Here is a 69,871-nt window from a genome sequence, read left to right as displayed (position 1 = left end):
TGTATTGCAGACAAACCCAGGTTCGGCTGCCGAACCTGCCTGTGGAGGCGGCCAAAACTTGCCTCCGAAGGTTTGACCTTCAGATCTGTAAGGAGACTTTAGGCCGCCTAAAGTTCCATGTCCAGCCTTTTTTTCAGCTTATTTTCTACATGTGTTCTTGTATATTCTTAGGAGTTTCTTAGAGTAGTTTTTAAAGTTGTAAAAGTTATATTTGGTCCCTTATTTAAGTCCATCTGTGTAAGATCGGACTTGGGAGACCGTAGAGACTTGTAGTGAGATAACTGCTTCAGAGCTAGGCTTGCGTCATCCAAAGGTGAGTAGAACTAAACTGAACTATTATTTTAAAGAAATTAAACGTTTTAAGCATGCTCATGCATCATGAATGCCATATATATATGATTAGGTTGTTTGCATTATAATTCACGAATATGATACATTGCATAGTTAATTGTTATTATGGATAGATGTTGGATGACCCACTAGTCCTTGATCATACTATGATATGTTATGATGGATATGGAAAGACCAAGACTTGCCCATTCTACGCCCCTGGCACTACGAATATGTTATGTTATGTTTAAGAGAAATTCTTAAGGAGCACCCATTGTGGGTCGGGCACTATTGGAATTATGGAGGGTTACTAGTGACAACTCCATCTAGATGTGAATTATTTCTGTTGTGATGCATTCATACGATCATATGTTTTATTAAACTATTTTTGTTATGTTTATTCTCAATAGACTCTTGTAGCTTGTCCCTTTCCCCTAACTCCAGATTTGCAGGACCAGAGTTAGCTCGGGAGGTCAGTAGAGTCGTTGGTATAGCTCTAATATAATAGTTAGATGTGGACATGTAATTCTTATTATGGATTAAAATTGTGCTTTGCCCGAGATTTCTTTTATAATCCCTTCTTTATGATCTTTTTATGTAAAAGTTTTAAAGTACAGGTTAGGTTTGAACCAAGCTTGAGGCATGTAATGTTGACCACATTGGAGCATTTGATGAAGGCTCTAGTATGGGTTTTATATTTTTCAGTTATGATGCATGCACATGTCGAATTTTAGTTGATGAAATGAAAATGTTTTATATTCTTATGTGATCATATGGGATTACATCAAGTGTAACAGGATGTATTATAGGCTTGCTATGGACTCTAGTGACCTTATGTTGACCTGAACCCTAGCTTCGGTAGCGGTCTAATTTTTGGATCGTTAAAGAGTGGTATCAAAGCTCTAGGTTTATATAGTCGGACCTAGTATATTGGGCTCATAGGTGTTATGGAGGGCAAGCACAACTAGAAAAAAAATCATATCCACTAGGATAGGATGTAGAGTCCTGTCTTAATGTATGTATAGTGATGTGTAATACCATGACAGTATGCATGTGCACTAATGATATGATATGTATGTTGTGAGTTCATGTGTATCCACATAAACCAAATGATGCTAATGCTTATATGTTTAATGTTGTTTTTTTTTTCAGAAGATAGGATGCGTGGCTCATGTCGATCCACATGATTGACTAGAGTCCCACCTAAAAATAGGGTATGGATGCCCTTCCCCCTGTTGCTCCATCAAGAGCATGAATAAGTAAAAGTAACATAGGAGATGCGAGGGACCCTAGAAGGTCTTTTGATATAAACAGAAGAAGAACATATCCGGGTAGGATGTCTGTAGATGTCAGGGAGTCAGTGGATGATGATTAGAGAAGAGATGGAAGTTTGGGCATGAGCTTCGAAAGAGAAGGTGTGAGAGAGTCTGAAGGAGGTTTAATATCTACCATGCAGGCTCATAGGTTACTTAAGAGGGGTTGTCAAGGGTTTCTTGCTCATGTCAAAGAGTTTGATAGTCAGGTCAGGGAACCAGCTTGAGTGCCTGTGGTTATAGAGTTTCTAGACGTTTTTCCAGACGAGTTGCCAAGTTTACCACATGCTAGGAAAATAGAGTTTGAAATTGAAGTGTTGCCAGGAACCAGACCTATCTTTATTACTCCCTACAGGATGGCACCTACTGAATTGAAAGAGTTAAAGGAACAGTTGCAAGAGTTGATAAATAAGGGTTTAATCCGACCTAGTACCTCACCTTGGGGTGCTCCAGTGTTGTTTGTGAAAAGGAAAGATGGATCCCTAAAACATTATATTGACTACAGACAGTTGAACAAAGTCACTACCAATAATACCATTACTCAGGATCAATGATATGTTTGACCAGCTAGTAGGAGCCGATTGTTTCTCCAAGATAGATTTGAGATTCGGGACCATCAGTTGAGAATTAGAGAAGAAGACGTGCCTAAGATAGCTTTCAGGACTAAATATGAGCATTATGAGTTCCTAGTGATTCAGGTTGACCAATGCCCTTGCAACATCCATGGATCTCATGAATAGAGTTTTCAGACAGTTTCTGGATCACTTTGTTATTTTTTTTATTGATTATATCTTAGTGTATTCAAGAAATATAGAGGAGCATGTCCATCATCTAAGGAGAATGTTACAAACCTTGAGAGAACACGGGTTATATGCCAAGTTCTCTAAATGTGAGTTCTGGTTAAGGAGTATCTCTTTCTTGGAGCATGTAGTGTCAAAAAATGAAATCGAGGTGGACCATAAGAAAGTAGAAGCAGTAACTAACTAGTTTAGACCTACTACAGTAATAGAAATAAAAAATTGTTTGGGTTTGATAGGTTACTATAGGAGATTCATTCAGGATTTCTCCAAAATAGCTGCACATATGACCAAGTTGACCAGAAGAATCACAAGTTTTTTTGGTTAGATTAGTGTGAGAAAAGTTTCCAAGAGTTAAAGAGAAGGTTGACGTCAACACCAGTGTTAGCTCTGCTTATGAGTAATGAGGATTTCACAGTATTATGTGATGCATCTTGAGTGGGAGTAGGTTGTATGTTGATGCAAAATAATAGGGTAATCGCTTATACTTCTAGACAGTTGAAGAAGCATGTAACGACCCCAAAATGGACCGTCACCGGCGCTAGGATTCAGGTCGGCTTAAGGCCGCCAGAACCCGTAGCAAGCCTGCTATACTCTCTGTGTACCTGTACACCGCATACATGATCATACATTTTCTGTGAAAATAAAACTCTTTTCTGAACCAAGGCTTAACCTGTGCATGCACTATCTCTGTACTCTGTACTCATGTACTCTGTACTCTGTATCCCTGACTAGAGCTTGCTCTAGATGGGTTAACTCATATCTGTTAAGCCTGGTTTTCACATACAGGAAAACATATATACATATACAGATCATGTACAAAACATACATCACTAGGTCAAGCAACAACTATTACATTTCTTTCATATTACATGTCCACTCTAAGCTATTACAGATCTCTTTTTCCTGTACTCTGCTGGACTGTCCCTGTACACTGTACACTGAACCTGCAAAACTGGGGTTAAGGGAGTGGGATGAGCTCTATAGCCCAGTGAGTAGAACAGTAAAACATCTCAGGAAAATATGATCTCATGGAATGCACCATATCACAGACAAGCCACATCAAGAGTAAATCTGTCACCACATAGTCCCAGTAACTCTGTGCCAGGGCGTAGAATCGAACACCTGGTCTTCCTGTCATATATGTATATGTGTATCTAACACCTCTGTACTTACCATTGCCAGGGCGTAGTCAAAGGCTCCTGGACTTTGCTATACCTGCCAGGGCGTAGTCAAAGGCTCCTGGACTTCGCTATACCTGCCAGGGCATAGTCAAAGGCTCCTGGACTTCCTGTCTGAGACTATTGGATCATTCAGCATTCACTCACTCACATCACCAAATAACGATGCAATGCAACATATTCGTGAATACTAATGCAATCAACCTATGACACAAACATGATGCATGAGATATGCTAAAAGCAGTTTGTGGTTCAATTAAAAGTCATAAGTTTAGTTCCACTCACCTCTGGCTATCTGGACTGACTGACTCTGCAGGCTCTGAACCTCTAGAGCAGTACTCACTGCTGCTCTCTCTGGTTCCTCTGGTCTGTACCTATACAGATAGACTCAAATGAGGGACCAAACAAACGTAGAAATAACTCTCTTAAACTTCCCCAAGACGCCCCTTAAACTCACTCAACTATCCATGCAAAGCATGCAAAAGAAAGCTGGACAGGACACTTTCGGCGGCAGGTTCGGCGGCCGAATGTCCTCTCCAGAGACGAAACTCAAGCACCTTCGGCGGCACCTTCGGCGGCCGAATCCCCAAACAGAGCCGAACATGCAAAAACACTCGGGGGCAAGCTGTGGCAACTAAGCCACCATGCAGGAGGTTCGGCGGCCGAATGAACCTTCGGCTGCCGAACCTGAGTTCATCCAGAACTCAGCTTCAACGGCAAACCATCTTCTCCTTCCCTTCAACCACTCAAACCATATATACACCAACTCCTCAACACACATATACTCACGTATATGATCACAGGGGTCCAAAACTATCTAATAACCCCAAACAACAAATCAAACATAACACAGAAACATGTATACATGCATAAATCATCAAAACTCCCATTTAAAACCTAAACATGCAGCTCTCTCTCCACAACTCCCATAAAACCTTCAGAAAACATATAAACAGGTTCAAGAGCATTACTTACCTCCTGTAACAAGAAGCTGAACACTCTGAACTAAGGAAAACGGACCAACTCTCCTCAAACTCTCAAACTCTCACAAACTTAGCTTTTTGCTTCAAAACATTCAAACCCTTGTGAACGCTCACAACACTCTGCATGAGCTGCTCAAACTCAGCAAATAAACCAGGGGAGACGTGGCCAAGCTTCTGGCAACAAATGGGACATAACACCTGTCCAAAATGCTGACTAAGGATGCCCAAAAGCTAGCTGGCCAACTCAGTTTCGGCTGCCCAATCGCATGCAAAACCATGCAACATTCGGGGGCCGAACTTACCTTCGGAAACCGAACATTGGGCACTTTCGGCGGCCGAACTTACCTTCGGCGGCCGAACTTGGCTCCTCTGCCTTGGTTCATTTCAACTCAAAACTTAGTTCCATTTACCTGTAACCCACTAAACCACACAACATTCGTGAGAAACTCATATCTCCTACCCTCTAGAGGATTCCAACATCCCGGAGTCCATCGGACGACAAGAATTCCGGTGCCGGACTCTAGCCGGGTATTACAAAGCATGAGTTAAATTATTTAACACATGATCTAGAGATGGCAGTTGTAATCTTTGCACTTAAGATGTGGAGGCACTATTTGTATAGGGTGAAGTGTGAGATCTTTACAGATTATAAGAGTTTGTAATACATCTTGAGTCAGAGAGAGTTGAACATGAGGCAAAGGACATGGGTAAAACTGCTTAGTGATTATAATTGCAAAATCCAGTATCATTCGAGTAAAGCAAATATAGTGGCAGATGCTCTTAGCTGAAAGTCACTTGGCAGTTTATCCCATATCTCAGTCGAAAGGAGACCAGTGGTAAAAGAGTTTTACAAGCTTGTTAATGGAGGCTTACAGTTGGAGTTGTCTGGTATAGATGCCTTAGTAGCACAGATGAAAGTGACACCTATGTTTATGGAACAAGTGGCACAGAAACAACATGAGAATCCAGAGTTGGTGAAAATGGTAGGAGTAGTTCAGCAAGGTAAGAATGGTGGTTTCAGGTTTGAAAATAGAGGAATTCTCCATTATGAAAACAGATAAGGTATACCAGATGACATAAGCTTGAAGAGAGATATTATGAGGAAGGCTCATAATGTCAAGTACAGTGTCCACCCTGGTGCCACCAAGATGTACTAGGATCTGAAAAAAGTGTATTGGTGGCCTTCTATGAAGAGAGAAGTGGCTCAGTTTGTGGTTGTATATGAGGTGTGTTAGAGGGTGAAGTTAGAACATCAGAAGCCAGCTGAAATGCTCAACCCAATATCAATTCTAGAACGGAAATAGGAAAAAGTGGCAATGAATTTTGTAGTAAGGTTACCAGTGACGTCCAACAGACACGACTCCATATGGGTAATAATGGATAAATTGACCAAATCTGCTCACTTTATTCTTGTTAGGAGTGGTTACTCTGTAGACAAATTGGCATAAATCTACATGGAAGAAATCATCAGGTTGCCTGGGGCTCCAGTTTCTTTCATGTCAGATAGGGGATTCCAGTTTACTTTCAGATTTTGGTAGAGTCTACATAATGCTATGGGCATGAGGGTAGACTTTAGCACTGCTTTCCACCCATAGACTGATAAACATTCAGAAAGGACCATCCAAACCATAGAAGACATGTTAAGGATGTGTATGCTAGACTTTGGTGATTCTTAGAGACAACATTTGCCATTGGTAGAGTTTGCTTATAATAATAGTTACTATGCTAGTATTGAGATGACCCCTTATGAAGCTTTATATGGGAAGAAGTGCAGGTCGCCTATTTACTGGGAAGAAGTAGGAGAAAGGGCCTTAATAGGGCCAGAGTTGAGATCACCAACAGGGTGATGCCCATCATTAGAGAAAGAAATCAGAGAAAGAATAAGAACAGCTATAAGTAGGCAGAAAAGCTATGTAGACATCCGTAGAAAGAAAGTTATCTTTCAGGAGGGAGATATGGTATTGCTTAAGGTGTTTCCTATGAAAGGGGTGATTCAATTTGAAAAGAAAGGTAAATTAGCTCCAAGGTACTTCGGATCCTTCGTAATCTTGCAAAAGATTGGAAATGTATTTTATAAGTTAGATTTACTTGCTCCTATGGAGAGAATCCATTCGGTTTTTCATGTTTCTATATTATAGAGATTCGTGTCAAATCCGAACAAGGTTCTTAGTGAGCCTAATGTAGAGATCCTATGTTGAGCAGCCAGTATGAATCGTATACACACATATCAGAAGGCTGAGAAACAAGGAAATTGCGATGGTAAAAGTTTTATGAAATCACCACAATATGGAAGGGTGTACTTGGGAGACCAGAGAATCGATACTTAAATAGTATCCTCATCTCTTTTGAAGTAAGTTGTTAAATTCTTGATATGTATGCTATGTTTGCTTGTATGCTTGAACATTCGAGGACGAATGTTCTTAATGGGGGAAAAATATAATACCCGGCTAAACTCTAGTATCGGAATCCCAACTTTCCAATGGAATCTCCATTGGAATCCAAAATCTCAAAACCAGAATCATTAGAAGGGTAAAATAGGATTTTTATAAAATGAATTTAAAGCCTTTTATGATGTGTTTTTTTCTAAAAAAAAAAGTTTTTCAAGTCATTAAGGTTCAGCCGCCGAACATAAGCTGGCAAACCTAGCTATAAAAAGGCCTCAGCCCGATTTTTGGCAAACCTAGCTATAAAAAGGCCTCAACCCGATTTTGAGAGAAATTCTTCTCTCTTCTTCTGGCCAGAGGTAAGCCTATGATCACTTGATGATTTTGTTTGAGTTTTCTTCAAATCTCCTAGAAAATTCATAAGTTGTACCTTCTATTTTAAAGGATTGAGCCTTGTTTTTTATTTGAGTTATAGCTTTAAGATCTTTAGAGCTTATCCCTTCTTCTCCAAGATCCTTTCTTTGTTGCTACATTTGTGTGTTCTTCAATAGGTAAGCCTGCTTTCTCAAAAAACTCGTTATTCTGAGCTCGATGTGAGTTGTATGGTTTAAGTTGTTGAATGAGAATGCATGCAAGGTTTATGTTTTTTCCATTTTATTTTGAATCTTATTTGCTGATATGCTATAAGTACTTGCACGTTGTTTTTTAGGAGTCTTCTAGTTGCTTAGAGGCTCCTAAGTTGTTTTGGTGTGCTTTTGGGTTGTTGCATGTAAGTTTGAAAGCTTTTGGAGGGTTGTGAGTTAAGGCAGAATAAGGCTCTACATTATAGACAAATCTAAGTTCGGCCACTGAAGCAAGGTTTAACTGCCGAATCTGCTTGTGGAGGTAACCTTTCGACAACCTAATCTGTCTCCATAGGTTTACCATTCGAATCTGTAGGGAGACTTTAGACCGCCGAACATGCCGCCGAAAATCTCCTGTCTAACCATTTTTTTCAGCTTGTTTCTACATGTGTTCTTGTGTATTTTTAAGAATTTCTTGGGATAGTTTTTAGAGTTGTAAAAGTTATGTTTAGTCCTTCATTTAAGTCCATCCTTGTAGGATCGGACTTGGAAAACCGTAGAGGATTGCTGTGAGATAACTGCTTCAGAGCTAAGCTTGCGTCAGCTAGAGATGAGTAGAACTAAACTGAACTATTATTTTAAAGAAATTAAATGTTTTAAGCATGCTCATACATCATGAATGTCATGCATGAATGATTAAGTTGTTTGCATTAGAATTCAGGAATATAATGGATTGCACAATTAATTGTTACGAGTGAGCAGTACTCGGTTCAAACCGAAAAAATCGACCGAACCGAATTAATTTTAAAATTCGGTTCGTTTTTTATTCAATTCGTTTCGGTTTGGTTCGATTTTGATCAGAAAAAAATCAAAAAAACTGAACCAAACCAATTAGTGATAATAATATGTTATTTTCAATAATATAGAGAAATTAAATTATATTAAAATTAAAATATTTTAATTAAATTTTAAAATATTAAAAATAAAATGTAAAAAATAAAAAATTTATTAAAAATCAAAACCAATCAAACCGAACCGAATCAGACCGGTTCGATCGATTCGATTTCTGACCAAAATTGATTTGGTTTGATTTTTATAAATACTAAAATTTTAGTTTTCGGTTTATTCGGTTCGGTTCGATTTTGAACCGAACCGACCGAATGCTCACCCCTATTAATTGTTATTGTAGATGGATGTTGGATGACCCACTAACCCTCAATCATGTTATGATACGTTATGATGGATATGAAAAAACTAAGACTTACCCATTTTACGCCTCTAGTACTATGTAAGAAAAAGACCAAGATCGTCCATTCTACGCCCCTGACACTACGGATATGTTATGTTATGTTTAAGAGGAAGTCCAAAGAAGCACCCGTTGTAGGCCAAGTACTATTGGAATTATGGAGGGTTACTGGTGACAAGTTCATCTTGATGTGAGTTGTTTGTATTGTAACGCATTCATACGATCATATGTTTTATTAAACTGCTTTGGTTATGTTTATGCTCACTAAGCTCTTGTATCTTATACTTTTCCCCTAACCCCAGGTTTGCACGACCAGAATTAGTTCGAAAGGTCAGCACAGTCGTTGGTATAGTTCTGATGTAATAGTTGATGTGAACATGTAATTTTTATTATGGATTAGAATTGTGTTTTGTTCGAAATTTCTTTTACAATCCCTTTTTTGTAATCCTTTTATCTAAAAATTTGAAAGTACAAGTTTGAACTAAACTTGATGTATGTAATGTTGACCATACTATAGCATTAGTATGAGTTTTATGTTTTTCAATTATAATACATGAACATCGAGTTTTGGTTCATGAAATGAAAATATTTTATATTCTTGTGTGATCATATAGGTGTAACATGATATATTATAGGCTTGCTATCGTTATAATAATAATAAATCTATTAATCTAAATAATTAAAACGTTCGGTGAACTCACGTTTATATTCTAAATTTTTAATTTTAAACAATTAAATCAAATTTTAAAATTTGTCACGATTTTGTCCATCAATCTAAATTAATTTTGATCAGAATTTAAAAATGTCACATATATCATCCCGTGATTTTTTTATTATTTTTTAATTAATTATATTTTTAATTTTTTGACGAAATAATCCAAATCTTTTTATAAGTTCACATTTATATCTCAACTTTTTTTTTTTATTTAGTGGACAAACTAAACCAAACCTTTTCACAAATTTACATTTATATTAATATTCAAATCTTGAAGAATGGAAACGCAATTATCAAAACACACAAAATATCAGCGATCGCATCCTTAACCAAGGAATTGGCACAAATAAAAAAGTTAAATTGGTCAGCGGCTTTTTTTGCAACTCTAGTTGCAAAAAAGACGATAAAATCTAAATAAATAGAGTGGTAATAAAAAAAATAATATATAAAAGAAATTAATTTGGAAAAAAACTGTTATTTATCTCTTTCTAACGGTTCTTCTCCAAATTAACATTTCTTATCTATTATTTTTATTTTCATAGCCATTCGTTGAGATTCTATCATCTCCGTTACATCTCCGTTATTATTAAAATTGCAAAAAGGCAATTAACTAATTTAGTTTTTTTTTCTCTTTTGGTGTTTTAGCCAAAGATGCGACCACTGATCTTCCGAATGTCTTGATAATTGTTTTTGCAACTATTCAATATTGAAATATTGGAATATGTGAATTTCTTAAAAAGTTTAGATTATTTTGTCCCATAAACTAAAAAGGTTGGGATATAAATATGGATCCATAAAAATATTTAGATTATTTTAGTCAATAAGTAAAAACTATAAATTAAAAAATAATAAAAATGCTAAGTAAGATGACAGGATGACAATATTAGATTTTAATCAAAATTAATTTGAGGTCATATATAAAATCGCGAAAAATTTTAAAAGTTTAGTTTAATTGTTCAAGATTGAAAGTTTAGAATATAAATATAATTTGATAAAAACATTTTGATTATTTGAGTTAATTGACCATACATTTTAATTACTTTTTTATGATATAATATTTAATTATTTTATATATATAATACATAATAAATATATTATAAAGGACTATTTACATGAAAAATCTAAAAATTTTTGATTTTTTGTAATTTAATTCAAAATAATACATAATAAATATATTATAAAGGACTATTTGTATGAAAATTTTAAAATTTTTTAATTTTTTGCAATTTAATCCAAGAAGTTGATAAAATTGTCCAAAATCGCAAATTTTGTTGCAATTAATTATAACTAAATTTAAAACTTGAATTGAGGATAGTGTGTTTTACTTATATAGCAAGATGATGTAAGATATTTTATTTTACTCATATGCCTCATAGATAAATGTTATTGATACAAAAAAATTTAAAATTTTTAGTTATTTTATAATTTAATACAAAATTTTAAAAATTAATATAATTCAGCTCAAAATTTCTAATTTATTATTTTTCACTACAAAATTTCTAGATTTCTATTATTATACTTCATTTTTATATGTTTGGTGCAAAAATACTATAATAGAACTTCTTTCTATTTTTAAATTCTGATTTTCTTAATTTTTTTGAGTTTTAATTATATCTACTCTTCTACTCTTAATATAATATCTCTGCTTATATTTTCAAGTGCTGACTTATACTATTAAGCTATAACAGAAAATTAATAGCGCAATTGTAAATAGTACGACTATAATTTCTATTTTTTATTATATTGACATAATTTTTATAATAAATATAGTGAAATTTATTATGATAAACACTTAACAAAGTATTTAGAAAATAAAAAATTAATAAAAATGAAATTTGTTGTAATTTTTATTAAAATTAATGGTAAATAAAAATAAGTTAAAGTTATAATTTTTTACATTAAATTAGACGAGATGAAAATAAATAAATTTAAAAATTTTAAATTAAATTATATTATTTTTTGAAATTTTAAATTAAATTATAAAATAAATAAAAATTTTAGATTTTCTTTTATAATAGTATGAGGAAAATACACCCTCCCTAATCAAACTTTTAAGTTTGGATATAATTGCAACAAAATTTATAATTTTGAACAATTTTATTAATTTTAAAAATTTTGAAATAAATTACAAAATAATGAAAAAATTTTAAATTTTTAATGCAAATAGACCTTATAAATTTTATAATATGCCTATAATTAAAAATAATTAAATGATTTAATAATTTTATAAATACAATTATTAAAAATGAATAAATAAAAAATAATATTATGTAAACTATGCATAATTATAATATATACAATATTATATTAATACAAAAAAATAGATATAATTACGTTTATATCCTGGGATGTGTACGGCGTAGCCTCATTGCGGCAATAAAGCAAACACTTATATAACCATTCTCTACTTAGAAGCCCCAGGGCACAGAATTTGGTAAGTCGTAGTTCTTGTTTCTGCTTCCTTTCAATACTCCTCGGCCTTCGTGATTCTTTATTTTGATAATTAATTAGGTTCTTCTTCACGGAGCTTGGCTTTCTTTCATGAACTATAGGTTTCGTTGAATTTGGGTGGCTTTTTCCCTTCGTTCCCTTGTTCTGTGTCCTTCGTATAGCGACTTAGAATCTTTTTCTCTAGGCCATTTCCCATCTGGGTTATGCTCATACATGTCTTTTAGTTTTTGAGATTGTGCAGTGCCGTTAGGAAGATTGGTTCTGGCGCATTTTATTGTGTAGTTACGATCCATATTTTGCTATTACAATGGTCATCGAGTAGATTGGATGAAATGGATCCGTCTATCCTGCCCCAATCTGGTTGGATTTAATTGACGCCTTGTTGAGTTGGGTTATACTCTAACAATCAAACTTTCGGTATTTTTTTATCATAAGGATTTAATACAGTAGTTTATTCTTTTAGGTACTGTTTATAAAGCTTTACAAGTAGGAAGCAATTAAAATTGCACATCCCATGTTATGTATAAGATTTTTGTGCAGTTTTGTTAAAGCTATTGATCTCTTTATCTGGCTAATTGTAGAAAGGAAGTGAAGGCATTATTACATTATTCATTCTGCCTCTGTTTTGATATTGGAATTTCCTAGAAGTTTCTCTGGTGAAATATATATTATCCAATTTGCAGTCCCAACTGCTAAAATGCATTCCATGGATCAATTTGTAGAAGATAAAAGAAAAACCATTTTCTATGGTGTCGGTGCTTTTTCTTATTCTAGTCTTTTCATGTGCATTTGGACCGTTTTCAACAGTGGAAGTGTAATTCATTTCATTTTAGTTGCATTTTATAGAATGATGAAACTTGCTTGTATACAAATAGAATTCTCCATTTGTCCTCAATTTGAAATTTGCTTATCATTCAGCTGTTTCTCACATACAAACACTATGTACTGACTTTTTCATGTTAAATGATTTGCATATTTTGATTTCAAATGCATACGTTATTTTCAGCTTGTTGCTAACATGCAAGGCATAAGGAACTCCATCTTGAGCCATGTGAGGCTGAGAAGTTTTGCTCAACAGCAACTGCTCACTCAGAGAAAAAATGTCTTCAAGCAACTGCACCAGCAAATGTGTGCATTAAGTGGTTCAAGCCCTGATCAAATTATGGACCGAGTGATAGGATTGGTTAAGAAATTTGATAACATTGACGCTGCCATGGTAATTAATGCATGGCTCCCTTCAGATATCTTCTGTGTGTATATTTGTGTTTGTGTCCATTTTATGATGGTTTGAATTGGCAGACTACCTTTTCTCTTTTTTTAATGTGAAATTAAATATGTCATGCATTAATGCTGATTATTTAGTTGTTGCTTTTCGTCAAATAAGTTTCAGCTAAAGAATCAAGCTTTCCTTCATACCCTAAAGATTGAAAATTATTGAAATGATGAATATTCCTTTTGCTTGATGGCTGGACAGGTTACTGAAACAGCTTATTTCCAGAAAGATTTGTCCCTTGACAGCTTGGATAGGGTGGAGCTTGTTATGGCTTTTGAGCAAGAATTTTCCATGGAAATCCCTGATGAGGAAGCAGATAAGCTTACTTGTTGTGCTGATGTTGCGAAGTACATAGCTTCAGGAGCTGAAAAGAAGACTTCTGCCTCCTGAATTGATTTTAGTATACAACAAGGGCACTCTTGATGATATGTTATGCAGATTATTGATGTATTCTTAGATGTCTAGTTTTGGCATTAACTTCATCACTTCTCATTCTGATCATATATAACGGTTGTCAGACCCATGATCACTTCTAGTTTCTTTTATTGATACTGTGCTAGTGTCATTGTTTACAGAGCAAGACTGGAAATTTTCTTGTATCTATCACAGCCCGCATTGTTGTTTTCAATATTTACAAACAGACTATAGGCATCACCTCTCTCTCTCTCTCTCTCTCCATTTGAGTTTTAAAACTGACAGGACTGGAATTGAAAACTTGCAACTCATTGCTGTGACTGAAGAAGCGCCATCCAAATGAGCCATAGGACTTCATCTCCATCCTCAACTCAAGAACTGGGAATATGTTATGCAAGCTGTTCATCACTTCTCTCCCTGTTTGTGCAAGCTAGTAAAGGTCTAGATCTCAAATGCAGAAATGTAATATTTCCAGCAGTATAACTGCGGACGCCGTTGGTATCTGAAGATAACTTCAGTGCCATTTGTTTTGTTGCAAAAGCAGGGAAGCAGGCTGAGTTCTTTGGCATTCTCACAACCTTGACTGAACATATTCTGTCCAAGTTGGGAATCGCATGAAGGTGAGAAGGAAGATCAATTTGAAAGTCTCCATATTCATCAGTGATGACCTGTGCAGAAGTTGTTTTGCTCCACTTCTCTTTTGTGTCACAGTTGATGGTAACCATAGCACCTGCATGAATTTCAAAGCCAGATGGTGAGGTTTAACAAAAACCAAATAATGATATTGCCTAAACAGGAAAAATTACACAATAAAGCTGTTAATATATGTAGAAATATTACATAAAATGACAAATAAATAGTAAATTGAATCAGTTTTTCTGTGGAAAAAAACTGTAAATTAGTTAATAGTTTTTCACTAAATAGGCAGATGCTTCAGCTTTCAATTGAATAGGCCTCTGACTATCCCTTTTCTATTTTTCACAGGTAAATTATAATTTAATCCCCATAGTTTAATTAAGAATCACTTATTTAGCCTTTGTAATTTTAAAAGTCCAATAAATTAGTCAATTGTACACCAAGATTGTCTTATTCATTTATAATTGGGCAATTGATTTAAAAAGCCATATGTTTCCACATATTTGCGTTTTAATCCAATTCTCTTAATTTTAGTTTAATTAGCACAGTTTTTGCATTTTGATACAACTTTAATTAATATGTAAATTTTTAAATTTGATAGTATGTGTGCATCTCACATTATCATTATTATTAAAATTTACATAAATTAATGATCAAAATTACTGAAAAAGTCTCAATATTTATATTATTTTACGTTTTAATCTAAACTTCAAAATTTTAGATGAATTGGCTCAATATTAATTAATTTTTAAAAATTAAAATATAAAAATTCAGATAAAATGCTGAATGTAATATTTTATATTTTTTAAATATAAATTAATTTTATATATAAAAATAATATTAACTTATATTTAACCCTAGTTAAATGTTGTATTCAATTCTAAAAATAATAGTAATTTATCTACCTTTAAGTATACCATTGACAATTTTAACGGTATATTATTTTATATTAATAATTATAAAAATTTATATTATTTTTAATTATTTTAAATATTAATATTTTAAATTAAATAATATATTTATTATAAAATATTTATAATTATTTCTCTAAAATAAAATTAATTATCATTAAAGATTTAAATTATATATTTAATAATTGGATTGCTTATTTTAATTTTAATTTTAAAAATTAATCAAAATTACACTCAAATATAAAATATTAAATTAATTTATCTAAAATTTAAATGTTTAAAATAAAATATAAAATAATATAAATATCAAACTTTTTTATCAATTAGCCAATTAAATAATAATAATACACGTCACATCTCACTTAAATTATTAAATTATTATATAAACTATTAAATTTAAAAATTTATATATAGCTGAAATTATACCAAAATATAAAAGAACAATTAAATTAATTGCATCAATTTGAACTTTATAATTTAGTTTTTATAATTTCATATATTTCAATAATTTAGTTTTTATCGTTGAAATATATGCTTCAATTCAGTTTAAAAAAATAATAATATAACCATGTCACTATTTTTTTTATATATAAAAAAATTTACTTGCAGATATATTCTGTAGTCAGTTTTCACATATTAAAAATTAAGTTAAAAACTCTAATTTATAAAAGCTACTTACATCAGTACAAACTAGATTAACCTTAAATCTCTTGAGTTACTACTCAATAATAATGATGGGCCACTAATAATATGATTAATTAATTATTATTATTATTTTTTAATTTTTAAACTATTATTTTATTTTTTTATATCTATAAATAATTATGGTAAATGTTTGTTTTACCTATAAATTATTTCAATCCTAAACTATAATTTTGATATTAGTACCATCATTATAATTATTTATTCTTAGATTTTGAAAATAAATAATGAAATGCATTATACACAAATTATGGTGAAATGTTGCTATTGATGTGGGATTTATGATCTATATAAAAATCTCATATAAAAATTAAAAGCAGAAACAAGGCCTCGGCTGAAGGTGACAGTTTTTGGGTGGCTTAGGGTTAGGGTTTTATGTTTGTTGGATCTTAGCTTAGACTCCTGCCATTCTCTACCTGGACTAACAAGAAACTCAATATATTTATTATATATAAATTAAAATGCATGGTGAAAATAGGTTAAGCAGCTATATATCCTGTTGGGTTAAGCTTTTCTTTAGCATTTGCCTGAAATTTAAATTGTAGCTTTTGACTCTTCACCTATCCCATGACTTATTTCCTAACCCTAATGGTTTTCTTTGATCACAAGTTTGGCTGAAAACTACTCCATATCTATGTTAGTTTAGAAAATGCACTCATTCAATTTAACAACACACCAATAAATTAAATATTTATACACACTACTACAATAAAAAATAAAGTACTCTGATCGAGTATTTGTTTTATTTATAATAATAGAATTCTCGATCTCATTTAAAAGAGAAAAGTATCGAACTACTCATCCTAACAATCGTTCGTTCATAAGAGATAAAGTGCTTTTATTGAGTATTTGCTCTATTTATAATAATTAAATTCTCAATCTTATTTAAAAGAGAAAAGTGTCGAACCACTCATCCTAACGATAGTTCGTTAGTAACAAATAATGGATGATTTTTAATGAATAATTGGATTTATAGATGATACAAGATATTAAGTTTATTAACTAAAGATTAATAATATTCTTTGTAAAACATGCAGTAATTAATAATAAAGATTAAAGCAAATAATTAGTAAAACGAACCAGAAAGCACAAACCTGAAACAGGCCATGTTTGAATGTGAGGTTCATCACAAGCTTCACAGAGAACAGTGCCAGTGATGAGAACAGTAGAAAGCTTGTCCTCTCCATAACCAGCCAATCTCACCATTTCCTCTCTGCTGGACAAGTCGTAAATCGGGTTGATATTTTTGTATCCTTCAGCCATTGACGTCTGACGCGAGAAGAAGAAGATGAAGATGAAGATCACGAGATTGCTGCAGCCGCTAAAGTTGGTCATCTTCTTTGTGCTCTTGTCTTAGATCTTCCGTTTCGTAAGCTCACCACCTTAGCTTTGGGTATTTATAAGGGGCTCTCATCATCATATATATATTTGCCATTGTCACGTCTTCTTATTACACTTGGGTCCTCAGGGCCTATCCCTTTGTTGGATTATAGGATGGCAAAGTTGAAAATCGGAAGAAGTAGAGGGGCAAGTACGTAATTTAGGAAGCAGAATGTGTAAGAATTTGAAATAAAGGAAGTTGAAATGTAGAGGTTGGTAGCCTACTTCTTGTCGTTTAGATATTCAATCTTACTATTTTATGTCTAAAGCACAAAGGCCGTTTACCAAAGCTTAAAAGACACACAGACACTTCTTGTAATAATAATGTTTAGCAAATTCTGTTATTTTTCAAGCCTGCCCCAACTATCTTCATCCACATTTACTTCCTATCCCTTCCTCCTAACAATCTTGTACAATTAAGTCCCTATTTATTTTATAAAAATTATATTTGTATGTAAAAAATATATTAAAAGAAATTTATTTTTCAAGAATTTGATTGCAATTTCAAAAACTAAAGCATGTTAATGAAATATATAATATAAAATAAAAAAATTATAAAAAACTATAGTTTTAATATTTTACATAGCAATGTGTAAAAGTATAATGATAAATCATAATTAAAAGGACCATTTTGTAAACTTTATAACTAAAATTAAAAATATAGAGATTACATTATATATTTTACTAAACTTTAAAGATTAAAATATAATTTATTTTAATTAAAAATTATTTTTAATTAATTTTTAAATGACGTAGCATTTATTAATAGTGTTAACGGCAGTGCAGTGTTCTCAAAATGAGTTGCCTGCCTCCGTTGTGACGAGTCGATTTTAAAACGGACTGAACTAAAAAATTCATTAAAAAACGTTCAATCTGGAGCCGCGAATGAGCGCGAATTTTTTTTTTTAAACAAAAAATTTTAATTAAAATTAAAAAATAATTAAATTCACATAACATATTATACCAACTATAATTAATAAATAAATAAAATATTATAATTAATAAATAAATTTCAATTCAATATCTTTTCTAATTGATATTTATTTATAAAAACAATAAAATTAATAAATAAGATGGTGTTATTTTAGTATTTTTAGAATGAGTAGTCTGTAAACCCATTCGATCTGATTCGGTATGTATAGATTCGATCATAAGATGAACTTGAAAAAAAAAATCATTTTAAACATGAACCTCAAATTTCTCATTCAAATAAAAATAAAAAAGTAAAATTATTATCTTAATATTATTAGGGTAATGGTTTATTATTAATTTAAAATTATTATAAAAAAATTTAATATTTTACTCTAAATATATAATAATATATTTTAATAAGTTATTCTTTTTAAAAATTATAATATTTTTTATTTATTGTAAAAATATAAATAAACTACTGTTTTTATGTTATGATAGAAAAAAATATAATAATCTTTAAAATATTATTATTAACATATCACTATAATTTAAATATATAAAATAATAATTTTTTAATCGCTGTTTTAAATTTATTTTTTTATTAATTATTGTATTAATAAATTTTATTAACGATTTTAAATATGTTGATATTCTCTAGCTAATTTTAAAAAATTTTATTAAACAAGAAAATATTTTAAATTATAATATAAAATTATAATTAAATTGTTAATGTTAAAACTAAAAGTTTTTTCGTTTTAAATAATTTTAATTTCATAAAAATTAATTATTATTAAATGAGGAAAAACAATATTAATAAAAAAAATAGATGATAAAAGTTGAAAGATGTTTAAAAGAAAAAGCAAATGATAAAAAAATGAAATTAGAAAAAGGGGAAACAAATAAAAAGAAAATGAGGAAAAAATGATGAAAGAAAAAAAAATAAGAAAAAATTATATAAAAGAAAAAATGATGAAGCAGGAAAATAAAATGCCAAAAATAAAACAAAATGAAAAAATAAATTTAAAAAAAAATAATGAACGAAGAATAAAATAAAATAAAATAAAATAAAATAATAGAATTATTAAAAAAAAGTTTTAATTGAATTGAATTTTTCAAAATTCTTGATTCCAAAAGAGGAATCAACACTGATTAGGCAACTTATTACTTGTGTTTTGATTATCCATATGTAGAAATTATTGAGAAGAGATGAAGTTTTGTCCAAGGGTGCAAGAGGATTTGGTATTCTCTTCAGTAGGCTTATAGGCATTTAAAGGGATTAAAGCACCTCTCTGAATAGGAGAAAAACTAGCCAGATTTCATAGTTCAAAAGCTTGGAATGCATTACCATTTTTGAAAATCAAAGCTGAGTAGACAAGCCATGGTGGTTCAAAACTACATATACTGCTTTCATTTTCTGCGTCGCCTTTGGCAGAAGGTATAGAAGCATGTACAAATATAGAGAGGTAGTTATTTTAAGGTTTTTTCCTGCTTCTACTGCTGAATGTCTATTTAAAAACAGGGCATCCTTCAACCATGATACCTGGTGCAGTAGGACATGAAGCCAAAGGACAGTGATCAATTTTTGTACCCCACCACTTCAAATTTACCCCTTCATTTTGCAGAGCAAAGAACAACAACACACCCATGAAAGCTGTTCCAGCATCCAATGCTGCAGACAGAACATAGTTATATTTCTGCCACCAGCGCTTGCGATATCGGAAAACAAAGTAATTGAAGATTGTTCCAGTGATGAGCCAACTCGCTATGTTGGTGGGAGTTGCAGGTGGCATTCCAGCAAAACCATAAGATATAACTGGTATGTTTATCAATGGAATCCATGTCTTCTCAGGGAACATTTTGCTCAGTATCCAAACAGGTACTGGCAAGAAAGCACCAATAAGGAATAGCCATACCAGATTACGATACATTCCTCCAGGTCCAAAGAGTCGTCTTGGACCGATCAGTCCCCAGATGACTGAAGCATCAAAAGTGACTCTGTATTTAGGACATGTCCATGGACTTTCAGGATGAAGTGCTTCAACATCACAGATGTTTTCGATATTCTCCAACATCCACCATGCAACTGCAAGATTGACAGTACCAGCAACCAAAGTCCCCACCAACTGAGGAAATCCAACCAGCAAATTATCAGTGTTTTACTGTAAGACAAACCAAAAATTTCAAATGCTAAACTTCCCAAGTTTCTAAGTGCGTTACCTGAGCCACATACATGCAGCGAGGTGGTATCTTCATGTAATGCCCAAGTTTCAGGTCAGATAAGAAAGAGAGAGCATGGATTGTGCTAATTCGTCCATAAATCTTGAAAAGCAAATTTGCAATGGGTTTTCCTGGCAGGATATACCCAATTATGAACTGCGCTATTATGTCATATCCTGGTTGCTGCATTGCAGAGACAAGAACACAATGAACTTTATGAACTTCAAAAATTAAATAGTATATTATTATAAAGATTAAATACTAATTGTTAGCCACGATGGGATAGTTTTGTATAAAGGTCAAATGTCAAAAGACCTATTTTAGCTGATTCTTTTTGAATTTTGTTTAGAAGTTTGCTATGTGTAAGACACAAAGAAGAGGAGAGAACAATGTATTAGAAAATTGGTTGTATTACCTGGTTAGTAGTTGCTTGAATGACACCAATAGGAAGAGTAACAATCCATGCCAAGCCAAAGGCAAAGAGCATACCCCACCATTTCAGCTGCACATCTTTACTCCACACAAAAGACATCAATAGAGATAAGGCAATGCTCCCTATCAATAAAATGAAGAACCACCATTCAGGCACTTGTTTGTAATTCTTCATCAGTTTTGCATGAATGTCCATTTTCGCATTCTTCATCGCAGATCGACTTTGCATCAAAATATCTCTAGACAATACAAAATCACACTTCAATATTCAAGTCTAAAAGGGCATTAACAATTCAATAAGAAGCACAACAATGAAGCCTACCTTCCATGAAACAATGCCACATGAGTGAGAGTTGCAGTAAACCTTGCAAACCCGGATCCGATAGACAAGGCAAAGAGAGGACTAAGATAAAGCTTCCCATAACTATCATAAGCAGGAATATTAAGTTGGTAATCTGGGGTCAAGATCTTTGTAGTATCATATTTATGTCCGCTAGAAGTGAAGAGCTGATTAGAAAATATTGGAAACTTTCGAGCATCGAAAGTGTTATACTTCCAATAACACAGAGGGACTATGATGTATATAAACATGACAAATCCAATCCCAACATTGAGAATGGAAGACCAAGGAGTCACCAGGGGACTTCCATGGTATGCTGAGATACCAGCCCAGTCAAGGGTGAAAGCACCAACACCGAGCCCGTGGTAACCAGACCCTACTTGTTGAGCTGTGATGCTGTGAGGCCATATCCAGCAGACCCAGGAGAAAAATGTCAATATTGGGAACAAGTAGCCAGGAAGTGCATAATAAAGAAAGCTTGCTGTCATCACTATTAGGAAGAATCGCATTCGAGTCATGCCTTTACTTTTCGGCTCCTTTTCATGGAGAGCTCTGTAGAGACAAAGTTTTGTGCATCTATTTTGGTCAGCAAATTCTTTAAGCAATAGAGCAATAGACTAGTTTTGCATCATTCACAGTCTTGTGCATATCGTTTTATAAAATAAAAGAACAAGAGAAAAGAATTTCGTCATTTGTTGGCAATATTTTAATGCCTGTAGAGATGCTCCTCGAATAACCTTTAAGGCCAGAATTTAGAGTTCTCAAGTAAGAAGCATACTATTGTCACCTGTTAATAAATGAAACTTATGTCCTCAGCTTCATTCTATATATTTTAAATCTTACTCCATGTTTTATCAAAAAAATAATTTAAAATTCATCTAATTCATTCAAACATGTTAATCACTCGATAATCATTGTGGTTTCACTCTTAAAAAACCCAGTTGAAACAGAAGGTTCAAAAACTTGAAAGAGGATAGCAATCTCTTTCCTTTTCCAACTTTTTCTTAGCAACCAAACAGGCGTTTAGAAAATTTGTAAGGATGAAAGAAAGAGAAAATTTTGAGGAGAAAAACTGACCTAAATAGAGAAACCTGTGCAAGATTTGAAGGCCACCACATTTCAACAGGATCAACCAGATATCTCCTAAGCATCCCAGCCCATCCATATCCCAATATCTGCAGACCATCATACATACAAATGGAAGGAAATTAAAACAAAAGCCAAAGAAAGAGACCTAATTAAAAAAACAAATAATAATAATAATAATTTTAAAAAGGATATAAAAAGATGAATAACTAAAATGTAAAGTAGGCAGTGAGTGTAAGCTAAGTTTTAACTAATAAAATGAAACCTTTCTGCAGCCCCCCCCCCCCCCCAAAAAAAAAAAAAAAAAGAAAGAAAGAAAAACAAAGAAATGAAAATTCAGAAAACAATTGAACTGAAAAAAAAAAAAAAGTAAACTTTTAGCAGAAAGAAAAAGAAAAAGCAAGAGAAGACAGAAAAAGAATTTAAAATACCTGAGTAGTCAAGACTATAAGGAGCCCACAAAGAAAACTGAGGCTCTGCTTGTAATAAGCTTTCATAACAGTAATGGCACCAATCGAGTAGGCATCTCCCCCACCAAAAGACACACCACAATTAGCAAAGATAGTGATGATCACATGCTCTTTGATGTTAAAAGGACCAGGATTCAAACTAAAACTCCACCCAAAAATCTTATACACCTTAGTTGGAAGAGTCCTGGCCATGAACTTGCCAATGGGGAGGACCCCAATCTGCATGAGAATGGCTGAGATTGTGAGAGGCTGAGTACGGTAGGTGAAGAAAGTGTTTAAGAATATCAGGAGCACACATGAAGCTAAACCCAGAAACCAAGCACGAAATGTCATCACTGGAAGAGTTGGGTCATCAGTTTCCGGCACCACCAGAGCCACCTCCTCTATAGGACACCTTTCGTGCTCTGTTGAGCCTCCGTTTGCGGCCTTTTCATCCTCTAAACCACCATCACCATGGATTTGGCTCTTGCCCTCCATTGATGAACACCAAAAACAGATGCAGATAGGCCTCTCTCTCTCTCTCTCTCTCTCTCCCTCTCTCTCCCTCTCTCTTATCTGTAGGCAGTAGCCAAGAATGGCGCTTTCGAGTGAGAAGCGTTTAAGAGAAGAGTTAGCTTGTTTTATACTGAAGATGGTGATTATCATTTTTTATGACTAAAATGCCCTTGGTGAAGTGAATATTTTACGAATTTGTCAAATTCCTCAAGTCTTCACTCGGTCGACGGGGACTGGGACTAAGGTTTGGTTGGAGGGTCTTGTCTATATGACTTTATTGGGAAAAATCGTATGAACTATAATACCCTTCATGTTTCTGTGGACACTTGACAGGTAACCATTAAATAATTATTTAATTATTTTTCAAGGAACACTTATCTTGTTATAATTCCCAAAAAAAAAAAAAACCCCTAAATAAATTTTCATTATTAATTTCAAAAATTTCTTTATTAGTTATAGCAAAATATTTCAGAAAATTGTATTTTATTTATTTATTTTTATTTTACTGAAAGATTTTAATATATTTTGAATATATCCTTTCAAATCTAGAAGTATGATATTTTATTTTATTTTATTTTAATGGAGAATGTTGATAGACTTTGGATAATATCACTTCACATCCTACAATAGGGAGGAAAGGAAGGAGAGAGGGACCATTTGAGCATTTGATTCTATTTGCCTGTGAATGATAGGATTCCAATATCTAATCAAATTTAGCTGCCAACCACATCTGACTTTTATTATTTCTTCTAGCTTTATTCTTAAAAATAAAACAAAACTCTTTTTATTTAGTGAATTCAATCTTATAATTTTATTTTATTTTTTTTATACATATTTAAAAAGAGAATTTTTATTAAATTTTTAATTACATCCCATTTAAATATATTAAATTTTATTAAATATTAAGAGATATTTTTAAAAATTTATTAAAAATAAGATCAAGTTAAATAGAATTAAAATAATCAATATATAGATCACAATAGTGTAAAATAGAAAACAAATAATAATTTTTAATTAAATAAATAATAATTTTAAAATAATTAAAAAAGAAAAGATGGATAAAAATATTAAATTTTTATTTTAAATTTTGAGATTTTAAATTCTAATGCTTATTAAATTTACTCTATAATATATAAGAAAGTGGAAATAATAAGTTTGGTAAAAACACCCTCCATAATTATGAAAAACTAATGAAAAAAAGAAATCTCTGATAATATATTCATGGCTAATAATATACCTTATGATTAATTATCTCATTGATAAATTATTCCTTCTAGGCTTTACTGATTTTAATTTATTTCTATTAATATTTAGCAGCAATTTCTCTGTCGTTGGATCCCTAAAATTTCAATTTTAACGTTATTATAATTTATTAAAAGATTTTAATATTACTTTAATAGTAACTTTACCCATTTCGAAAATTCTTTTATAATTTTTATTAAAGAAATGATATAACTTAATACTATAAGTGGTATTAATTTATTAAAAGTATTTACTAATAAAAAAATAAAAATAAAGTCTATATGACTTCACTTATATTCAAAAAATGTGTAATTTAATTGGTTAAATTGATTTCCTAATTAAATTCACATTTTATTTTATTAAGAAATATAAGTTTATTAATAATTTTTTAATCTAATTGAAGATTAAATTAATAAATATAAGTTATTAATATCACAACAATTCTTCAAAATAAATTATGAGTTTTCATTATAAAATACGACCATATGGTAAGGGTTTCACAAGCCGTTATGCGGTCCCGCTTGTGGAAAAAAAGACCCGAATACCTAATACCCAGTTCTTCATCAAGGCTCACTTTTTTCTGAAAAAGTCGAGTTTTCACATAAAGTTATTCTTAATAAGCACAGCCATTACGTCTGTAAATACGGAATCACCGATTAATTAGCTAATGAGATTTCCTATTAAATAGCTGTCACTAGTTGAATTTTTAGAAAATAATATAATTAATTTCATCTTTTTACAATATAAAAAGTAATGACCACAGGGATAATAGTATATAATTATCTGATACAACTACTATTGAGTTCTAAAATAATTCTTTATATTCGCCCTATTCTTCAATTTATTAATTTGAGCATCAAAGTGGTCACCAACTACCTTACATTTTATTTTTTTTATAGAATTAATCAATCGCAACATAACTCTATTTTGATCATATCAGTTATGCACGTTTTATGTTTTATGTTGTTATGGTGTTTACAATTTATAAATATGCTATTTGATGAATAATATAAATATTTAAAATTATTTATAAAATAGATTTTAAAATTATAATACCTCATGGTGTTTATTTATTTTATTATCAAAATTAAAAAGTATGATGAATCTTAATGCTTTATTTATTTATTGAAAAATAATGAATATTTATTAAAAATAAGGCTGGAAGGCCGATATATAAAAAGGTCTAAAAAATACTGCATGACATAAAGAAAAAGAAACTCAAAGCCTACAACGCAAATCAGCCTATAAAATAAGGTTCATTAACGCAAAAAAACCCTAACAGACAGGTAATAATCTGAATCTATCTACCCAAAAGTGCCACTACTCGATAGCGTGGCAACATGCATGCCGGGATGAAAAGATACCTAAAAAGATTAGGGGGAGTCCAACAACTGAAATATCAATGGACGTCTTAAGGCTTGCAAATTTCTATCAACCAAAATAACCAATAAAATGGACTAAACATATAATGTCAAGCACAAGCATGTTAACCAAAACTAAGGAAGAAATAAAGGCTAATTGACAGACGATATTTGTAAGTATATTAAATAATCTCAAATAATATAATAATGAGTAGAGTATTATATATATAATTATTGAAAATTAAGTATCAAAATGTATATAATCTAATTATTATTTAGACTTTCTAATATATAAAATATTAGGATATCTTAATTTCACTTAAACTTAAATCAATTAATTTATTTAATTACTTAAAGCTAGAGAAAATAATCATTAACACTTTCTCCCAAATAAGATCAAATTGATTAACTAAAATTTATTACCTATTATCAATAATTTAAAAATATTTTAATTAGCTTTCAAAATAGAGTGATTATTTTCCTAAACTCCACATGTTAAAATTTTTATTCTCAATCTAATTAATATTCTATATGATATTTAATTTTCTATTTAGTAGTTCTATTACAATATTAATTTCAGGATGAAATCATTAAAGTATTTAAAAGGTATTTAAAGTATTAATTACAAAAATTGAATAATAGAACAAGTAAATAAAACTAATTCAGATAATTAAATAAAATAAAAAATTTAAGCTACATCAAATTCCCTAAGTAAAGAAATATAGCTACTTAAAAAAAGATCCATTTAAAAATTATCCAAAATCATTCTAAAAATTTTGAAAAATAAATCAAAAGAATATAAGGAAGAAAATAAAATCACAAGATGCACGGATTCCGCCTTCCAAGTTTTTAATCTTCTTTCTTGACTCCTTCGCAATGTCTACAGTGTGAAAGTCTAAAAAATGTGATAAGAGATTTGTCCAATATTAGAAAACTGAAGTATATGAACACTCAAGTATTTATACTCTCTTGAAGCTCTTCAATCATTGTCTAAGGAGCAAACTTGAAAATCTTTGTTTTCATGAGAAAACATAGAGAAGGCACTAGTTTTGCTCCAAAACACGGGGCGGATATGAAAAGCATGGGTCTGCCTTTGTGTTTTTTACGGCCACATTTTGTTTTTTACCTTCATAAAAGCACATGATGCCTTCATATTCTTTGCTGCCATATTACACTATTTCTTCTCTTCATACTCTTCACTCGTGAACATGAGTTAGTGGCCCAAAACACAAGGCATAATGGACGAACACAAGGTTACCATGTATTCTTCTCTACCAAGTTTTGCATCTTCTCTTTTGTCTTCAAATGCACAAGGCATGCCTTCATAGGTTGCAATAAAGAATATGCCCTTCCAAAATTATTATGAAATTATCCAAGTCTTCTTTTGAAATTACTTTAGGTATTTGTATTTCATGCCTTAAACTATTTACCTATAAAAATAATAAAAATGGAAAGAATACTAAATAAAAACATGATTCAAAGGATTCCCTCAATCTAACATAAAACACCTAATAAATAAGAGAAATTTAATAAAAATTTGTTAATGTGATTTCAAAAATATATGAATGAACTGTGAAAATTATTACCATATCACTAGTCAACCTTCATCCAAGGGGGTTTGAACCGCAAATTCAAGAATAGAAGATCTCCAACTAGTTATACCATTTAGCTGCATGTAGATTATTGTGGATATCTAGAGGAGCCAAAACTCTTGCAACCTTACCTTTTCTAGACTTTAAAGGATGAGGAGTTGTAGATCTTTCTTAGTTAATATCCCTAAGATAACCTCTTGATAAATGACTATTTAGACTCCGTCAGGAGTTTTAACCAATATCGTTTGGCTAAGACGAAATAAGAGAAAAGACAGACTAGAAGACTAAAAGTCTTATTGAAATTCCTTAAAGATTGAAAAGTGAGTTTCTAATAGCCAAGGGAGGCTATTTATAATGGAAATAAAACCCTAATATGCAAAATTATGAAAATATCCAAAATATCCAAAAAAATAATTAAAATGCAAAATTGACTCCCTAAACAATGGAATTTCCATATTGAACTTTGTGACAGGCCTTTGGCCTATGTCACACTTTTGAAAGTTATGCGTCTCGAAATTCCCTTTCTGAAAAGCTATCGTAGGTCTCTATCGGACATTGACAGCAAAAGTTAGGTCCGGTTCAAGTCTGGCGTAAAGTCCAAGGCTAATTTGCTCCATATCACCTCTCTTCCACCAAACACCAATAACATTTGATTCAACTCTATAGAGAATCCATATTCCACATACAAAGATCCAAATAAAATAACATGAAGAAAAAAAAAACTCATGGAACCTAAGATCTAAGCAAGAGGAGCACATTTATACGTCCCTTTCAAAAAAGTTATCAAATCTACCCAAATCACAATACCAAAATACTGTCAAAATTCCCTCAAGTGGTAGAGAGGAAACCATATTTCATGTGCAGGAGAAGAATCCTTTGCCTCCCAAAGGAGCAGGGGAAAGGTCATTTACCAACAGAAAAAAGGAGTCTAGCTCCTAAAGATAGGAAACTAAAAAAAGGAAAACTATATCTCTCTATTTGGTACTTTTAATTGGATAGGCTCTTCTACATAAAAATACTCTTAATCTTCACCATATCTTTTTGGGAATATTGTTTAGTTTTACTTAGACACGAGGTCAAAGGCTTTCTTTTGAAATAATTATTTAGTTGTATAAATAAAAATATAATGTAATTGAAGTGTTTTTTAGGTATTTCATAGTTTTACTTTAAACTTTAGCTTTAGTTTTTTAATTTTATAATATTATTGTGTTTATTCTAGTAAAAATTTTGACTAACTTTAAAGTTTATTAGTTAATTAATATAATTTTTAAAAAAATTATTATAAAATTAAAATATAAGACTCAATTTGTTATATAATTTTACCATTCTTAGTCAATAACCTAATAATAATAATTATACACAATGTATAAATTTTTTAAATTGAAATTCTCTTCATGTTTCCTATAATAAAAAATTTTCTTTTTGAATTCAAATTGGTCTAAAAATGATATAAAAGATTCACACTACCTACTATTTTAGAATTTCTAGGTCATCTTAATTTTATTTTTAAATAGTTAAGGTATATAATGAGACATTTTCAGAGTTTAGAATGTCAAGAGGCTTTTATTATAAAATTTAAGGGTGTGAATATATATTATGCCATTTATTAATAATTAGATTAGCGGTGAATCTATCACTAATCTTGCTAAACCTTTCAGTGATGATCATATTTTATTGGCAACCCATAACTAATTCAAAACAATTGACCTTTAATGATATATTTTAATTCATACCAAAAAATAACAACAAATTAATGAAGTATTAGTGACAAGTTCATAACTAATCGTTGTTATTAGCATTGAAATTTTTACTCGTCACTAAAAAAAGCTTTCTTCTTTTTAGAGTGTATTATGGGGGTAGAAATGCATTGCTATACTGTAACAACCTCAAATTAGAACCATAATCAAGCTAAGAGTCAAGTTAGCTTAAGGCTACTTTAACTTGTAGCAAGCTAAGACTAGATTTTTGACCAACTAAGGGCTCATTGATTGACCGGAAACTTTGACTGTAGTCAAATGAAAATTTTTTAACTCATTAAAACTTAAAATTATTCAAATGGAACCTTATATTAACATGTTTTATATATATCTTTGCTATTTTTTAAATTTGTTCTACAAGTTCATTTTCATTTCACATACTTGAAGTAGGGCCAAGTTCCTCTACACTTTCATAGAATTGGAAGGACTTGTTTTTCTTCTCGATCTAATAAGCTGATATTCTAAGTTATTTTTCTTCTAGGAAGAGCATTTGATGAATTTCTTTTGCTTTATCTTATTACATACAATTCTTGTTTTTACTCTAAATTGGTTGATTGTGTTAATTGCTAATACTTACATATGTAGAATTCTTTCATCCTTTTCTTCTTTAATTCTTTTATATTTTTTTCATACTAAATTTTTTAGCCCTCAAAGGGCTCATCAGAACTTCCATTTAAACATATATGTTTTTTAATTGCCAAAATATAGACTAAGCTTCACTACTCTTTCAATTATATCAGGGACATAGAATGAGCCCCACCTAGTCTTATATATCAATAGTAAAAATTTATGACTTTGTACCTCTTTCATATCTTGCATTCATAGGTCATTCATAGACTAGCTTGCACTATCGACATAAATGTATTGGAAATACATGAATCTAATATTTCATATCTTAACAGATATTTGCATACCATGATGTATGAACATGTGTAGTAGTATTTTTGTTACAAATAATTTAACATCAATGAAGTAGCTTATACTTACTTTCTATAGAACTAAACTTCAATCTTTCTTATCTTGAGATGCTTTAGCAGATAAACCGTTCTACATAACACTCTTAGGTACTCAGACTGCCATTGAGTCCAGTTTTATCTTTTTAGAATGCCAATCAGATCCTATGTGAAGCTAACGAATAGATCATAAAATATCAGAGCTAGACTCAGACAATATCTAAACATATCATAGCATTGTTATTTACTCCTTTCGGAAAGTTCTTATATAATTACTTAAATATAAATACATGTATTCGATCGTTTGATTTTTAGATAACAAAAGGCTACCTTTGACGGCCATGGGTGTACAACATAGGGTATGTCAAGCATATATGGGTACAAAAATAAGAAAACTAAACTTAGAGTTCAATTATCCAAAATTAGACCTTGAGTTGTTTAATAAAAATTTAGGAATTGAGTTCATCATAGAGGTCTAACTTCACCGGTTGAAATCTCTTTTGGTGATCAAACCTGAAATTTCTAGAATTATAGTCCATAAAAAATTCCAAAACAATAATATAATTAGCACCAAAACATCACAACTCAAGCCTTTTGGTTCTAAAGAGTATTTTAACCTACAAAAAAAGTTCATAATCATACTTTAACATCAAAATACATAATCAAAGCAAAGTCTTTGGACACACTAAAAACTCATCCTTTAACAATTAATCAAAGATAACTTTTGACTATAATTAGGACTTTTTTTATAAATGTTAACTAGTACTTAAACAATATATATATTATAAATATTCATAGATTTAGGCAAAGCCCAAGATTGTTGAAGGAAACCTGATTTCTTAAAATCATGCAATTACAAATCCATGCTTCTTACTTTCAATGAACTCTAAAATATATGCATGTATTAATGATTAATCTTGATTTCATTCCTCCTACCTTTTATGTAAAAGTTAGAACAATATATTATTATAATTTAAAGGAAACCTCTCTACACCTTGTTTAAATCTACATATACTAATTAACCTAATTCAACAGTTTAAATCTTGAATAATAGAATCAAATATTTTCAATTTGTTACTATTATATCTAAAGTACTAAATTGAACTTAAAAAAGTTAACAATAAATTATAATATAATCCCTAAAGTTTTACTTGAATAATAAAATAGTCCTTAAAATACATATTTTTATTTCAAACATATCTTTTTTATCAATCCAATTATTTATCTCTCGTTTCCATTTTTATATAATATTATATATTAATGGAAATTTAAAATATGCAAAAAAAATAAATCAAAACATATAAATTTTTATTTTATTTGATAGTATTGATATGAAGTAGAATTTTTCATATATAAAAATTGTGCACATAATGTACAATATTGAGTGTAATATTTAATAAAATATTTTCATATATAAAATTTATATATTATATTTTACATAATAAAAATTCACTTACAATAATTTATTTATTATTATATATGATAAATATAAAATATATTTACTTTCAATACAAAATTTAAATAAAGAGACTACATATTTTATTAATATAAAATTTTAGAAATTATAATATAATTATCATTAACTTTTTCAAATTCAATTTAAAGTTAATTTGATATTGCTGTTGAATTATGTTTTTACTATTTTGAAAAGCAGGTTATCTGTTTTATAATAAAAAAAAGGCTGATATAAAGTGAAAATGTTATCTATTTTGTGTTTGGTTAAAATTGGCATTTAAAGTGCTATTATAGGTAAAATGACCAAAAAAGCATTAAATTGTATATTGTTTAAATTTTATTAAAATTAATTATTTTTAATTTTACAAAAAATATATTATGAAATTTATTTACTTTATAAAATTATAAATTACTAAAAATTATTAAATATTAATTAAATATTTTACCACTATTTATTACCCTAATAAATATGCTAATACTTTATTTACTTAACTATAAAGTACGAATTTTTATATAATTAATTTCTACATGACATTAAACTATATGCAATTTGATCACGTATAATATTCATATGAGATGATTTATTCTCTTTATGACTTTCATGTAAAATACTTTCAAACATCAGGAAAGGTATTGTAAAACATACATTTAAAATCACCATCGAATATTTAAAAAACTCTGTCGCCTCTTAACATCTTTCGAATATAATTGTGCAAAACTATTAAAGTAATTATAATTTTTATTTATATTTTGAGAGAATATGTCGGTTTATTATCCAAAATATGCTAACTACTTTTTCCAAACACCAAACGTCATTTCAATTATATTTCATAATAAAAAATATGCATGATAAAAAATTTTCTCATGCACTCCAAGGTTTAGCCTGGTGGAAAGTGCATCCTGTAGCCTTGAAAGGTCTAAGGTTCGACTCCCCCAACCCCCTATTTCAAAAAAAAAAAAAAAAAAAAAATTTTCTCATATTCTTATGGTGGTTAGTCACGTCTAAAATTTAGTAAATAGTTTTTTAGTCCTTTATAAGGCTTAAAATAACTATTCATATTTGAACATCCAATATTTACCAAATAATATTTTCCTATAATCCATTAATAATAACTCATTATTAAAATGACGTGAATACTTAAGAAATATTATCATTGATAAAATATTTTATTATAAATTATTTTTTGAAGGTTTTGAAAATTTGATAACTAGATTATCAATAACTGCAAGAAAAATTCTTATATTATGTGTTTTTTCTTCCGACCTTGCCCATACAAATATGAATTGCACATCAAAACTGCAAGCTTTCATAATATTTTGTACATGGATTCTCTTTCTTTCCATGTAAGGAACTTGCTTATGAGGAGATATAGTTGCTGGCGCATGTGTACCATTAATTGCACCAATATAGTCATCAACTAAATATAAACTAATTAATTTCTAAGCTAATATATTTTAAAAAATTATTAGTATAAAATCTCTATAAGGTGTCATTGCCTTGAAATGAAGCATGTATCTTCTATTATTTAAAATATGTGTAGGAGTGTCACTAAACTCAGGATCTATAGTCTTTATTATATCTATTGACCTTAAACATATGAAATATAATACACTTCTAAAAACTCGACTCAACTAATTATTTCATTAGAATATTAAAATCTCTCTCGTACATGCCTATGTGAAGCATTAAGAACAAGAGTATAGAGAAATATTGTAATTTTCTCAATCATACACATTTTTCTTGATGATTTCAATTCATATTTACTTTCCAAGTTAAAACATAATTGTAGTATTGTACTTTTGTCCATCCTGAACATATTAACACAATGATTTTGATGATCTTATAATATTTCTAATAACCATTTTAAACCTATTTATTATGAAATTATACATTATTATTTTGCACATCATTTTTCATATCTATAATTTGAAAAAAAAATATAATGTTAATAAACTTCCTAGATGTTCTCATAATATTTAAAATTTTAGTAAATTCTACACAATACAAAGTAAATATTATTAAAAGTTTATCATTTTACATGACAATTATAAAAAAAAAAAAAAAAAAAAAAAACACAAACACAAACACAAACAGACGTGAAAATACATTATCCACTCTACATTTTACAAGCCAAATAATGCAATTAATAAAACAACAACATATATAAAATCCAATAATGGTAGGTTAAAACTTTACTTATTAGCCTTAGCCTTAGCCTGATGATATTTCAACCAAGTTAATTTGGCTTTTGGTTTTTTAATTGAAATAAACATTTGCTCTTTTGATTTTATTTCTAAAAATTTAGTGGCAAATAACCATAGCTCATTTCCTTTTTCAATTTCTGATAAGGTATCAATTGCTCATATATTTCAGGAATGGTATATCTAGGTATATCATTCTTCTTAGAAGTAATATTACATCTATGTTCAACTAGCAACCAATCTATCAATTTGTTGTGATAATTTAGTTGAACCACTTGATTAGCTCTTTATTATTATTATTATTATTATTTTGACTTGTTTTCTTTTATGTTTGTAATACCCGGCTAGACTCCGGTATCGGAATTTCTACCGTCCGGTGGAATCTCAGATGTCGAAAACCTCTAGAAGGGTAAAAACATGTTTTATAAAATGTTTTCATGTATTTTATGGTTTTAAGTAAGAAAGAAATTGAGTTTTGAATGAAAAAGACCATGGAGGCATTTCCAGGTTTGGCCGCCGAACATGGGATAGTTTAGGGGGCATATTAGGCTTCTGAAAGTGACTTTCTTTCGGCCGCCGAACATGCATGAGTTTTGGAGTCGCCTTCGGCTTCCGAAGGTGGCCTGGCTAGCCACCTATAAAAGGCCCCATGGCCGAAAATGGGCGAGCTTTCTCCCCTATTTTCGGCCAACGATGAGTCCATGCCCTCCCATGGTTGGTTTTGATGATTTTCCTCAAATCTTTCAAGTCTTAACAAGTTTTAACTTGGTTTTGAAGATTTTTGAAGCTAAGATCAAGTTTTGGAGTTTGGAGACCCAAGGAGCTAGATTTCTCCCATCTCCAAGTTAAAATCGTCTCTCCTCTCGATCTTCAAGAGGTAAGCTTAGATCCTACCTTTCTTGTATGTTTTAAGCAAATTTTATGAAAGTTTATGGGGTAGAAATACATGTTAGGGTTAATGTTGAGTTATGGGTAATGTGTGTTGTTTGAGTTGCTTTATGTGTTTGTGTTGGGGTTTAGGATATTTTTTCCTTTGTTTGGCTATTATTGCATGTTCTTTGTGTATCTTCACAATCATTATTAACTATTTAGTTCAAATTCTTAACAAAATTAGATACCTCTTTTGAATCACAACTTTCTTCCAATTGAATAGCATCACCACTGTAATACCCGGCTAGACTCCGGTATCGGAATTCCTACCGTCCGGTGGAATCTCGGATGTCGGAGACCTCTAGAAGGGTAGAACCATGCTTTCATAAAATGTTTTCATGTTTTTAACGGTTTTAAAGTATGAAACTAAATGAGTTTTTGCATGAAAATAGCATTGGAGGAAAACCCAGGTTCGGCCGCCGAAAGTCAAGTTCGGCCGCCGAAAGTCAAGTTCGGCCGCCGAACATGCATGTGTTTTGGAAGGCACGTTAGGCCCCCGAAAGCATGAGTTAGGGAAGTTCAGGTTCGGCCGCCGAAAGTCAAGTTCGGCCGCCGAACATTGCATGGATGCGGAGGCATATTCGGCCCCCGAACGTGGCCTGGCCAGCCACCTATAAATGGGGCACTTAGCCGAAATGGGCGAGCTTTCTCCCATCTTCGGCCACAGCAAGCTTCCGACCTTCCCTTTTTCAACTCTTGTGTTCTTCCTCCAAATCTCTTCCATTTTTCTTAAGTTTTAAACTCACATTGCAAGTTTTGAACATTTAAACCAAGTTTTGGAGCTTTGGGAACTCAGGAGCTCATTTTCGTGAATCTCCAAGTTTAGGTCGTCTCCCTCTCGATCTTCAAGAGGTAAGGGCCGATCTTAAGCTCCTTATATGTTTTAAGTAAGTTTTATGCTAGATCTATGAGTAGAAATGCATGTTAGGTTATATTTTGAGTTATGGGTTAATATTGATGTTTTGGTCAATGTGTGTTGATTGTGGGTGTTTGAAGTGTTGTAGTTGGGGTATTTGATGTTTTGAGGCCCCTAGGAACTTGTATGCATGATTTGGTTGAGATATATGCATGATTGGCGAGTTTGGAGGCGAAAATGCACAAAGGAGCCAAGTTTCTGCCCTTTGGCAGAAACCAGGTTCGGCAGCCGAAGGCACTTTCGGCCGCCGAACATGGCTGGGGAGGCAGGCCTTTCGGCTGCCGAGGTTGCCCCCGAAAAGAGACTTTCGTCTCTGTCTGGCACTTTCGGCCGCCGAAGGTGCCGCCGAACCTACCAGAGTTTCGTCTCTGTCTGGGACTTTCGGCCACCGAAAGTGCCCTGTTCAGCCACCCCATGCATATCTCTATGTGATTTTTTCAGGATGCTTTAGGGGGTTTTTGGGGAATATATTAGAGTTATGTTTATGTATGTTTGGTCCCTCATTGGAGTCCACCCGTGTAGGTTCGGACCCGAGGAACCAAGGACCCCAGCAGTGAGCCAGCTGCTACAGAGTTTGTCAGAGTCAGCCAGAGGTGAGTGGAACTAAACTTAACCTTTTAAATTAAGAAATGAAATGCTTTTATCATGCTTCATGCATCATGATCATATTATAGGTTGTTTGCATTAGAATTCACGACTATGCCGCATTGTATTGTTGTGATAGATGACAGTGGATGGACATTAGGATGATTCATTAGCCTTCTGAATACGAAGTCCTGTGGTGCCCATAATAGGGCCGGGCAATACGAAGTCCTGTGGTGCCCATAATAGGGCCGGGCAATAACTCCGAGTACGAAGTCCTGTGGTGCCCATAATAGGGCCGGGCAATACGAAGTCCTGTGGTGCCCATAATAGGGCCGGGCATGGAGCTGAGGGATTTTTGAATCAGTCCATCCGTGGTGTGATTTGTTTGTGCAGTGACGCATTTCATGATAGCATGTTTTAAATATTTTCTTTATAGTTCTACTCACTGGGCATCTAGCTCACCCCTCTCCCCTAACCCCCAGGTTTGCAGGTACGGGATAGATAGAGAAGGCAAGACGAGAAAAAAGTCATATGTATGTAATAGTTAGTATGTGGACATGACAATTGTATTATGATGAAATGTAAAAATATTCAGGATGTTATGTAATGAGGTTATTGAGGATAGAGTTGTGCTTGACCATAATATATTGTTAATATATACATGATCTTATGTTATGATGTTTATGTAAACTAACTCAACACAGGTTGTTTTGCCTTTAAGGCTTGATGAGATCCCACAGAGGGACTATGTTATGAATATGTTCAGAGTATGCACAGGTTGAGTTAGTTGATGACAGTTTGTATGAAGAAAAGTTTTAATTTTTATGCATGTTGTTGATCATGTATGGGATTATACAGGTTTACAGGTTATATGTCAGGCTTGCTACGGGTCCCGGCGGCCTTAAGTCGACCCGGACCCTAGCGCCGGTAGCGGTCCGGATTTCCGGGGCGTTACAGAATGGTATCAGAGCCCTAGGTTCATATGGTCGGACCTAGAGTGTCGGGCTCATAGATGTTCTAGAAGGTCAAGCACAATAGGAAGGTCATGTCCACTAGGATAGGATGTTGAGTCCTGTCTTGTATGATGATGTGAAATGCCATGATTTTGTACATGTGCATTGATGATATGCTATGCTATGTGATGTATGTGATGAGGGTTCATGTGTGCCCACATGAACCATATGACGCTAATGTTTGCTTGTTATGAGCTGTTTTTCAGAGAATAGGATGAGAGGAACTCGTCGATCTGCGCGATTGACTGGAGTGCCACCTGAGGATGAGGGCACGAGCGCCCGTCCTCCTACATTGCCTAGGGCAATGTCTTGTAGAGCCAACAGAGAGAGAGTGCCAAGGGACCCTAGAAGGTCTTTTGATGCTAGCAGAAGGGGGACAAATAGAGGAGGAAGTTCTTCAGATGTGAGGGAGGTTATGGAAGAGGATCAGAGGAGGGATGGGAACCTGGATGTGAGCATGCAGGAAGAAGGGACAGGGGAGTCTCAGGGAGGCGTTCAGGCCTCGGGGTATGGTTTTCCACCCCATTATCCACCCTTCCCACAGGGTTCAGGGTATCCGATGGGAGGCACATCGGATTACTCCAGCTTTAACCCCTACCCTACCTACATACCTTATCCACCTTTCTATCCACCCTATACACAGTACCCAGCTTATCCACCCTCACCCTTCTATCCAAACCCGGCAAACCCCACCTCGGGGAATGCTGCACCTCCACCTCCACCACCTACAGAACCAGCAGCCCCAGTTACTCAACCTCCTAGACCTAGCTCAGTCGATGGGAGCAAGGTAAAGATGACAGATTACCTCAAGCTAGATGCTCCCAAATACAAGTCAGGGGATGACCCCTTTGAGTATCTGAGGGTAGTGAAGACAATAACTGATGAGCTAGGGGCAAGTGACAGCAGGGCCATTCAGATGGCAGGGTTCACTTTGAAGTGCAAGAAGGCACGGGAATGGTTCAAGTGTTATGTGGACCCGAGACTAGACGGTATGACATGGGAAGAATTTGCGAATGAGTTCGCTGGATGGGCTTTTCCAGACAGTTCTAGAGAACTGAAAATGATTGAGTTTGAGCAACTGAGGCAGTCAGAGCACATGAGTGTAGAGGAGTTCACGGATAAATTCTTGGAGCTATTGCCTTTTTCAGGGCAAGCTCTAGATTCAAATACGAAGAAAGCCAAGAAATATGTTATGAAGTTGCATTCCAGGTACTCCTCGTTGGTTCAGTCAGCTGAGAGAGAAAGTTTCCACACTGTGGTGGATATGGCTCGAAGAATGGAGGCAAGTGCTATAGTTGAGGGGTCAGTGAAGCAGTCAGTGACCCAGTCTTCAGGGGTTAAGACCCCAAACAGAGGAGGACCAGGTTTCTCTTCTCAGAGCTCAGGTAAGAAGAGGTGGGATAGCACCACCAAGAAGCCGAAGAAGAATAAGTTTTGGAACAAGTTGAAATCCGGTCTGGGATTCGGCGGTGGCTCGAGCTCAGGCTCAGATGGTACAGAATGCCAGAGATGTGGAAGACCACACAGGGGAGTGTGTCGAGCTGGGACTAGTGCATGTTTCAGATGTGGACAAGAGGGACACATAGCTCGGGATTGTCCTAGAGCGCCTTTTATGGGCCAGCCCCAACAGACAGCTTCTGGTAGTGTGGCACAGCCAGCAGTTCCAGCCACAACTCAGGGCAGTGGCAGAGGTAGAGGGAGAGGGGCAGCCTCTTCTTCTGGTTCCCGAGGTGAAGGTCCATCAGCTCCAGCCAGGATCTTCACCATGACTCAGCAGGAGGCTAACACATCCAACACCGTGGTGTCAGGTAATCTCGTCATTGGGTGTTCTGATGTGTATGCATTAATGGACCCGGGTGCATCTCATTCATTTATTGGTCCGAGAGCCGTTGAGAGGTTAGGTCTGATAGTCTCTGGGTTAGAGTGTCCCCTATGGGTCAGTGGACCCAAGTGTGACCCGTCAGTGGCAGTGTCAGTCTGCCAGTACAGTCCAGTTTTTATTGAGGGAAGATGCCTCTCCGCCGACCTTGTGGTTCTAGATTTGACAGACTTTGACGTCATTCTAGGGATGGATTGGCTATCTACCCATGGTGCTACCTTGGACTGCAGGGACAAGGTAGTCAGGTTCAGAGATCAGAACGGGTCAGAGGTCGTCTTCAGAGGAGACAAGAGGGGCACACCTAGAGGTCTGATATCAGCTCTTCAGGCTCGTAGGTTGCTTAGGAAGGGATGTCAGGGGTACTTAGCTCATGTGAGAGAGCTAGACAATCAGGTCAGGGAGCCGGCCTCGGTGCCAGTTGTCAGAGAGTTTCAGGATGTCTTTCCTGATGAGCTTCCAGGTTTACCACCTGCTAGGGAGATAGAGTTCGAGATAGAGTTGATGCCTGGAACTAGACCGATCTCTATCCCTCCCTACAGGATGGCTCCAGCCGAATTAAAGGAGTTGAAAGAGCAATTGCAAGAGCTGGTAGAAAAGGGTTTCATCCGACAGAGTACCTCACCTTGGGGTGCTCCGGTCTTGTTTGTGAGGAAGAAGGATGGATCCCTTAGACTTTGTATCGACTACAGGCAGTTGAACAAAGTCACTACCAAGAATAGGTACCCATTGCCTAGGATCGAGGATCTATTCGACCAGCTAGCCGGAGCGGGTTGTTTCTCCAAAATAGATCTAAGATCGGGGTACCATCAGCTAAGGATAAGGGATGAGGATGTGCCAAAGACGGCTTTCAGGACCAGATATGGGCATTTTGAGTTCCTTGTGATGCCATTCGGGTTAACTAACGCCCCTGCAGCATTCATGGATCTCATGAACAGAGTGTTTAGCCAGTACCTGGATCGCTTCGTTATTGTCTTCATAGATGACATCTTGGTGTATTCCAGGAATGCAGAGGAGCATGCCCATCATCTGCGGTTGGTCTTGCAGACTTTGAGGGAACATGGCTTGTATGCCAAGTTCTCTAAATGTGAGTTCTGGCTGAGGAGCATTTCGTTCTTGGGGCATGTAGTGTCAGAGAATGGTATTGAGGTAGATCCCAAGAAGACAGAAACTGTGGCTAACTGGCCTAGACCCACTTCAGTGACAGAGATTAGAAGTTTCTTGGGTTTGGCAGGTTACTACAGGAGGTTCGTTCAGGACTTCTCAAAGATAGCAGCTCCTCTGACCAGACTAACCAGGAAGAATCAGAAGTTTCTGTGGACCGACCAGTGCGAGGAGAGTTTCGAAGAGCTTAAGAAGAGGTTGACTTCAGCACCAGTGTTAGCTCTGCCATCTAGTGATGAGGACTTTACAGTCTTTTGTGATGCGTCCCGTGTGGGACTGGGTTGTGTACTGATGCAGAATGAGAGGGTGATCGCTTATGCTTCTAGGCAGCTGAAGAAGCATGAGTTGAATTACCCCACACATGACCTTGAGATGGCAGCAGTAATCTTTGCACTCAAGATGTGGAGGCATTACCTCTATGGGGTGAAATGTGAGATCTTTACAGATCATAAGAGCCTGCAGTACATCTTGAGTCAGAGGGATCTGAATCTGAGGCAGAGGAGGTGGGTGGAGCTGCTGAGTGACTATGATTGCAAGATTCAGTATCATCCGGGTAAGGCGAATGTCGTGGCAGACGCCCTAAGCTGGAAGTCACTAGGCAGTCTATCCCACATCGCGGCAGAGAGGAGACCAGTGGTGAAGGAATTCTACAAGCTTATTGAGGAAGGTCTACAGTTGGAGTTGTCTGGTACAGGTGCCTTAGTGGCCCAGATGAGAGTAGCACCCGTGTTTCTGGAGCAGGTGGCTCAGAAACAGCATGAGGACCCGGAGTTAGTGAAGGTTGCCAGGACTGTTCAGTCAGGCAAGGATAGCAAGTACAGATTCGACAGTAAGGGGATCCTCCGCTATGGGAGCAGACTATGTGTACCAGATGACATTGGGCTAAAAGGAGACATTATGAGAGAGGCTCATAATGCAAGATACAACATTCACCCCGGAGCCACCAAGATGTATCAAGATTTAAAGAAAGTTTATTGGTGGCCAGCGATGAAGAAAGAAGTGGCACATGTAACAGCCCGCTTACCGGACCATCACCGGCACTAGGATCCAGATCGGCTTAAGGCCGCCGGGACCCGTAGTAAGCCTACTGTCAACTCTGTGTACCTGATAAATCCCATACATGATCATACTTAAGCTTAAAACTGTTACTTACTCTTTTTTTTTTTTTTTTTTTTTTTTTTTTTTTTTGCTTGACTATCTTTTCTTTCTGTATAACTTTCACTAAGCCTGGACTATGCATGCTCTGTCTGTATGCACTCGAAGAGTGATACCTGCTATGGTACCATACAGTGACTACAGAGATAGAAAGACTACCATGCACCAAGCTTAGCTCATCATCATCACAACATTATCTCAATCATAAAAGGATCATGTGCAAAGGGATAACAAACACTAGGGCCAAGCACAATTCTATAACTCACTATTACATCATTTCTATACATTACATAAACTCTGTACTGTACATCATTATCATGTCCACTATTCTATACTATTACATATGCCTTTACCCTTGCTTTCTCTTTCTCTTTCTCTTCTCTGAGGCCCTGAAAAATGGGGTTAGGGAGAGGGATGAGCTGCTAAAGCCCAGTGAGCGGAATCTATAAAAAATCACATTTAAAACATGCTATCATATGATGCATCACTGCACAAACATTTCACATCTCGGATTAGACATGATCCCAAAACTCCCTCTGTCAGTGCCCGGCCCCCAAAGGAGCTCACACAGGTCTTTCACTAACTACTCATGGTGCCCGACCCTATAAGGGCTCTCACAGGACTCATCCAAGGTAAATGCCCGGCCCCAAAGGAGCTCACACAGGACATACAATAATGACAGACTTATGGGCTATTGAGATCGCCTCGGTCCAATCCACATATACAAGTAATAATGCAATGCATCAACTTGATGAATACTAATGCAAAGCATCCTACATACACATGGCATAATGATGCATGACTCATGCTAAAACAGTTCTTAACTTTTAAAATAAAGTTCTGTTCCACTCACCTCTGTCAACTGCTGAGCAGTCTCTGTAACTCTAACTCTGTGGGCCTCCTTGGTCTCTCGGGTCCGTTCCTACACAGGTGGACTCAAATGAGGACCAAACTTACTTAAACATAACTCCTACTATCTCCCCAAAACCCCTCTAAAACATCATAGGCATGCATGGCAAAATGGGCAAAAGAAGGCTGGACTGGGCACTTTCGGCGGCTGGTTCGGCGGCCGAAACCTCCCTCTAGAGACGAAACTCATGCATGTTCGGCGGCACCTTCGGCGGCCGAAAGTCTCGTCCAGAGACGAAACTCATGCACTTTCGGCGGCCGAACTCCCTCTTTCGGCGGCCGAAAGCCTCTTTCTCACCCAAAAGCCTAGCTTTCGGGGGGCAAGGTTTGGCAGCCGAAACTGCCTCCACAAGGGGTTCGGCGGCCGAACCTTGCTTCGGTGGCCGAACCTGGATTCTCCAGAAAGGCAAATCCGAGCACAACTTATGCTCTCAGCCTCCAAAATCCTATCAAACACCCATAACATGCATACCAACACTGCTCAACTAACACACAACATAACTCATGCATATAGGGGCCTAAAAACTAGCTCAAACCCCAAAAACAACAACAAAACTCATACTATCTCATATGATTAACATATGCTCAAACTCATGCTTATACCCAAAACATGCCATAAACTTCTCCAAATCTTCTAAAACTTGCTTTAAACATAAGGGGAGGTGCGGATCCATGCTTACCTCTTGAAGAACTAGAGGATTGATGATCCAAGCTTGGAGATGGGGAAAAACTCAATCAAAATCTCCAAGTGCTCAACTTTGCTTCCTTTTGCTCAAATCTCTAAAACAAAGCTCAAATCAAGTTAAAACATGCAAGATTTGAGGAAAACATGAGAAATCACACCAAGGAGAGCTTGAACCTACCTTTGACCCAAAAACAGAGTGTTTAACACTCAAGTCTCGGGCAAAGGGGCTTTTGTAGTGGCCAACCGACTCTTCCTTCGGCGGCCTAACGTGCATGCAAAACCATGCAACTTTCGGCGGCCGAACTTCACCTTCGGCGGCCGAACCTGGCTTTTGTCCCCTTGGCCTTTTCATTTCCAAAACTCAATTTTCTTAACTCAAAACATGCAAACATGATAAAAACACTTAAAAAACATCTTAAAAAACATCTTAAAAACCTTTCTTCTACCCTTAGGGCAAGCTCCGACATCCTCGAATCCCGACTTCCAACGGAAAATCCGCCGGAACGTAGGAATTCCGATACCGGGGTCTAGCCGGGTATTACATTCTCCCCCCCTTAAGAACATTCGTCCTCGAATGTTCCTCTCTACTCAGACATACTCAAAACATAACAGAAAGCACCTAAAGACCAAAAGAAACTAGAACGAACCTCAAAAGAGATAGGGGTACTGTTGGAGCATAGACTCCCTTGTCTCCCAGGTGCACTCTTCGATATTATGGTGGTTCCAGAGGACTTTTACCATCGGGATCTCCTTGTTCCTTAGCTTTCTGATCTGGGTGTCAATGATCCGCACTGGCTGCTCTACATAGGTGAGATCTCCTAGGATCTCCACATCTGGTTCGCTAAGAACCTTACTCGGATCTGACACAAACTTCCTTAGCATCGAAACATGGAAGACTGGATGGATTCTTTCCATAGACATAGGCAAATCTAGCTTATACGACACATTCCCGACCTTCTGCAAAATCTCGAAAGGCCCGATGTACCGTGGAGCTAGCTTACCTTTCCTCCCAAAACGAACCACCCCTTTCATTGGAGACACCTTCAGCAAGACCAGATCCCCCTCCTCAAACTCTATGTGCTTTCTGCGAACGTCTGCATAGCTCTTCTGCCGACTAACAGCAGTCTTGAGCCTCTCTCTGATGATGGGCACCACCCTGTTCGTGATCTCTACTAACTCAGGCCCTGCTAGGGACCTTTCCCCAACCTCTTCCCAACAAACTGGTGATCTGCACTTCCTCCCATACAGAGCTTCATATGGGGCCATCCCTATGCTAGCATGATGACTATTGTTGTAGGCAAACTCCACTAAGGGTAGATGCTGCCTCCAAGATCTGCCAAAATCTAGCACACACATTCGAAGCATATCTTCTATGGTCTGGATGGTCCTCTCTGACTGTCCGTCAGTCTGTGGATGGAAAGCAGTGCTGAAGTCTAATCTTGTGCCCATAGCCTCTTGCAGACTTCGCCAAAACCTGGAGGTAAACTGGGGTCCTCTGTCAGACACTATAGAAACAGGAGCCCCATGCAACCTCACAACTTCCTCAAGATACACCTGCGCTAGCTTGTCCACAGAGTAGCCACTCCTAACAGGAATGAAGTGAGCAGATTTGGAACAAATGGTACTCACTCTCAGCCGGACCGTCCCTTAAAGTGGGAGGTCAAGGGTTCGAGTAGTGGGGGAGGCGACTTATGGTGGAAAAGTGCCATAAGCCAAATCCACTCGGGCTAAGGTGGGCCGTACTGGCTTCCCCGAGGGACAAATCCTGCCTCAAGAACCCGTGAGGGTGAGAGGATGTTAAGAGCTGCTCACAGCGCTGGAGCCAGTCCGGGCTGTGAGTGGTAACAGTGCCGGTGGAAAAGGGCCGGGCTGTTACAGCACAGTTTGTGTCCGCCTGCGAAATATGTCAGAGGGTGAAGCTGGAACATCAGAAGCCGGCTGGAATGCTTAACCCGCTACCTATTCCAGAGTGGAAATGGGAGAATATAGCTATGGACTTCGTAGTGGGGTTACCGGCGACGTCCAACAGATTGGACTCCATATGGGTGATTGTGGACAGACTCACCAAATCTGCTCACTTCATTCCTGTCAGGAGTGGCTACTCTGTGGACAAGTTGGCGCAGGTATATGTGGATGAGATTGTCAGGCTGCATGGGGTTCCTGTTTCGATAGTGTCAGATAGAGGGCCCCAGTTCACCTCCAGATTTTGGCGGAGTCTGCAGAATGCCATGGGTACTAGGTTGGATTTCAGTACTGCCTTCCACCCCCAGACTGATGGACAGTCAGAAAGGACCATCCAGACTATCGAGGATATGCTCAGAATGTGTGTGCTAGACTTTGGCGGTTCTTGGAGGCAGCATCTACCTTTGGTGGAGTTTGCCTACAACAACAGCCATCATGCTAGCATCGGGATGGCTCCATATGAAGCTTTGTATGGAAGGAAGTGCAGATCACCTGTTTGCTGGGAGGAAGTTGGAGAAAAGGCCTTGGCAGGGCCTGAGTTAGTAGAGATCACCAGCAGGGTGGTACCCATAATCAGAGAAAGAATCAAGACTGCTGCAAGCAGACAGAAGAGCTATGCAGACGTCCGCAGAAGACAGTTAGAGTTTCAGGAGGGGGACCTGGTATTGCTCAAGGTGTCTCCAATGAAGGGAGTGGTTCGCTTCGGGAAGAAAGGTAAACTAGCCCCACGATACATCAGACCCTTTGAAATCTTGCAAAAGATTGGGAATGTGTCGTACAAGCTGGATTTACCTGCTTCGATGGAAAGAATCCATCCGGTTTTCCATGTTTCAATGTTGAGGAAGTTTGTGTCAGATCCGAGCAAGGTTCTTAGTGAGCCTGATGTGGAGGTCGAAGAGGATCTCACCTATGTTGAACAGCCAGTGCGGATCATAGACACCCAGATCAGAAAGTTAAGAAACAAGGAAATCCCGATGGTGAAAGTCCTTTGGAACCACCACAATATGGAAGAGTGCACTTGGGAGACACGGGAGACTATGCTCCAGCAATATCCTCATCTCTTTTAAGGTTAGTTCTATGTGTTTTGTATGTATGTTATGTTTTATGCCATGCTATGTGTGCTAGTTGAGGTACATTCGGGGACGAATGTTCTTAAGGGGGGGAGAATGTAATACCCGGCTAGACTCCGGTATCGGAATTCCTACCGTCCGGTGGAATCTCGGATGTCGGAGACCTCTAGAAGGGTAGAACCATGCTTTCATAAAATGTTTTCATGTTTTTAACGGTTTTAAAGTATGAAACTAAATGAGTTTTTGCATGAAAATAGTATTGGAGGAAAACCCAGGTTCGGCCGCCGAAAGTCAAGTTCGGCCGCCGAACATGCATGTGTTTTGGAAGGCACGTTAGGCCCCCGAAAGCATGAGTTAGGGAAGTTCAGGTTCAGCCGCCGAAAGTCAAGTTCGGCCGCCGAACATTGCATGGATGCGGAGGCACATTCGGCCCCCGAACGTGGCCTGGCCAGCCACCTATAAATGGGGCACTTAGCCGAAATGGGTGAGCTTTCTCCCATCTTCGGCCACAGCAAGCTTCCGACCTTCCCTTTTTCAACTCTTGTGTTCTTCCTCCAAATCTCTTCCATTTTTCTTAAGTTTTAAACTCACATTGCAAGTTTTGAACATTTAAACCAAGTTTTGGAGCTTTGGGAACTCAGGAGCTCATTTTCGTGAATCTCCAAGTTTAGGTCGTCTCCCTCTCGATCTTCAAGAGGTAAGGGCCGATCTTAAGCTCCTTATATGTTTTAAGTAAGTTTTATGCTAGATCTATGAGTAGAAATGCATGTTAGGTTATATTTTGAGTTATGGGTTAATATTGATGTTTTGGTCAATGTGTGTTGATTGTGGGTGTTTGAAGTGTTGTAGTTGGGGTATTTGATGTTTTGAGGCCCCTAGGAACTTGTATGCATGATTTGGTTGAGATATATGCATGATTGGCGAGTTTGGAGGCGAAAATGCACAAAGGAGCCAAGTTTCTGCCCTTTGGCAGAAACCAGGTTCGGCAGCCGAAGGCACTTTCGGCTGCCGAACATGGCTGGGGAGGCAGGCCTTTCGGCTGCCGAGGTTGCCCCCGAAAAGAGACTTTCGTCTCTGTCTGGCACTTTCGGCCGCCGAAGGTGCCGCCGAACCTACCAGAGTTTCGTCTCTGTCTGGGACTTTCGGCCGCCGAAAGTGCCCTGTTCAGCCACCCCATGCATATCTCTATGTGATTTTTTCAGGATGCTTTAGGGGGTTTTTGGGGAATATATTAGAGTTATGTTTATGTATGTTTGGTCCCTCATTGGAGTCCACCCGTGTAGGTTCGGACCCGAGGAACCAAGGACCCCAGCAGTGAGCCAGCTGCTACAGAGTTTGTCAGAGTCAGCCAGAGGTGAGTGGAACTAAACTTAACCTTTTAAATTAAGAAATGAAATGCTTTTATCATGCTTCATGCATCATGATCATATTATAGGTTGTTTGCATTAGAATTCACGACTATGCCGCATTGTATTGTTGTGATAGATGACAGTGGATGGACATTAGGATGATTCATTAGCCTTCTGAATACGAAGTCCTGTGGTGCCCATAATAGGGCCGGGCAATACGAAGTCCTGTGGTGCCCATAATAGGGCCGGGCAATAACTCCGAGTACGAAGTCCTGTGGTGCCCATAATAGGGCCAGGCATGGAGCTGAGGGATTTTTGAATCAGTCCATCCGTGGTGTGATTTGTTTGTGCAGTGACGCATTTCATGATAGCATGTTTTAAATATTTTCTTTATAGTTCTACTCACTGGGCATCTAGCTCACCCCTTTCCCCTAACCCCCAGGTTTGCAGGTACGGGATAGATAGAGAAGGCAAGACGAGAAAAAAGTCATATGTATGTAATAGTTAGTATGTGGACATGACAATTGTATTATGATGAAATGTAAAAATATTCAGGATGTTATGTAATGAGGTTATTGAGGATAGAGTTGTGCTTGACCATAATATATTGTTAATCCCTTTTGTATATACATGATCTTATGTTATGATGTTTATGTAAACTAACTCAACACAGGTTGTTTTGCCTTTAAGGCTTGATGAGATCCCACAGAGGGACTATGTTATGAATATGTTCAGAGTATATATGCACAGGTTGAGTTAGTTGATGACAGTTTGTATGAAGAAAAGTTTTAATTTTTATGCATGTTGTTGATCATGTATGGAATTATACAGGTTTACAGGTTATATGTCAGGCTTGTTACGGGTCCCGGCGGCCTTAAGTCGACCCGGACCCTAGCGCCGGTAGCGGTCCGGATTTCCGGGGCATTACAACCACTACGTGCATTGTCAAGATTATTGTCACAATCGTTATCTAATAACATGTCAATAAATGAAGCTCAAGCATGTTCTCCAGTGGCTACATGTCCATAAATAATATATCATATTTTTTAAGCAATGATATCCCTTGAGTTTTAAACTTTTTAAGTAATGGCTTAGCCTACATTTAAAATAAAATTAGAAAGTAATGCATCAATAATTATACCATAATTAAATGCATTATAACATGGATCGATAAGATTTCTACACAACTAAAAATACACATTAATCTTAATTTTTTCATTCCACAAATCATTTGATACATCAATAGTATTTCTCTTAACATCCTATCCAAGACCAGTCTCTTTGTATATCAATTCTTGAAAAAGCCCTAATTTCCTTTTCATCTAATTTCGCTTGTTTTTTTAACTTTAACTTGTCATACTCTAACCCAGTCTCATTATGAAGTCTTTTTGAACAACCCATATACAAATATAAACAAAAGTTTCCAATATCTCAAATTGCCATTTTGCCTTAAGAGTTTTATTTCATTTGATTGACTTGATATATTTTATTTTTGCTTTCCCATCTCTTTTACAACAAAAAGATTGATAATTAATAACACAAATTAATATTGAAAATTTTTCATCTAAATCAAAAAATATAAATCAAAACAACATATTAAGTTATTATGATATTTAAAGCATAAAAACTATAATATTTCTTTAAGAAAAATAAATTTTTATCGATATATGTTGATTCTATAGGTTTTGAAAAAGATATATGATGACCAAACTTTTCACTGTAATATTAATAAAAAAATACAAATAAAATTATTTATAATCGAAAAATGTCCAATATTTTTAAAACTAAACTAAACTTAAACCAAATGAAAAATAAGTATGGGAATTCAATTTTGTAAATTTTAAAAAGATTAAAAAAAAATCATTAAGTTTTAGTAAGTTATATTCAAGAAGACAAAGTTGAATTTATCCAAATAATAATAATAATATGAAAAAAAAAACATATCTAACATTTTTATTAAAGATCTAAAATAATAATCAAAAGAAAAAAATCACCTCCTGTTTTCAAGGCAATGAATATGGATTCTTCTAACACATTTTTATTCTAAGTTAAAATAAAAAAAAATATTTATGAGCAAATTATTGAAATAAAAAACTAATAAAAATACCTTCAAACTGTTGAGCAAATAGTAGCCAAAGAGCTAAATGGAGAGAAGGGCATTAGAGCTTTAATGTTAAACTTGTATAATTTTATCAAAGTAAGTAGTTTAATTAATTGAGGGTATTTTTGTCATAAAAAGTTACAAATATTTTTATATAAGAGACTCCAAAACTTCATTCCAGATCCCTTATCTACTCATAAATTTTTATAATATGCCGGTAACAAATTAAGTCACAAGAAACATTAAAAAATTAAAATTAATATAATTTTAATAATAATAAAATATTCGTTTAACTTATTGCAAGCTTAAATGGTATATATGTTGTATTAAATACAAATTTATATCAGTTGTCATAAGAACAAAATATTTATTTACTTAAAATCAAATTTTCCACTTCTATTGAATACTAGGTATATGGTTTACTAGGTATTTAGATTATAAAATCTTTTACTTTTTCTTTTTATCAAATTTAAATTAAAATAAAAAAATTATTATTTAGTCCCTGTGATATAGAAAAACTCACTAATTAGTCCCTCAGTTTTAAAAAATATATTAGAACGTCTCTATGATTTTAAAGTCTACTAATTAGTCACTCAATTAATTTTAACCATTAGGAAATGAAGAAAAGTCTAAAATACCCTCAATTTGAAAGAACTAATTAGTAAACATTTTTACAAAACTGAAATCTAACTAATAAATTTTTTATACCACATGGACTAAATAATAAAATACTTAATAGTTAAAACTAACAGAATAACTAATTAATAGACCTTTTAATACCTCATAGTCATTTTAATGTATTTTTCAAAATCGATGAACCAACTAATGAATTTTTTCATATTATAGGGATTTGATAGTAAATTTTTCTAAAATAACAAAGTAAAGATCTAGAAAATTATCAAAAGAAGAGAAGGAAATGTTTTACTTAATAATATAAAATCTTTTGCATTTTCTAAGGTCTATTGAGCTAAGTACAAACTATTACAAAATAATGTATCATGCTACAAATACACAAGAATGCAGAAGCCCAACCTAGAAAAACAACCTATACAACTAGATCAAATCAACCCAATCCAAAATCATATAATCAAGATTAAACTAAACCTAACCCAGGCTTTGATTCACCACATGCAACAGTGCCAATCAATCATACCACTTTGCCGTAAAGCACTGCTCAATATGCATCATTATAAAAAAAAATATTCATTAATGAAAGAAAAATTTATTGTTTAAATATTAAAAATTGATTGTTGAAAATTATTAACAATCATTTTATTTGATCGTTACGTTGTCTTTACAAGTTCTATCATTAAAAATTTTTAACAAGGATATTATATATTAATGGTTAATACTAATTACGACAACGCTATAATTTATTATTAAAACTATAACAATAGCGGTAAATTTGTCTTTCATTAATAATAATTAATATGGTCATAAAAAATTTAATAATGACAATGAAAATTTTTGATAAAATTTAAATGAAAAATTATTATTATTTTATATAATAATTTTAAAATAGTGATAATAATTGAAAATAATTAAATATTAATAATAATTGAGTATACAATATTTTCGCTAAAAAAGAAAAGTTCAATTTGTATTCACTATGAATTTATATGATCTAAAAGTCATATTGCTTATTAATTTATAGTTGCTTTAAGTGATATCTTATTCCTTCTCTTTCCAATGTGAAATTTGGTAAAAAAAAAAAAAAAGATGCACTCATACTTTAACGACTAATACTGTCATTTTCAACGAGAATATCTTACAATGATAGTTAAAATTTAATATAACAATGACTAATTATATTATTGGTCGTTATATATATATATCACTAATGAGAAAAAGTTAAATTAGTCATTATTTTTACGTCGTTAAAAGCTTTATTTCTTATAGTGCATTTAGGTCATCAATAGCCCTCGACCACATGAAAAAGCACTGGCAAAGCAGGAAGGCAACGGACAAAGCCACCACCTCCAAACTCGGCCTCTATAAGAAGCATCAAATAAGAAATCCAAATCATGCAACTAACTAGAAAAGGAACTTAGAAAGAAGCATATAAGAAACCATAGCCTTATCATCAACCAACAATCAAAACAAGAAGCAAACTAGAGACTTCCGTGAGTCGCGATCAAGATCACCAAAATAGAGAGTCAATCCACGATATTTTCAGTCTAGGATAGCTATAGTGCTATCTGATATAGCCAATCTAAAGACCTCCTCGTCGATTATCACCGACCCTAATGCCCCTGACAACTACCATCATGGAGTGAGTCCAAAATCTTTTGACAAAACAAAACCCTTACAAACCCACAAATAGTCCTAATATAGATTACATATACAAAATATAAAAAACAAAGACAGAAACGAAAATAAAATAAAACAAACACTCTCTGTCCGAAGGTAGAGAGTGCTAAAAATGGACACTCAATAGCCTTTCTCTTCTCACTCTCTTCTCGAAAAATTTCTACTTTGAGAAAAAAAAAAGGTAATGAAGTAGGAAATCTCACCACCACGTCTTGAATATTAACATAAAAATTTTAAAATGAATATACTTATTATCATTTTACTTTATAAAAACAAATCATATATGTTTTTTTTTAATATAGACAAACGAAAACAAAACAAAATAGAAACCCTCCATCTGAAGGTAGAGAATGCTGAAACCAGACGCTCGACTCTCCTCAAGAAAAATTTCTACTTCGAGAAACAAAAAGTAATAAATTAAGATATCTTACCACCACCACCACCACCACCACAGAATGCTCGATCGCCTTTCTCTTCTCTCTCTTCTAAAAAAAAAAATTCTACTTTGAGACCACCACCAGATGCTTGATCGCTTTTCTCTTCTCACTCTCTTCTCAAAAAATTTATACTTTGAGAAAAAATAAAGAGGTGATGAATTAGGATATCTCACCATCTAAATATTTACATAAAAATTTAGGAATGAATATACTTATTATCATATTTACATTATAGAAACAAATCATATATGTTTCTCTAATAGGGCTATGATTGACTACAACTTTACAGTTTTTCATATTTATAGCCAAAAATTTTAATTTAGATAAAATATCTCAAACTTTCAAATTTGTTGTAATTATAGCAACTCCTTAAATTAATTGATTATATTTAAATTAGCTTACATGATACGCCACATGTCTTTATTTTTACAACATAATCAACTTGATTAACTTGAATTAAATTTTAGTTAAGTCGCTAAATCTCTAATTACTTGAAATCTCCAAAGGAGATTCTTATTTAAGCAACAAAGAATTAAATATTTCAAATATATAATTTAGGGATTTTAGGTAGTTAAGGGTTTAGGGTCTTGATCAAGGTTTAACTTTAGTAGTTAAGTTGTTTATGTGATAAAACAAATGACATGTGATGTGCCCCTTAAGTAAATTCAAATTTAGTTAAAATTAAGGGAAAAATCACTTTTTAGTCCCTGAGGTTTAACGTAATTAACACTTCTGTCCTTCTATTTTGGCGACCCAACACTTAAGTCCCTCACTTTCTCTTCTGTCCAAATTCGTAGTCATTCTATCCAAAATAGCCGTTTGGGACACGTGAATTAACAAAATTGACCCTCACTAAAAGTCTCGCTATTTCAAAATCACGAAATCCAAACCCAATGCCTCTTCACTGTAGATTCTTCTTCTTCTTCTTCTTCTTTTTCTTCTTCTTCTTCACCATAACTCCTACCCTTTCTGCAACTCTTAAATAATGCTTCAGGGAGAAGAAAGATGGAAAAGAGAAAAAAAAAAAAAAGAAAAATTAACAATGTCAAAAGGAAATAGAAAAAATATGAGGGAAAACAAAGATAAAAAGGAGAAAAAAAAAGAAAAATCAACAATGTCAAAAAGAAATAGAGAAAATATAAGGGAGAAAAAAGATGAAAAAGAGAGAAAAAAAAAAAGAAAAATCAATAATGTCTAAAGGAAACAAAGAAAATATAAGGGAGAAGAAAGATGAAAAAAAGAGGAGAATTAACAATGGATAAAAGGAAATGGAGAAGATATAAAGGAGAAGAAAGATAGGAATTTCAAGTTGAGATGAGGGTATTTTTGGAAAAAATTATCACCTCTCATCTCTGACTCTTTGACCAAACGGCTTAAATGGACGGAAGGACTACGAATTTAGACGGAAGAGAAAGTGAGGGACTTAAGTGTTGAATCGCCAAAATAGAGGGATAGAAGTGTTAATTACGTTAAATCTCAAGAACTAAAAAATAATTTTCCCTAAAATTAATTTAAGATGTTGATACTATTACAATAAATTCGAAAATTAGTGCTTTTCATAAAAAATTAAAAGTTTCGAATATAAATTAAAAATTGCAAAGTTGTGATCTTTTTAAATCAATAAACATTTTTAATATAGGTAAACTGCCATATATTCATGATGTCATATTCTTATAAAAAAATACTTAATTTAATTTTGATAGATATATGATTATTGAATTTTTAATAGAAATTTAAAATACACTTAGTACAATTAATTAATAATTTTACCATTAATAATAATTTTGAAAAAATAAAATATAAAAATAATAAATTAAATTATTAAAATGAAATAAAATAATATTATATTCATTTTATAATTTTTATTTATTTTACTTTTCCATATTAAAAATTATATTATTTTATTAACTTTTCAATTACACCATTTTAATAACAGTAGTAGATGTGTTGAGTTGTCATTTAAAAATACCAATTAATATGAAGTTGTATTGGAAATAAAATAATATTAAATAGGCTTATAATAATTAATTAATTTATTAATTATAATATAAAAGGAGAATATAAATAATAATTATAAAAAAAGAAAAAGAATAAGAAAAATATTATAGAATGGAGGGACTAAGTTACAAAATATTTAAATTAAGAAATAAATTCTAGTTTTCAACTTAAATTACAATTTTTAAATTAATTCAAATAAATTTTAAATGGGAAATTTAAAAAATAAATATTATATGTTTAATGTATTTTCAAGTTGAGTTTTATAATTTAATTTGTGATTAAAAACTCATTTAATTTTATGTCAATAGTAAAGTGAGATTTTTTTCCAACACGTTAAATATTATTGATAAATTATTATTTACTTTTTAATATTGAATAAAACTTATGTATTAATTTCTATATTTTTAAATTTAATCCTTAAAATTTTTTTTTGATAATGAAATAATCTCTTAATTCAAATTTTATGTTTTTAATTAATATTAATATCCATATTTTTACAAACTATTTCTTAAATATTGAAATTTCTAATAAGTTTTTATATTTATAAATAGATGTCTTTTTTATTAAATTTCAATATGTTATATATAAAAAATAAAAAATAAATAATTAAATCAAAATCTCTCATTACTTTTGTAATCTAATTAAATAAAAATAAACAAATTACTGTGAATGGAAAACTTACTCATCTAAATGCATACTATACTAAAATTCTTAATTTAATTTTTATTTTATTATTTTATCATTAAACATAAGATATTAAAATTTAATTAATATGGAAGATTAGTTTATAAAAAAGTATAAATACTTATTTGTAAGTAATTATAACATTTAAAGATCACTTTGTAAAAATATAAGATAAATTATAACTAAAAGTGAGTATTTTATTAATAAAATAAACTTTATAATTAAATTTTTAAATTTAGGATTTAAATTATATGTTTTATTAAAATTTAAAAATCAAATGTAATTTATTATAATTAAAAATATTTAATTAATTTTTAAATATAATATCAACATTTTATTAAGGATATTAAAAGAAAATACTACATTATAAAGTGAAAGTACATAATTCTTTTATAAATTAAATCATAGACTCCTATGCAAAAGACACTGAATCACATAGTATTTTGTAATTATCTCAAATTTAAAATTGGTTACATGGAATTTCGCTTCTTGTAAAGTATCCTTCATTATTTTATTATAAAATAATTCAATTCTTAACGAAATTATAACTAATATCATGTTTTTTTATTCACTTAAATGTTTTAAAAATTTAAAACTTTTCTATTTTTGTTAATTATAACTTAATTTTAAAATTTTATTTCAAATATAGCTAACGGTTTAATTTTAATTTAAATTAGTTAAAATTAATATTTTATTATTTAATATAATAAAATATATTTTATTTATTTATTTTGTATATATTATACCAAATAAATTAAATAAATATAATTTATCATGAACAATATATTATTTATGTTAATACAACTCAATTTTAATATGATATTTTGATCAATTAAATTATATTTTCAAGTAAAACATATACCAATTAATGATTGTAATTTCTCTTATTTTTTTAGAAATATTTAAGTACAAATATTTTAAATAGTGTATTAAATATTGGTTAAAACTCACTTAGTGTGGATATTAACTCCTACATAATTATATTTATTTACTGTTGCTAAAATTATCATAGTTATTGCAGCAAGTAATACTTATGAAAAAAAAAATAGATATAAAATATAATAAATAATATTAAATAATTAATAATAAAAAATAATGAATATAAAAAAAATAAAAATATTAAAAATAATCTTATATAAATTTACTTTAATATTTTCTTGTTACTATAGAAATTAATTTCCTTTTATAAAATTACAATTTACATTAAAATTCATTAAAACTTAAAGAATATTTTATATTTTAAAAATATTAGTTATGCATTCTCATTCAAATTAAAAAATAATAATTAATTTGAAGAAAAGTAAAAGTTATCTTCAACATAATTTAGATAATATAATATTTCTAATTGTAAAATATTATATTTGTTTCACAAATAATGTTTATAAATATATTAAAAATTATAACATGAGAGATAGAAAGAAAAAAAATCATAAATTATACTAAGTAAAATAAATAAATATATTAATTTTTTATTATACTAGGTAAGAACATATTAATTTTAAATAATTTAGGTAAAAATTAATCAATTGGCTATAATTAAAATAACAATTTAAAATTAAGCTATAATTGATAAATATCAAAAAAATTTAAATATTTTATTATGAGACTTCTAGTCTCATCATTAATATCGAATAAAATATTAATATTTATAGTATATCAGCTGCATTAACAATCTCCAATTTTAATTTTGACCATAGACTATAGACTATAATTAACGCCGAAACTTCAAATTATGCTAAAATTGACCAAAAAAAAAAAGAGTTAAAATTGACAAAAGTGCTAAAGTTTTAAATTTTTAAAACATTTATGTCTTTTTTATTTTTTTATAATTATTCTTATTCAATATGTATTGGACGTTTAATATTCGTTATAATACCGTGAATTATATATATATATATATATATATATATATAACATTGATCACCTTCTCTTTCCAAGTCAACGGACATAGATTTAGTTATTTCGATCCGTTTCGAGGTATCAGACAAAGGGATCCACTGTTCCCTTATCTTTTTATGCTATTGCTGAGGGCTTTTCACATCTCAAGAATTCAGCTATTACAGGTTTAAAGGCTTCTGGATATGGTTCATCCATCTCTCACCTTCTTTTTGCCGATGACTCAATTATCTTCTCTCAAGCATCCATGGATCAAGTTGAGATTATTAAATGCACGTGTATTCTAAGGCGAGTGGCTAAACCATCAATTTGTCCAAATCAACGGTCACTTTTAGTCCGAGTACCCCATTTGATCTGAAAATGTGAATTGCAAATTGTCTTCAGATAGGCTTGACTGAATTTCAAGATCGGTTTCTTGGTTTACCAGCATATATTCAAAGATTAAAGATGCAAACTTTCGACTTTATGAGAGAGAGAATTGAAAACAAGTGTTCGTGATGGAAAGAAAAGGTGCTTTCTAAGGGAGGTAAAAAGTGCTTATTAAAGCTATCTCAATGGCTACTCCAGTATATGCTATTTCTTGCTTTCGACTCCCTGCATCCTTATATTCAAATTCAATATGTATTGGACGTTTATTTTTTTATAATTATTCTTATTCAATATGTATTGGACGTTTAATATTCGTTATAATACCGTGAATTATATATATATATATATATATATATATAACATTGATCACCTTCTCTTTCCAAGTCAACGGACATAGATTTAGTTATTTCGATCCGTTTCGAGGTATCAGACAAAGGGATCCACTGTTCCCTTATCTTTTGATGTTATTGCTGAGGGCTTTTCACATCTCAAGAATTCAGCTATTATAGGTTTGAAGGTTTCTCGATACGATTCATCCATCTCTCACCTTCTTTTTGTTGATGACTCAATTATCTTCTCTCAAGCATCCATGGATCAAGATGAGATTATTAAATGCACCTGTATTCTAAGGCAAGTGGCTAAACCATCAATTTATCCAAATCAACCGTCACTTTTAGTCCAAGTACCCCACTTCATCTGAAAATGCGAATTGCAAATTGTCTTCAGATAGGCTTGACTGAATTTCAAGATCGGTTTCTTGGTTTACCAGCATATATTCAAAGATTAAAGATGCAAACTTTCAACTTTATGAGAGAGAGAATTGAAAACAAGTGTTTAGAATGGAAAGAAAAGCTACTTTCTAAAGGAGGTAAAAAGTGCTCATTAAAGCTATCTCAACGACTACTCCAGTATACGCTATGTCTTGCTTTCGACTCCCTACATCCTTATGTTCAAAAATTGACAGCATTATCTCAAACTTTGGGTATGGGTAGAAACAAAATGAAAAAAAATTGCATTGGTTAGCTTGGTCGAAAATGTGTAATTCAATGCTTTTAGGTGTTCTTGGTTTCAATGATATGATGAGTTTCAATCGGGCCCTTGTTGCAAAATAGTTGGAGGATCTTATCTCAGCCACATTCTCTCCTAGCTCGAGTCCTTAAAGGAAAATATTTTTCACACTCATTTCTTCAAGCGGTCCAAGGGAGAAGAGCGTCGTGAGGTTGACATAGTATCTTATGGGGAAGAGGCATTCTACAAGAAGGGACAAGATGGCATGTTGGCAATGGGGAAAATATTTTTTTTGTAAAGAAGATAATTAGGTTCCACAAATTTTTCCTCAATAGCTGCGGGTTAACATTAACCATGAGGAAAGGATTATTCAGGTGTCTCAGCTTATCAATTCCAATGATCATTCATGGGATGTTGGCACTTGAATTAACAACTTTGATAGGCAAGATGTGAGTAAAATCTTAGCAATTTCTTTAAGCATTTTTAGCATAGACGATTGACTTGTTTGGCACTTTGAAAAAGTGGAGAGTATTCACTCCAATCTGGATATCAAATTGCAAATAGTATAGGAGCAAGGAGAACTAGCATTGCAAGTAGGAATGTGAAACCAAATGTTGTAAAATGAATTTAGATTTCAAAAGATTTTGTAGTCGTTGAAGATTTTCTTATCGTTGATCTTATTTGTGAGATTTTTTTGCAATTGCATGTTTGATATTTAAATCTAATATTAAATCTGATTGTTATGATTTTATTATATTATCTCAAGATTTTTATAATAGTTTATAACTATTATTTTTTCTACTATGTCACCCCATTTTTTACTTTATTCATTCCCTTCTCTATGCTTTCTGCTGAGTAATAAATTAGAGATAAATTTTTATTCTCTTGATCCTAGAAATTAAAATTCTAGAAGAACCTTTAATTTTGGAGGATTGCAAAATAAATTCTTAAGGACAGTGTTTAACACGACTCAGATTTTATTATTTTATCCTATTTCTTCAACAATTTTATCCTTCAATGGTGGGAGAAAATCTTATTCTTAAATGGTGGGAGAGAATTTTATGCTGGGAGAAAATAATTAAAGGCCTACTCTAGGAACTCAATTATTAAAAATTATTATTGTTAAAAGCTAGTTGTAATGACCCAAAAACAAAACCGTGAGGAAAGAAAGGTGCCAATCCCTACACCTAAAGCGGACAATATTCACTGGTGTGGGTCCAGAGGATCTTACACTAGTGGTGGACAATGAAATCAGGTGAGTTTTTTATTATCAATATTATTATTATTTTTAAAAAATTTTTTTTAGTCTACTAAAGATGATATGCATCTATTAAATATTAAATTTATAGACTTAATTTAAAAATGAGTTTCAACAAAAAAAAATAAAAAAAAAATTGAAAATGAATGACAACGAAATCCATACAATTATGTATGTGTTTGAAAAATTAAAAATGACAACTAACTTTTTCTTTTATTTTCAAATTATAAAAAATATTTTGTTTTTAATATTTGTAACAAATATCTAATATTTAAATAAATATAAATTAATTTGTGAAATAAATAATTTTTTTTTTAATTACAAACGAGTAGGATAGTTTTTTTTGTTATTAAGTTGGACATTAAAAAAATTATTTATTTTTTAGGTAATTTAAATTTTTTTTAAATAGAAGTGGGTAAAGATATTCAAATAAGTTAGATTTAAGGACGACTGCAAACTCAGAAATCAAAGATAGAAATAGAAATATAAACTTAACTCTAACTCTTAATCCACTAATTACTTCCTCTAAAAATATATAAATATGGATATTTGCACCTATTGTTTTTTGTGGAGTTTAGTGGTCTTTTATTTTTGAAAAATTTAGAGTAATAAATTATTATGAAGTGCTATTACTCTTACATATACTTGCATTTATTTTGTTCATAATAGCATTGAGAACAATGCAATAGAAGGATTTTTTTTTTTATAATATTGACTTAAAATATTTAAAATTAGAGAATATTTTGCTAAAAATATTCTTACTAATCCAAAAAAAATGTTAAAATTTAATTGCTCTAATTTCGTTATGTAAAAACTTTATCCACCAAATAGATTTTTATATTTTTGAAGATTTTGAAAAAATATTTATGTGATAAAAGGGTTTTCTTGTTTCTAATCAAGAAAATACAATTCTTGAATTTTTATATAGTTTGAAATAAGCACCAAACCAATGATATGAGATATTTAACCAAACTTTGGCTAGTGTATATGTTTATATGTGAATGATATGTTTATATTTGACACAAGTTATAATATAGCATGTGAAATTAAAATGTTTTCCAATTCATAAATTTGATGTAAGGAAGCAAATGTGATTTGAGGTATTAAAATTGAAATGATAGTATAATCATATCGCAAGAACATTAATATTGAGCTTATTCTAAAGAAGTTTAGACATCCAATGTCAAATTAGTGAATACTTCTCAAAGAAGAACACAGATGATATTATTACTCAATTTATATATACACATATTAGTAGAAGATTGTTGTATTTAATGAATTTTTCAAACTTGATATAGCTTATGCTATGTAGATTGAACAGATTTACATATAATTTAATCATGACCATGGGGCTACTTTAGTCAAAGTTAAAGAATTATTTGAGGGGTATCATAAGTTATGATATTCTATATAGTGGATGTCCCACTGTATTAGAAAAATACAATAATGTTAATTGAAATTTAGATTAAAATGAGATAAAATCCACTAGTGATTATGTATTTAATTGGTGGTGTAATCACTTGAAAATTAATTATTATTGTCAAAACCACCATAAAGTCAGAGTTTATTGCTTTGGAATTAACTGACAATGAGACTTGAGTGGCTAAGAAATTTCTTAGCAAATACTATGTTGAGAATAAAATCAATATCATTCGTGTATTGTAATTGTCAAACGACAAAAGCTATTACAAAGAATAAAACTTTCAAGAGTAAAAATAGACATATTTGTCTAAGACATATATGGTTGAGCAGCTGCTAAGAAACATAATTATATCCATTAGTTATGTGGAGTCAGAAGTGTATTTTGCTAATTCTCTGACTAAATTTTTAAAAAAGAAGTTAATAAATGAAACATCGAGGGGAATGAGACTTGAGCCAGTTTGAAATTAACAGTGATAGAAACCTAACCTTTGTGATTGGAGATCCCATGAAAAAGGTTTATATGGGTAATAACAAGTCACTTATTAGTTCTGCTAGCACTATTTAATGTTGTCTCTTCCTATAGTGTGAGAAGTGCTAGACTGCATTAATGAGAGATATATAAGCCGAAAGCTCTTAATGATATTCATATCCCTATGGGTGGTGTATAAATTGTAGTATAATATCACCTATATAAGTATGGAGTGGGGCTGCTTCTATGAGATTGTTGCATAATCTTTAGAGCACTTATAAACTACTAGGCGTGCGTGTAGCCTATTAGCGTGTTGACAACAAGATTTGTGGAATGTTATGAGATTGATGTGATATTAGCATACAAAAAAAAAAGTTTTTGGTTTACAGAAATAAAAGTTTCACCAATTACTCTGTATGTTAATTTTATTAATCTAGATCTAGTTCATAGTCTAAAAAACACCAGATTCGAAATATATATACTAAATTTTTAAATCCAGCAATGAAAAATTTTTTTAAATATGTGGGGGATTGTTGTAAAATGAATTTAGATTTCAAAAGATTTTGTGGTCGTTGAAGATTGTATGATCATTGAAGATTTTATTTGTGAGATTTTTTTGCTGTTGCAAGTTTGATATTTAAATATAATATTAAATCTAACAGTTATAATTTTATTATATTATTTCAAGATTTTTACAAGAGTTTATAACAGTTATTTTTTGTACTATAAATAGCCTACATCTTTATAAAAAAAATCACCTTCATTTTCTACTTTATTCCTTCCCTTCTATATGCTTTCTGCAGGGTGATAAATTAGAGATAAATTCTTATTATCCTAATTCTGAAAATTAAAATCTAGAAGAACCTATTTAATTCTAAGGGATTGCAAAATAAATCTTTAAGGACAGTGTTCAACACGACTCAGGTTTTATTATTCTATTATATTTATTCAAAACCAAATTCATCAAATTCTCACTTTGTCCACTCCTTCTGGAAAAGTCTTTGGAAGTTCAATGTACCAAGTAAGATTAAAATCTTTTTGTGGTTATTATGCTTGAAACGGTTGCCATACAATGAGCTTTTACACATCACGGTATCTCATATTGGTCATGAATGTCCTTTTTGTGGGGAGGTGGAATCAATTATTTATTTTTTCTGTCCATATGCTATGGCAGTTTGGTTTATTTCCCTTCTTAGACTTCGGTCTACACATCTTGCTGGTTCTACCATGATGGAGTAGTCGACTAAAATTTGTGATGGGTTTCGTTAGGTACCGAAGGAGCAAGAACTAATTCAACTTGCTGTTTTTGTTCTTTGGTATATCTGGAAGGATCAAAATGAGTACATTTTCAAACATTCCAATAGATCAGCAGACATTTTGGTAACTTTATCTAGGAAGGCTTGCGAAGATTTTTGAGACACAAAAGAACCAACATCCCTTGGCTTGCTTTCTTCAAATCCATCTCTTTTGGCAACCTCCTTCGTTGGGTTTTTTTAAATTGAATTTTTTATGCAACTTTTGATCCTCAATTTAATAAAGGTGCTACAGCAGTGATTTTAAGAGATCATAATGGGAAATTTATAGACTGGTGTTATCTTTTGTAGTGCTCTTTTACATACCCCTTACTTCTTGAGAGCACTGCATGTGGAGAAGCTCTCATTCTTGAAAAAAAATAGATGCTTGGATAGAGCGATAGTGGAAGGTGACGCTCTTATGGTAATTAATGCTTGCAAAAGTTTACCTGCACCGGTTGTTGTTCAGGATGTGGTGGCTGATTATCAAGAGTTAGCTCGAGGTTTTGAGTCTGTTTTATTTTCCTAGGTTAATAGAGATGTCAATAGAATAGCTCACTTATTAGGTAAAAAGTTCATTAGCTATAGTATTTTCCGATGTAATTTATCTTCTCAAATGGACTTTATACTTTCTCATTGCCTTTTTAAGTGCTTTTCAATATCGCTCACGATGGCTTTGACAATATATATATATAATTATTATCTAATAATTTTATAATCATTTTTTATTTTTTATACTATTTAATGTTTAAATATGTTGTTTTATATTTTTATGCCACAAATTTGACTTTTTATTATTTATACCCAACTCAAAATTCAAACTTTTGTTAATAGTAAACTAATTTAAAGAATGAAATGATTATCTATTTTAAAATTTAATTTCAATTATAAAATTACCATCAATTTATAAATTTAAATATATATAAATTTTAAATTTTATTTACTTTGAATTAATTTAAACAATAAAAAAATTATGTACTTAAATTTTAATTATGTACTTTTAGCTAATTAGATAAATGTAGACTACATAATATATATTTATAATGAAAATTTTTAAATGTTAAAATTTATTAAATTCAATAAATTCTTTTTAGTATAATAAATAATTTAATTTTTCTAAATTCAAAATTAATAACATTAGAAATTAATTTCACTCGTGTATATTATAAATATTTTTTACTCTAAATAAAGATTATAATAAAAAATTTACTATAAATATTAAATAAATTAATTTTATAATTATTAAATATCATATATTATAAAATAAAATCTATAAAACTTACATAATTATTAATTATAGCTACATTAATATTTATATTATTTTAATTTAATTATAAAAAATACTTTTAAATCATTATTAAAAATCTGTCAATAAACATACTATAAAACTAACTTAATTAGAAATTAAAAATAATATCTGTTTCAGTTCAATTATAGTTCATCGATCAAAATCTTGCAGCTTTCTTTAAAGAATAAAGAGTTGAAAACTAATGCACTTGAATTATATTCAATTTAATTTACTAGTAATTATTCATTATCACAATAAATTTTAATATTTTATTTAAAATTTTTTAAATTTAAACAATTAAATATCTTCTTTTTGTTTGAAAATTTTTTAATATATTTATTAAAAATTTTAAAATATACGATATTGGCGTTCTATTGAGTTTATGTTGCTTGAATATTTATGTGTGTGATTGAGAACATAATTTGAAATAAATAGATAATAAGATAATTCTTTTAAATACTCACAGGCTTAATTTAGTAATAAGTATATCGGAATAAATCTGAGAAATTTTAGATTTTATTCTCCTAATCTTATTTTTTTAAAAAAAAATAAGATAATTTTTTTAAATATTTTTAAAATTTTTTGAGCATTTAGATAATAATAACATTACTAATATTTAAAATTAAGATAATACACTTTGTTATCTTATTTTTTAAAATTATTAATTTATTGATAATCATTTCGTATATCTTATAATTTTTATTTTTTAAATTTGAATTTATTATAATTTTTTGATTTTATAAATAATTATTTTTGATATTTTTAAAGAATATTTAAGTTTTTTATTTAATAATCATATATAAAAATTTTAACTGTTTTAAATATTATATATATATGAATAAAACCTATAAATTTAATGGTAAATATGTTAAAAAATATCAAAATTTTAAATCTGCAAAATACATCAGATAATAATTATTAAAATATAATTAAATGTTAATTAATTACAAAATAAAATTAATTAAACTAAAAAATAACAATTTAAATATAATAATATGACATTATGATAATTATTTTAATATTTTTAAGTAATATTTAAATTTATTATTTGAATAATCTTATCTCAAAAATTTAATTTAAATATTATTAAAATTATTAATTTTTAATAATTATCCTACATAATTACTAAATAAAATTAATTAAACATGCATTAATTTTAAATGATAAATATCTAAAATCATTTTACGTGATATATGAATAATTTATTAATTTAAAATTATTTAAATAACTAAATTATTATATATTTTAAAATTTAAAGTATGGTAAATAAATAACCTAGGGATATAATTTGGTAATTGTATAGATAAATTTGAATTTATTATTTAATATTTTAATGTTATGATAATTATTTTTTATAATTTTAAATAATATTTAAGTTTATTTTTTAATAATCATATCTAAAAATTTTAATTGTTTTAATTATCATATATATATATATATATATATATATATATATATATATATATATATATGAATAAAATTTATAAATTTAATGGTAAATGTATTTAAAAATATCAAAAAAAATAAAATACATAAAAGATTAAAAAAAATTAATATAATAATTATTAAAATATATTTAAATATTATTAATCACCAAATAAAATTAATTAAACTAAAAAATTAACAATTTAAATCTAATAATATGATATTATGATAAATATTTTAATATTTTTAATTAATATTTAAATTTATTATTTGAATAATATTATCTCAAAATTTTAATATATATATATATATTAGTAAAATTATTAATTTTTAATAATTATCCTACATAATTACTAAATAAAATTAATCAAACTCATAAATAATATATTCAAATATGCATTAATTTTAGTTCATAAATATCTAAAATTATTTTAAATGATATATGAATAATTTATTAATTTAAAATTATTTAAATAATTAAATTATTATATATTTTTAAATTTAAAACATAATAAATAAATAACAAGGGGCATAATTGACAATCTCATTTCTCATCTTTTCACTTTTTATCCATACTATAGTTATGGAAAGTAAGAATGAGCTTCAGTTCAAAAAAAAAACAAAAAGGAGAATGAGCTCGGTGTGGAGTTTTGACTTTTATTTAGAAATTGTAGCCATCCATCGGTGGACCCCTACTTGAGTTGCACATGTCATCGTTCGAATAGACCACTCTAATGACGTCATGCTGACTGCAAGCCACTGCCATGAGTTTTATTAACGGCCATTTTAATAGAAAATTATTTATTACATTAATTTTTTTTTCTATAAATTATAAAAAAACTAAAAGTGTTCCTTCAGACTAAAGTTTTCCTTCAGACTTAAAAAGGGCAAAGAAGGGTTTCGAAGTTGCCGATTTTGCTGTGCCTGCTTCTTCTTGTGCTGGTGTCACCAACCAAAGGTAGGGGAGAGTTTTTGAATTTAAATAAATTAAATAAGTTATTTAATTGTAAATTTTTAAAAAATTAAATAAAATTTTTAAAATTTTAAAATATATTAATAAATTTTTTCTTTTAATATTGAATTTTAATAGGATTGAACACAGCAGAAAAAATTAAAAAAAAAGTAAAATTTAAATTTTTAAATTTTTAAAATATATTAATAAATTTTTACTTTTAATATTAAATTTTAATCGGATTGAATTGTTTTAATCGGATTAAATTCAAAATAAAAAGTAGAAAAGATAAAATTTTGTTATATGTTTAAATGAATAAAGCAATAATATTTAAAAAAATAATTTTTTTTTTTTTTACCAAAACATAACATCATTCATTTTGGTTAAATTATCGTAAACTGCAAACCGTTCGAGTATCCGGTCTCTAATAATATTCACATAGAATAGCAATCAAACAATCTTAGAATAATTATAAGGGATTGAGAAGGGGAGAAACTTTCAGTACTATCTCTATGCTTTTCTTATAAATTTTAGAAATGCTCATAAGATGTCTTTTTATACTAAAATTTTACAGTTTTAATATAATAATATTTATTTATTTATTTAACTAATTAAATAAATAAATTATAATTATGGTTCAAAACTTTAATAAGTAATCCATATAAATTTTAGACAGTGTTAATTAAGTATCTATTTAATTAATTAGATCAAAATTATAATTCTTTAAATTATAATTTTATCCTAATTCTAATTTATATGCAATTTGATGAGTTGCAAAAACTCACAATTTTTTCCTCATTTAATTTCTTAATTTTACTCTAATTTTGATATAAATATTTAATTTTAATTTGAATTTGATTTTGGACACAGAAGTTGAGAAAAAGAATAAAAAAGACTGAAATAAAGGATATTTTATACTGGGAGGCTACAATCTTGACCAAACCTGTAACACGAGCCAATGGAGAGATATGATAGATTTTGCCACCTAAGCAAGGATAATATCAGTTTCAAGTGGAGTCAAATTAAATCAAACTCAATCAGATGAGGATAAAGATCATATTAGGATAGAGATAAGATTAAGATAGAGATAAGATAAGGATAATATATTTTATTTTAAATTTTATCTTTTTGTGCCTATATAAAGGCTCTCAGCATTCAACCTGGAGAATCATATTCTACCTCTCACTCTCATTTCCTCTCTGGCTACCCCCTTCTTCTCCATCTTTTTCTTTTCTTTTTCTTCTTTTACTTAATTGTTATAATTTTATTATGGCCATGAGAGACTAAACATTTATTTCCAGTTGAAGGTTAAATTAATTTGAGGTTTGTTCAAGTGGTGAGGTCATGCACTACAACTCTCTTCATCTTATTTCTATTTTCTATTAATTTCTGAATTCGAGGAGCACCACCTCCATTATTGTTTTCTTGAAAATTCAAGGGGCCCATTGAATTTTTTGAGAAGATAACATATTGCTAATTAATCTAATTAAATCCGTAATTGTTTAATTGGGTTAATAAGGAGAATCATATTCTACCTCTCACTCTCATTTCCTCTCTGGCTACCCCCTTCTTCTCCATCTTTTTCTTTTCTTTTTCTTCTTTTACTTAATTGTTATAATTTTATTATGGCCATGAGAGACTAAACATTTATTTCCAGTTGAAGGTTAAATTAATTTGAGGTTTGTTCAAGTGGTGAGGTCATGCACTACAACTCTCTTCATCTTATTTCTATTTTCTATTAATTTCTGAATTCGAGGAGCACCACCTCCATTATTGTTTTCTTGAAAATTCAAGGGGCCCATTGAATTTTTTGAGAAGATAACATATTGCTAATTAATCTAATTAAATCCGTAATTGTTTAATTGGGTTAATAACAAGTAGCAATTAATATATTAGTTTATATTAAGAAATTAGTAGATTTGATTTAAATAATACGCGTGTTTTTATTGATCAAGTTTGAGTTCTTCTCTCTTAATACAGTTGACTAATTAATTCTACATGCGTGTTGGGGTTGTTAGTTACCTAGGAATATTTAAGTGCGGAGCGAATTAATTTATTCATGAGGAAGAACTGGTGGGATTCGCGTGTTTGACCACTATAACCAAACAATAGATAATAATATGAAATATTTTTTTCTAACTAATGATCAACTGCAAAATACCTCAATTTGATTACTTTCAGCTGAAAGTTTTTTTATTTATTTATTTCTTCAATTTCAATTGCATTATTTATTATTTTTCTTTTAAGTTTATATTTTTGACTTGCCCAAGGTAAAATCACTTTCATAAAAAAACTCTTTTCTTCTCACTTTTTGTAGTAAACTACTTTTCTATTTCAAATTGGTCATTTAAATTAAACAGGATTAAGGTCTTTGTGGGATTGATACTCACCTACATGTTATTATCAATCAAGAAAAGGGAAGTAAACTTTAAATTGACGGATTCAACACTCGTCAAATTTTGGCGCCGTTGCTGGGGACCTCTAACAATTTGTTTTTATTTTTATGATTAGATATGAGAATAGCAGGATTCAGTTTGATTCAGAAATTGAGAAGACTGCAAAAAGGTTGAGAAAAGTAACCAAGTTGCAAAACAGGCCAATTCAGGAGCCTCCCAACCATCTGCCCGATCCCCTTTGTGCACCGAAGAGACCTTATCTTCAACACCAATTGAGACTTCAATTGACACAAACCAAAGAGACAATATGGCCACAGCTGCTGCCGCTGAAGAGCAACCCCTTTGCATCACATACCCAATAGTAAATGCACCCTTGAAATTACGAACAATTATGATTCATATGTTACCAAAATTCCAAGGCTTGGAGAATAAAGACCCTCATCGTCATCTAAAGGAGTTTTATGTAGTTTGTTCAAGTATGAGACCACAAGGTATAATTGACGAATAAATAAGGTTGGTAGCTTTTCCTTTCACTTTAATTGAATCCGCTAAGGATTGACTCTACTATTTGTTCCCAGGTTCAATCACCATTTGGGTGCAAATTAGAGACTTATTCTTAAAAAGATTTTTCCCAGCAACCAAAGCATCATCAAGAAGAAAGGAAATACGTGGAATTACACAAAGAAAAAATGAAACTTTACATGAATATTAGGAAAGGTATAAGAAATTAATTGCAAGTTGTAACGCCCCGGAAATCCGGACCGCTACCGGCGCTAGGATCCGGGTCGACTTAAGGCCGCCGGGACCCGTAGCAAGCCTGACATATAACCTGTAAACCTGTATAATCCCATACATGATCAACAACATGCATAAAAAATTTAAAACTTTTCTTCATACATACTGTCATCAACTAACTCAACCTGTGCATACTCTGAACATATACATAACATAGTCCCTCTGTGGGATCTCATCAAGCCTTAAAGGCAAAACAACCAATGTTGAGTTAGTTTACATAAACATCATAACATAAGATCATGTATATACAAAAGGGATTAACAATATATTATGGTCAAGCACAACTCTATCCTCAATAATCTCATTACATAACATACTGAATATTTTTACATTTCATCATAATACAAATGTCATGTCCACAAAC

General features: G+C 32.0%; 3 protein-coding genes across 6 annotated transcripts; 1 reads left to right on the top strand and 2 right to left on the bottom strand.

Annotated features, from left to right (window-relative positions):
- The first annotated feature begins 11,853 nt into the window (after nt 1-11,853).
- On the top strand, nt 11,854-13,864 carry LOC110622169 (acyl carrier protein 3, mitochondrial). 4 transcript variants are annotated; one of them, XM_021766589.2, is made up of 3 exons: nt 11,854-11,946; nt 12,970-13,179; nt 13,438-13,864. In XM_021766589.2, the coding sequence occupies exons 2-3, from the start codon at nt 12,982-12,984 to the stop codon at nt 13,624-13,626; spliced, it is 387 nt and encodes a 128-aa protein (XP_021622281.1). In that variant the 5' UTR covers nt 11,854-11,946; nt 12,970-12,981; the 3' UTR covers nt 13,627-13,864. The 4 variants fall into 4 exon arrangements, with proteins under 4 accessions (XP_021622281.1, XP_021622284.1, XP_021622283.1 ...); XM_021766592.2 differs by lacking the exon at nt 11,854-11,946 and adding an exon at nt 11,953-12,349; XM_021766591.2 differs by lacking the exon at nt 11,854-11,946 and adding an exon at nt 11,953-12,380.
- Nucleotides 13,746-17,296, bottom strand: LOC110622168. The gene is made up of 2 exons (XM_021766587.2): nt 16,994-17,296; nt 13,746-14,380 (listed from the first exon to the last, which is right to left on the bottom strand). The coding sequence occupies exons 1-2, from the start codon at nt 17,232-17,234 to the stop codon at nt 14,040-14,042; spliced, it is 582 nt and encodes a 193-aa protein (XP_021622279.1). The 5' UTR covers nt 17,235-17,296; the 3' UTR covers nt 13,746-14,039.
- Nucleotides 17,297-19,505: 2,209 nt separating this feature from the next.
- On the bottom strand, nt 19,506-23,326 carry LOC110623029 (oligopeptide transporter 3). The gene is made up of 6 exons (XM_043960278.1): nt 22,698-23,326; nt 22,258-22,355; nt 21,163-21,732; nt 20,824-21,079; nt 20,409-20,591; nt 19,506-20,314 (listed from the first exon to the last, which is right to left on the bottom strand). Exons 1-6 carry the CDS (start codon nt 23,211-23,213, stop codon nt 19,697-19,699), a joined length of 2,241 nt encoding a protein of 746 aa, XP_043816213.1. The 5' UTR covers nt 23,214-23,326; the 3' UTR covers nt 19,506-19,696.
- Nucleotides 23,327-69,871: the final 46,545 nt, after the last annotated feature.

Source organism: Manihot esculenta, chromosome 9 (genome assembly GCF_001659605.2).
Source record: "Manihot esculenta cultivar AM560-2 chromosome 9, M.esculenta_v8, whole genome shotgun sequence".
Taxonomy (NCBI): Eukaryota; Viridiplantae; Streptophyta; class Magnoliopsida; order Malpighiales; family Euphorbiaceae; genus Manihot; species Manihot esculenta.
Note: the sequence above shows the minus strand (reverse complement) of the source record. Positions and strands in the feature narration are given on the sequence as shown.

Coding starts and splice junctions, on each gene's coding strand:
- LOC110622169 (XM_021766588.2), top strand. CDS start 12,661: ATGCATTCCATGGATCAATTTGTAGAAGATAAAAGAAAAACCATTTTC. Junction 12,715..12,969: donor GAAAAACCATTTTCTATGGT/GTCGGTGCTTTT, acceptor CGTTATTTTCAG/CTTGTTGCTAACATGCAAGG. Junction 13,180..13,437: donor ATAACATTGACGCTGCCATG/GTAATTAATGCA, acceptor ATGGCTGGACAG/GTTACTGAAACAGCTTATTT.
- LOC110622168 (XM_021766587.2), bottom strand. CDS start 17,234: ATGACCAACTTTAGCGGCTGCAGCAATCTCGTGATCTTCATCTTCATC. Junction 14,381..16,993: donor TCAAACATGGCCTGTTTCAG/GTTTGTGCTTTC, acceptor AAATTCATGCAG/GTGCTATGGTTACCATCAAC.
- LOC110623029 (XM_043960278.1), bottom strand. CDS start 23,213: ATGGAGGGCAAGAGCCAAATCCATGGTGATGGTGGTTTAGAGGATGAA. Junction 21,080..21,162: donor GTGGCATTGTTTCATGGAAG/GTAGGCTTCATT, acceptor TGTATTGTCTAG/AGATATTTTGATGCAAAGTC. Junction 20,592..20,823: donor TTCAAGCAACTACTAACCAG/GTAATACAACCA, acceptor TCTGCAATGCAG/CAACCAGGATATGACATAAT.